This window comes from Adiantum capillus-veneris, chromosome 4 (genome assembly GCF_014529385.1).
Source record: "Adiantum capillus-veneris isolate H3 chromosome 4, ASM1452938v2, whole genome shotgun sequence".
Classification (NCBI taxonomy): Eukaryota; Viridiplantae; Streptophyta; class Polypodiopsida; order Polypodiales; family Pteridaceae; genus Adiantum; species Adiantum capillus-veneris.
The window spans coordinates 37,668,779-37,740,867 of record NC_140934.1 but is presented as its reverse complement, the minus strand read 5'-3'; positions in this window follow the sequence as shown (position 1 = coordinate 37,740,867).

Sequence of the window (72,089 nt, the reverse complement as noted above, 5' to 3'; positions counted from 1 at the left end):
TCTACTCGGATTTTTCTACACAAGGGCTGCTATACACGGATGCCTCATGAGAGAGGGCAATGCTTTTGGCCTATAAAAGGAGGCCTCTTTTACACACAAAATGAATTGTGAAGTTGATGAAACAAGGTGTGTGTGAGGTGGTGAGAGTAAAGCAAGGTGGGAGTTTCATTAAGGCCTTTGTAACCTACTTCTAGTTTGAAGTACTAAAGCATTGAGTGGCTGCTTTCTCATGGACATAGCCCACATTGGATGAACCATGTATATCATGCTCTCTCTCTCTCTCTCTAATCGCTTGTGTGTGAAAATTATCTCTCTCCATTAAGTAAACTACTCTAATATCTACTTAGCTACTCCCTATTTCCTATCAACTCGTACCATAGCAAGTTTTGCTCGTAGCTAAAGTATCTTAAGGAAAGAATTCCTTGAATTGAGTGGGGTAGAGGAAGGTAAGCTCAAGATCAAGAAGTTCAACGACAAAAACTACCAACACTGGAAGATATAGATTGAAGACTATCCTTACCAGAAGGACCTTTATTTTTCACTAGGCGGTTTTGCAAAGATGCCCGCAAAAATGGTAGATGAAGCATGGATTTTCCTTAGCTGAAAGCCCCCTGAAAGGCATTAGGAACAATGTGGCTAAGCTTGGCATTGACAGTGGCCTTCAATGTTTTGGAGATGAAGACCATGGAGGACTTGATGAAGTCACTCAGCCTCTATGAGAAACCATCAACATCCAATAAGGTATTTCTCATGAAGCGCTTGTTCAAATAAAAAATGGTAGAAAGTGGTTTAGGTGCAGAACAGCTAAATGAATTTAACACCAACATAAGTCAACTTCAATCTGTGACGGTCAATTTTGATGACCAAGTGCAAGCCCTCCTTTTATAGGCCAAAAGGAGAAATATCTTATTGGATGCGGACTTTGGGTATCACCTATGGAAATTTGAAGACGGTAAAATATTTAGAATTAGAAATATAATTTTCAACAAACAAAATATGTACAAAGATTACTTGGAAAAAAACAAACAAAAGATATAGGTGATGAGTACATGGAGCTTAAGGACAATGAAGACTCAAGGAGTACAAGTGGTGACAATGTGCAACAACGTCAACCAAATGAGGAGCCTCAACCTATGCCCAAAGATCTACAAGAGCAAGTAGACCTCCAGAAAGGTTTGTTCCTTCCTTCAACCATCTCTTGACCGGAATCGCACAAAGAAGCTATGCAACACGAATCCAGAGAAGAATGGATGCAAAGCATGCAAGTGGAGATGGACTCATTACATTGCAGCCAAACATGGGAGTTGGTTGAGCTACCTAAAGGTAAGCGAGCACTGCAGAAAAAATGGGTGTACAAGTTGAAGGAAGAAGAAGGTGGGAAGAAAAGGTACAAGTCCAGGCTTGTGGTAAAAGGGATTTCTCAAAAGAAAGATATTGAATTCAATGAAATATTTTCCCATGCTGTAAAAATAAACTCAATTAGGCTTGTCTTAAGCCTTGTCGCTACTCATGAGTCGTGACTTAGATCTTGATCAAATGGATGTAATTATGGCATTCCCTCATGGTGACTTGGAGGAGGAAATCTACATGCTTCAACCAAAGGGATATGAAGTAAAGGGTAAGGAGAAAATGATTTACATATTAAAGAAGAGCTTGCATGGTCTAAAGAAAGCATCAAGACAGTAGTTTAAAGCAAGCATCATAGATTCAACAGATGCAATGGGAAGTTCATCGTCCTAATCTTGTATGTTGATGACATGCTGATTGCAAGTGCTAACATGCATGATATCAAAGACCTAAAAGAGGAGCTATCTAAATCTTTTCCAAGGAAAGATTTAGGTCTTGCAAAGAGGATACTTGGAATGAAGATATCAAGGGACAAGATGAAGAAGATATTAAAGGTATCTCAAGAGGATTACATCAAGAAGGTACTAGAAAGGTTTGCAATGCAAGATGCAAAATCAATTTCTACACCTTTGGCTAGTCACTATAAACTAACCAAGGATATGTGTCCAAAGACATAAGAGGAGATAGCCTATATGTCTAAAGTTCCATATGCTGTAGCGGTAGGTTCTTTAATGTATGCTATGGTTTGGACAAGGCCAGATATTGCACATGCACTGGGCGTTGTGAGTAGGCTCATGCATAATCAACATAAAGAGCATTGGCAAGTTATGAAGTGGATACTTAGGTATCTCAAGGGGACAACCACGAATGATTTGTATTTTAGAGGCACTGACACTTTCTTGCAAGGTTATGCTAATGCAGATATGGCAAGTGACAAAGACACTTGAAGGAGCACTACTAGATACGTATTCATAGTTGGAGGCATAGCAGTAAGTTGGGCTTCAAAGCTGCAGAAAGTGGTCTCACTGTCTACCATGGAACTAGAATATGTAGCAAAATGACGGAGGCAAGCAAATAGATTATGTGGCTTCATAGATTCTTGGAGGAGCTTAGCAAGACAATTGTGTCTTGTAGAGTGGCAGTCAAAGCGCCATTCATCTTGCAAAGAATTTAGCCTTTCACTCAAGGACAAAGCACATTGAGGTGAGATATCACTTCATATGTACTCTTTTGGAAGAGGGACAACTAAAGCTAGGAAAGGTGTACACAAGTGGGAATCCTACATACATGTTTACAAAGGTGGTCAACAAGGAGAAGTTGAGATTTTGCTCATATTCAATTGGCATTCAAGGATAAGAAACCAGGATGGAAAGCAGTCACAGGTTTGGTGTGGAGATCAGTCTCCAAGTGGGAGATTGTTAAGTATGGAGCCTGATTTACCCCTTATAACTTTTAGTCTTAAAATTGCACCATTTGTAAGGCCCCCATTATGAAGAGATGCCATCGTGTGTAAGAAAAATCACTCATTAGAAACCAAAAATTCACTGCTAGAATATTCTCTTTTTTGCCAAAAGATTATGGCGAGACAACGGCCAAAAAGTGGTTGAAAAATGGCCGATTGGTTGGTCGGTTGGCCGCCAATGGCTGCAAATAGTCAACGGTTGATGGTCGATGGGCAGAAGTCTTTGATCGGTGGCCAAATTCAATGGTTAATGGACAATTTCTAGGCGGACTTGTCTTTGGCCGGTGGCGGAATTCAATGGCTAGTGGCAAATTTCTAGGTGGACTAGTCTTCTCAAGCGCAACTACACATGAGCGCATGGGAGAATTCAACTTGGACTTGTCTACACAAGGGCGACTACACAGGATTGCCTCTCATGAACGAGGGTAACCCTTTTGTCCTATAAAATGAGGCCTCTTCTACACATAAAATGCATTGTGAAGTTGACGAAACAAGGTGTATGTGAGGTGGTGAGAGTGAATCAAGGAAGCAGCTCCATGAGAGCTCCATTAATGGTATAATCCCTTTGTAACCTACTTCTACTTTGAAGTACTAAAGCCATTGAGTGGCTACTTTCTTATGGACGTAGCCCACATTGGGTGAACCACATATATCGTGCTCTCTCTCTCTCTTGCTCTACTCTATAATCTCTTGTGTGTGAAAGTTATCTCTCTCCATTAAGTAACTACTCTAATATCTATGTAGCTACGCCCTATTTCCTAACAGATTCTAGTGATACATCTCATGCTTGAGTGAAAAAGGTAACTCTATTGTGTTTGTTATTACCTTTTGTGTTTCAAATTATGTAGTGGTATTGCCATGTTAGTTAGAACATTTGTAATGGAGAATATGGAAGATGTTGTGTTTGTAGCAACGTTCATGCATTTTTTCATAGTTGTCGCTACCTACAAGCTACCTCCTACCTAACTATTGATCACCTAGTAGCTACCTAAAAACTACTTCACACTACCTACTGACTACTTGTTAGCTACCTACCAACTATCTTATAGTCAGCTACTATCTTTAGGTACCTTCTAGCTATCTACCAATTTAGTACTACCATTAGGTACCTACTAGCTACCTACCAATTAGATACTACGTACTAGTAGCTACAAAGGTAGCTACTTACTAGGTAGCTCTCTAGTTACTTACTACCTACTACCTTGCTAGCTACCTAGTAGCTACCTACTACCTACCTTGATGGCTACCTACTAGCTACCTAATACCTACTATCAAGTTTCTACCTAGTAGCTACCAGCATAATGACCATTGTTTCTTTGGTGGTAGCTACCAACAGAGAAATGGGGCTAGCCTCCATTATTGTTATGATGGCAACGACCAATAAAAGGCAAGGTATGAACACTTCAAAAGGAAAAAGGAGATATGCTTTGATATTCTTGACAATGCTTTATATCATGCATGTTTCTATATAGTCTACCTCCAAGAAGGGCAAAGGAGCTGAGAACTTAACAAGAATGACTTGGACACATTTGTGGGATGTTTTGGCAACCCATGTAACTTTGCTCAAAGTAGACACACATGGATCGAGAATAGATGTGACTGGTACAATGAACAAGTCTATGTATGTTTTGGAAACCCCTATGACTTTGCTCAAAGCATACACATATGGATTGGGAACATATGGGGTTGGTACAATGGGAGGGTCAAAGCTAGATAATGAGGTAATGGGTATTTCACGTGCCATACTATCATAACAGATGATTCCTTGATGATAGAAGCTTGTATCCCTCAACCTCCAAAACCTATATCAGTAAAAATAGTAGATATAGTTCACAATAGCCCTAAACTTTCAGAAGCTTTTGCATGGGCAAGAGATGTGAGAAAATGAAAAATGAAGCAAGCTATAGAAAGATGTGAAGCATAATATTTTCTTGTATCGAACTACATCTTATGTATCTTGATCAATGCTAATGTAGGAAGAGTGAGTGGAGAGTATTACAAGAGCCATGATGCACTTCTAGAGTCAGAGGTCGCACTTGCCAAAGAGAAGGAGGTAGATGCTGGCGTGAGAGGTTCTACACTGGGCAAGCTGCCCAAAAAAAACAAGGGTTGCCAACTCTCCGGCAAACACATCATTGTCATCATAAGAAGTGACATATCCCAAAGGACAATAGTGTTGTCTATCAAAACACAAGCCTTTTTAGCAAACTATAGTTCTTTAGGACTGCGTTTGCAATATAATAATATATATTTTGCATCAGCGTGTACTTCTTTGGGTCAAGCTATATTGTGGGGATGGGAAAGGAGAGAGCTTTTGGAGGGAAATTTTGAGGGAGCTTTTCTAATCCTTTCACTTGATTAGTGTTTGCAAGGAAAAAGCTATCCAGGACCTTGTTGGAGGGAGCTTTTTGAAGGGAATGTTTTCTTTGTGCTACTCGTTCTGCAAAGTCTTGATAGTGGAGCTTTCAAACAAATCCACCATAGACATATTTGATCTTGAAGACATATCCACACCCATATTTGTGACCAACATAAACTTTGTGGACAACGTTGAATCCAATACAAATTGAAATTGATGACCTAACGTCACACCATCTTTCACCTGAGTCTGAATGTTTCCATCCAAAGTGTAAATGATTGCAAACATCTTGCTGTTACTACTACCCCCATAATCTCCAAGATTGAACATGGAAAATCTTGCAAGGCAATCAATCAACAAAGGCTCACTGCTAATAGTATTCAAGGAACAAACTGACCGTGCACGACGAAGCTCGAGCCATTGCTAAGTGAATCTTTTAGAGCTCAGTGGCAATCTAGATATGTTTCAACTCACACCCAAGCCTATGTTTATAGACAACCTCTATTTTCCACCTCTCTCTCTCTCTCCCCTCACACTATTCCTATCTCCATGTTCTTACTTTCTCTATACCTCTTCCTAGTCTCTCTCTCTCTCTCTCGCTCTCTCTTTCTCTTTCTCTCTCTCTATCTATATCTCTTAATATTTCCCCACCCTCTCTCTATATCACTCTCTCTCCATTCCTCTCTCTCTATCTGTGTCTCTCTCTCTCTATTCCCTTTATCTATCTCTCTCTATATCTTTCTCTTCTCTCTCCCTCTTTAGCTGGTTCCCTCTCTTCCCTCTATCTATCTACCTTTGCTATCCCCTCTATCTATATATCTTTGTCATTTTCATAATGACAATGGCCTATGAACTTTGAGAGTAGCGGAATTAGGAAATTAAAGAAAGCACTTTTGTGAGAATACTTTGTGAGCATAGAGGGTGAACTTAATTGATGGTAGCAACATAAACATAGTGTTTAGTTAACTTGGCATGAACAATACTTTTGCAAGAGAGAGAGTTTAGAGAACATGACAACAGTTGAGGACCGGATTTATGTGGAGCCGGTCCCCCTCCAATAGGCATTTGTATTACAGTTCTCCCATCAAGAGAGACTTGGTACAATACAATCTTTGTGTTCCTTGTGACCTAGATGCAATGAAGATGCAGAGCTTCATGCATCATGAGCATAACATAAACTTTACAAAAAGCATTAACTATCCCAAGCCTTAGTCCCAAGGCCTCAAACACCTTCGAAGGTGGAGAAAGCTAGCGGGGAATGAGGGTATGGAAGAGGAAGAAGAAACATTCCATAGGAGAAAGTAGTTCCTCACTTATCATCACTCTTCTTGCTAGGATACATAATAGCATAGTAATGAAGAAGGAGAAGATGGAAAGCTTAAGCATTGAAGCATGGCTCTTGGTTGGATTTGGATTCCATAGCCAAGAGTGTTGGTGTAGGCTCTCAACTTATCTACTAGCTTAATTAAATTAACTAATTTATCATTGGACCCATTAGGAGGCCAACCAATAGGCTTTAGGCATACCATGAGGGAAACATGAAGGGGAGCTTGACAAGTGTCCTATTTGCTTTCTTTGTACCAAGATTGCCTTGTGTGAGGGTGTGTGTGTTCTCTCTCATCCCCCTAGCTTTAGGGCTCTCCCCCTCTCTTGTAGGGATGGGATTTGAACTTTTGAACACCTTACGCTCAAGCATCTTAATCAACACCTTACCCTCAAGCACCTTAGTCAGCAAGCATCACAAAGCACCTCAAGCTTGGGGTAGTGTTCCCACAAGTTATGGAGTTTGTACATGGTGTTTTCCTTTGAAGGAGAAGCTTGCATTATTGGTTTTGGCGTTGTCTTTCCCCCCTTCCCCCCTTTCTTCTTTGTTTCTCCAGGGTGTGTGGTGCCGGTGTGTGTGCATCCCCGAGCCCCCTGCGTGTAAGAGAGAAAGAGAGAGAGGTGTTCAGTTGTGGAAGAGCTGGAAGCGGGCAAGATCGATGTGATCATTGTTTGAGGATTGTACAAAGAGTTTGTGCATTGGGCGAAGTGCAGGTGAGGCCCTGCTAGTGTGATTTGTAGAGTGCACAGGTGATGGAGAAGGTAGAAAAGAAGACTACACACACACACACACACACACACACACAATCATTACCCTGCAGCAACAACAACCATTCAACGAGCTGCTCTTCTCTTCTTCACCTTGAGCTATTATCCAAAGTATATTTACAACATATTATAGTCAGTGTCCGGCCGCCCATAGCACAATGGACATATTCTTTAACATCATATTCTTTAACACTCCCCCTCAAGCTTAGAATGAGCTTGCATATGATGGATTCCCAATGCTTCACGAAAGTAGCAAAACTTCTCCTTTCCAAGAGCTTTTGTGAATATATCCGCAACTTCACATACACCAAATCAATCTCACCTGCCAAAACGTTTTCTCTAATGAAGTGATAATGTACCTCAATGTGTTTAGTGCGAGCATGGTAAACTGGATTCTTTGCCAACATGATGCTGCTAATATTGTCACAATATATAATGACAGTGTCAAGATAGTCAAAACCAAAGTCTACCATAAGTACTCTCAACCATGACTCTTCACATGCTGCCAAAGCTCATCCACGATATTCAACTTCTGTACTTGATAATGCTACAGTTGATTGCTTCTTGCTACTCCAACTTATCATACCATTGCCAATGGAAAATGCATAACCACTGTAGATCTTCTATCCATAAAATCTCCTGCCCAATCTGCATCTGTGTAACCATAAAGACAAATCTTCCCATTCTTTTCATAAAACATTCCATAACTGACAGTGGCTTTCACATGTCTCATAATCCGTCTCACTGCATCAAGATGACTTTTACATGGCTTTTGCATGAATTGACTCACAACACCCACTGCATAACTCAAATCTGGCCTTGTTATTGTCAAGTAAACAAGGCTTCCAACCATCTTGCGGTACATAGTGACATCCTCAATGTAATGTCCATCATCAAACAACTTCACATTTTGATCAAGAGGTGTATCAACCGGTTTGCACGCTGTCATTCCATACTTATCGAGCATATCCAATGCGTATTGTCTTTGTATCATCCAAATTCCTGATAATGTATTGACAAATTCAATTCCCAAGAAATATCTAAACTCACCAAGGTCCTTCATGTTGAATTCTCTCAACAAACTCTTCTTGACATGCAAAATTTGCTCATCATGACTTCCAGTGAGAATCAAGTCATCAAATTAGATAACAATAACGACGATCTCTCCATCAACATGCTTCAAAAATAATGAGTGATCAACAGTAGACCGTTAAATCCAACCTTCTTCAAAAATCTGGGTATCTTTTCACACCAAGCTCTAGATGCTTTCTTCAAACCATACAATGCTTTTTTCAACTTACACACATAATATGGAAACTTTGGATGTTGATAACCCTCTGGCTGTATCATATAAACTTCTTCTTCCAAGTCACCATTCAAGAATACATTATCCACATCCATTTGCCGTAACTTCCAACCAAACATACTTGCCATTGCTATCACCAATCTGACTGTTTTCATCTTTGCAACTGGACTAAATGTCTCATCATAATCAAGACCTTTTGTTTGTGCATAACCTTTAGCAACAAGCCTCGCTTTGTATCTTTCCACACTACCATCTGGCTTGCACTTGACTTTGTATACCCATTTTGAACCAATTGCTTTCTTTCCACTTGGCAAGCGAACCAAATCCCAAGTGTCATTCTTCACAAGAGCATCCATCTCATCATCCATAGCTGGCTCCCATTCTGATTTTCCAATTGCCTCTTGAAAACATGTAGGCTCTTTATGTTGCACACGTGAAACCATGTATGCATAATCTGTACGCATGTAACCGTTGTATGTCAATCTATCAACTGGATAACGCACCCTCTCTGATCTTCTCAACTGTGGTGCACTCTTCTCTTCAACTCTTGCATATGGGGGTACATATTTCTCAATATGCTTACTGTCCTCAAATGTGGTAAATCATGCTCTTCATCGAAGCTTTCATCTCCAGAACTCTCTTCAACCACTTTCTTCTTGCCTTTCTCGTCTTCCTTCTTATCTCGCAAACGACCACTCCATGGGTTGACACTTCCTGTACTCTCCTCTGCCATATGTGGTCCTAAAATAGTTCTTGTTGATGGTCCTGGCTTATCAACAACATGACGCACATTCTCTTGCTCTTCATAATCATCTTCTATCATCACTGGCTTTGGTTTATACCGTGGTTCATGCTCACAAAATCTGACATCTCTGCTGACATAAACTTGTCTTGTCATAGGATCATAGCACTTGTAACCTTTGTTTTCAACTGGGTAGCCCAAGAATATACACTTCACTGCCTTTGGATCCATCTTCTTTCTTGCTTCATTTGGCACATGAACATAGAAAACACATCCAAAAACTTTCATGTAGGAAAGTGTTGGCTTGATCCCATAAAGTCTCTCATAAGGTGAAATTTCATGAATGGCAGCTGTTGGTGTTCGATTCATAATGTGTACTGCTGTATGAACTTCTTCAGCCCAATATGTTAATGGCATATTCATCTCATTCATCATGGCTCTTGCAATCTCTGCTATGGCTCTATTCTTTCTCTCAGCAACTCCATTTTGTTGTGGTGTGTATCTGCAAGTAATCTGTCTTCTTATGCCTTGTTCACATAAGTAATCATCAAAACTGTGTGACATGTACTCTCCCCCTTCATCTGTACGTAGGCATTTAATTTGACAACCATTCTCTTTCTCAACCATAACTTTGAACTCCAAGAATACCTCAAATGCCTTTGACTTTGCCTTTAGAAAGTAAACCCATGTCATTCTGTTGTAATCATCCGTGAATGTGATAAAATATCGACAACCATTTGGCGTAGCATGATCACAAGGTCCCCAAATATCTGAATGAACAATTTCCAAAGGACTTTGGCTAATTCTCCCCCTCTTTGGAAATGGTAAACGAGATTGCTTTCCAAATTGACAAGCTTCACAAACATGATCAAAATTCAATCTGCCAAACTTTGGTAATCCGCGTACAATTTGATTTGATTGCATATGATTTAATCTTCTAAAATTGACATGACCAATCCTCTTATGCCATAACTCTGCCCAATTATCTTGAGTGGTTGATTTGTTTGCATACATACCACTGTGTAAACATGGATCTCCAGCTTCCAATGAGAAGAAGCGACCTTTTTTTCTTCCACATGCCAATATCTTGCCCGGTCTGCCTTTGTGAAACTCCTCTATGAAGCAGCCATAACGATTAAAACGGACTTGCAACCCTTGATTTGTCATCTGTCCAACTGATGCTAAATTCTTTGTGATTGAAGGCACATATAGAACATCTCCCAATGTGTTGTATGTCCCGTCTTTTTCTAGCAATGGAACTGAACCAACATGTGTAATCCGATACATAGTATCATCACCTGTAGTGACAAACTCATCCTCTTCTAACTTCTCTTTTCTGTCAAACCATTCACCATGATATGTCATATGATTTGTGGCACCACTATCTAAATACCAATCATCTGTATGATGTGGCTCCACCATGCTTCCAACAACATGCTCCATAGGAAATAAATGTCCACTCGATCTATTGTCATATATATTTTGATCAGATTGTATCCAGCAAAGTTTCCTCCATGCCTGCCATAACCTCAGCCTCTTCCACCACGATCACGATTTTGATTTAGCCTTGTGTAACATTCTCTTTCAATGTGACCATAAATGCCACATCTATTACAATATCCATCTCTTTGAGGATGTACAGATCGTCCACCTCCACGTCCACGAGTTCGGGCTCTCCCCCTGTCTCTTTGGCTATAATCATTGTAACTTTGACTTTGTTGGTTTTGCCATTGACCTCTTCCAACATTGTTTCCACGACCATAGTTTCCTCTTCCACCTCTATTGTTTCCACGACCTCTAGAGTAAAAAACCTGATCTCTGGAATTGTTATTTGATGTAGAAGGACGTGACTTGCCTAACTTCATCTCTTCTTGCAAACAAAGGTTTACTAACTCTTCAAAATCAGGCATGTTTCCTCGAACAGATATAGATTCCAATGACTTGTATTCCAATCCCAAACCATTCAATGTCACTGAAACTAAGTCATCATCTGGAACTTCAACATTAATGCTCGCAAGATCTTCTTGTATTTGCTTTATCTCTATCACATAATCTGATATGGATCTATTTCCTCGCCATACACAATGTAACCTTTGCTTCAAGTGAACTTTTCGTGGTTCTATATTGGAGCTGTTCATTCTTGCTAGTATCTCCCATGCTTCCTTTGGAGATTGAGCCTTCTTCACATGTGGTATAAAGAAGTCACTAATGCATAGTGAAATCCAATGCATCACTTTCCTTGAATTCTCGATCCACTTCTTGTAAGCTTCTACTCCTGCTTGCCATGTTTTATGTGCTTCAACATTCTCTCTATTTGGTTCCAAAACAACCTCGGGACACTCTTGTTCACCTGTAATATAATCCCATAAACCTTTGCCCATGATAAAGTTCTCCATCCTGTAAGACCATATACTATAGTTCTCTCTGGTCAGCTTCTCTCCAACAATCTGTGACTTGAGTTGAACTTTCTGCCATCTTCACTCTCTCAATTTTTTCCAAAGGATTTTGACAAAATTTTGGCAGAGTTTCGTTTGTATTTGGACAATATCTCAAGTGACAATCTCAACCAAAGTGCTCATAAACACTGACAAAAAATCTCTCACTGCCAAGAGAAAATCCACTGACTCGCTTTGCCACAGACTAACTCAATACTATGCATAAATACTCTAAAACAATGTCCACATGGACTTGTATGCAAATGCAATCCATACGCTGTCCTGTACCACATATCCATACGTCCACCTTCTTCCCATAGTCGTAAACGACATATGAGGTCTTTCGCGGGGCCAGTCGGGGATTCGCTCCAGTACCTAATCCACCTTGCCAAGGTACCAAAGCTCCCAAGGCAAGGCTTCAAAAAACCTCACTCGACCCTCACAAAGGCTGCAGTTTTCCAAAATACATTAACCGCATATCCATACATAACCACAAAGTACTCAATCTGACAATATAACCGCCTCAACTTCTTCCCACAACCTTTCTTACATAGGCGGCTGTCCATAACGGATCCACAACAACCAAACATAATCTTTGATAAAACAATATCATGATGCAAAAGCTCTATGTCGCTATCCAAAACCTGTGTAAATGCTGAATTCTTCACCTGTAACCTGTAAATCTGCTGCCGAGTGCAAAATTGGACATCTCCTATGCTTGTGTGAGCTGGCTATTTGCTGCAAAAAATTACAGATTTTGGAAAATCTGAGTATGCCAATGCGCTCGGAATGCCCAAAAACATAAAGATAGACTCCTGGATCACTATATTCCGAGTTCGGGTGAGGGAGTTAGGACAAAAAACCTCTCTTTTTTGCTGTTTTTTAGAGCCGCGGAAAAATGTGTATTGACTGTAGGTCCTTAAACTGAGCTCTGATACCACTTTGAAGAGTGCACAGGTGATGGAGAAGGTAGAAAAGAAGACTACGCACACACACCAACACACATCGAGACACACATACACACAATCGTTACCCTGCAGAGCAGCAGCAGCCATTCAACGAGCTGCTCTTCTCTTCTTCACCTTGAACTATTATCCAAAGTATATTTACAACATAGTATAGTCAGTGTCCGCCCGCCCATAGCACAATGGACATATTCTTTAACATGAGTTGCTTTTTTTGAAGGTGTTTTTTAGAGGACAGGGGTGATGTGAATATCCTGAGCTATATAGGGGCAGCTATTTGTGTGCTGGGTGTGTTCACCATTTCCCCTCTCCAATGTGATGTAAGAGCCTCCTTCTAGCCCTTACTCTCAACCAACTCATCTAAACCATCGACTTAGAAAAAAAGAAAATTCAGTGAAATTTGGGCTATATCCAAGCACCGAAGTTTACTCATGAGACACTTTAGGTTTACACCATGAGAACATGGACATAATCAATGCATGAGAACATGTGCATAATCAATGCATGAGAAATTAGTTTTTTATCTCAAGAAAAATAACATAAAGAAAAAGATAAGGAAAACGAAAAGGAAAAAGATAAGAAAAAAGGAAAAGAGAAGATAAGGATAAGGTGAGTATGTAACGTGTTCAAGAAGTTTTGAAAAGCAAGGTAAGTTATCAAGATAAGTGAAAAGAACTTATTGATAAAAAGATGAGCTATCAAGATAAGTGAAGGCACTTATCTAAAATGTGCATAAAAAGAGGGATTCTCTTCTCATTTTACACTTCTCCTCTTCATTTCTCAAGGTGCAAACTTGAGAGTAAGCTTGAAAAAGCCATAACTAAGCCTCTTTCACACACACACACCCCTCTCCAAGAGAAGCCATGGGCCAAACCCTAATCCAGTTTGTCAAAACTTGATCTTCTTCTTCACATTACACTCTCCCTATCCTCTCTCCTAACCCTCAAGATTTTCATAATTTGAATCTCGTTTATCTCATTCCTTTCTCTCAATCCAAGTAGCAAAATTTGTGGTCCTCAAGTGAAAGTGAAGAGAGAGAGAGAGCCGACTACATCCAAAGCAAGGAGAACACCATACCATACACACACTAAGGTAATGTTTTTTTGTTCTCTTTTATGCTATTGCACTTTCTTGAAAGTGGTCTACCTTTCATGCTTACTTAAATTCATGCTTAAGCTCTCACGTTTCCATAAGCAAGCCTTTCCCTTGCTTTCTTGGGAAGAAGAAAACTTCTTAATTTTGTTGTTTCTTTCTAATTATGGTTCATTACTAATCATAACTAATTATGCTACTAACAACTAACCACATTGTTATTTCAAGTTCAATTATTTCAAGTTTCTTAAATTACCATATTAATATGGCATAGAGAGAGTAGAAAGCACTCTCTTTAAACATAGGTGACTGGAGATCATATTTACCTAAATAGTATGCATGATGAATGATAACTAATATCTATAACTATCTCTTAATCTCTTGCATAAACCTTTATTTTAATGTTGCTTTTGTTCTCTTACCTAAATTACTCCTATAAAGGTAAATGCCATAAATCAAAGGCAGCTAAGTATTGTAATTTTTTTGGAACTTGCCTTGTTTTTCTAAGAGAGACATTGTAATATTCTAATGAAAAACTCACAAATGTTTCTTGATTATGCATTCATCTTCCCTCTCTACATAGTATGTGTGTGAGATTCTTTTGAAGTTAGTACCTACTTCTCTCAAGAGGAAGTTGAACTTTCAAGGGTAATTTTATCATAATCAAAGGAGTTTTCTTTGGAAGAAGGATCCCATTTCACGTAGGGTTATCCTTCCCCTCTCTTGTCAATTGGAAAACCCCAAATCCTTCAATCACTCCTACTTATGGAATTAATACTCTCCACAATATCCAGGTATGCTTAAATCCCATCTCAAAGAAGGATAAGTTAACCATTCATACTCAATTGCATGAGCATTTTCACTACACTAGCATATCCACTCTTAAGAATTTTGCATTTTACTTTTACACTATCATTCATTGAATGGTTCTACATGCATAATCACTCAAAAGAAGTTTACGATTGCAAATTGGTGCAGTCTAAAGTTCTATGTTTGCAATTCATGGCCCACACTAGATCAAAGATCATCATAAAGAGCATATGCATTGTTCTTTTCAAGTTTGTATTCTTTCAAATTTGTTTTGCAATTGCGATATGGAGGCAATAAGAGGATAGCTTCACGAAAGTGATGACTGTGTTGCTTAAACATAAAACTCCCATTGCTTCCATGGAGATGCCCCATGGATGACAAGTGATACAAAGGAAACAAATGGAATTCGTCCAAGACGGGGTTAACTTGAAACTTACGTCGGAACAAAACCTTAAACTCCCAAGAGACTCGTTGTATTTATTAAGGTCTTGTTTGAGTAGACATTAAAAGGAAATAGGAACTAAGGGATTATAGCTTAAGAAACTCACTCCAAATCTCTACTAGGATAAAACCTTTACCAAGAATATTTGATGTGGATAGCCCTAGCATAACATAGAATATTAAGTGTGGAATTTGTCTTACATGTTTGGAAAAAGAGCAGTACAGGTGTTTACTTGTGGAATGCAACGAGGGATGGTCCTTTCTTCCAAGGATTGATAATATATCGTTGGTTTATATATTGAGCTTCGATTCATTCAAGGCCCTGGAACTGGGATTGAATGGGAGTGAGTCTCGACCAGGTGGGAGGACCCGCCAGAGATGCATCTAGAAATCAGCCTAGTCTAGGTAGGCCAGATGATGACGGGATGGAGGAAGGAAAATAGATCTAGGAAAGGATGATAAGGGAGTAAGATGTGATTTAATTAAGGAACTCTTCTACTTGTTTGGTAAAAATGAACCTTAGAAACGCTAGGAATCTAAATGGGCTATCCCGCAATTGTGCTCATGAACTAGACCTTTGCTCTGTTTCTCAGAATAATTATCTAAAAGAAAATTAAGGTAGATTAATTTTGTAAGCCTTTTCTAAACAAGATAAAGCAAAATAAGAATTGAAAATTGTGTAAAGGTGCTGCCTCCACACATGGCGGAGGAGACAAGATACTCGAGTCCTCGGACGAGGATAGGGATATGCTTAGAGAAGTATATATGATTGTTTGAAAGGTAACTAGATAACTTTTCCATTCTTTGGTTTACAAAGTCGTCCCTAGACCCTATTAAATATATAATCTCAACACAATATCATTGAACTAAGCTACCATAAAGTTTCTCTCAAACATTATCATTTCTCTCAAACGAACGTTCCAAGCTTTCCATGTCTGCTTCAAAAAGCAGTGAGTGCACACAAGAACTACTTGGTGTTGAAATATTCTCCTTCTTAGAACCACGTCATTCCTAAACAAGAGTACCTTCCACATTCTCACTACCTATTTGTACATTCTAGCGACAAGACCTCATGAGGAAGGGTAGTCTTTGAACATATGCAAGGGATCCTCCAAATTTGCTTTGTGCCCAAAGCAAGTGTCTGTGTTAATCCCTTTGGCAAAAATCTTATTCCTAGTAGGATATATAGCCCCCCATAACAAATTCCAAGTGATTATCTTCATTGAGCTTGGCCATGTTACTTCCCAAGTCATATTTATCTTTTTAGACACTTCTCTTCTTAACAATTCACACTCCACAATTTGACAGCATAGTGAACCAATCTACCATATAAATTCCGCATAGCTTCAAAGAATCTACTCATCAATAGCCTTTCATTTAGATTCAAACTATGTTGCACCACCATCTAGTCCGCATCCTTCCAACGTAGTTATCATCGTCCTAGAAATGTGTCAGCTTGTTATTCACCTTTCTGAAAACTTCCCTCCAAAGAGTATTCAAGGGTCCTCCGCCTAGCTTGGAGAGCCAAGGGATCAATGTAAGTGAAGGCACCTAACATCTCTCCCCATTATAGTGACGATACCACTTTGTTGCTCTTCCTTAGTATCTTTGAGGTATCTCCCCTCTACAAACCCCCTAGCTTCAAATAAGACTAGCTTGTAACTAGACTTTTGTCTTGCACTTTAGCATCCATGGAAGAAGAGCTCTATTTTGTCAATGGTATCCCAAGACATGACTGCCCAATCATGCCTTTTAGGCATATGAGAGTTGGCTTTTAAGAAGAGCAAAGAATCGTCAACAAACAAATTCACTAGCAAATGTTTTCCCTCAGTAAAGATAGTCCTTGAATCTCCCCTTTTGTAGCATTGTCCTTGAGCGAAGACACAAGTGGATATGAGCCAATTGCAAAGAGTAGCGGGGCAAGCGGGCAACCTTGCTTGATTGATCTCTTCACTTCAAACATGCCTGTTACATTGTGGCCAACATGACCAACAACTTAAACATGAAGGCAGGTACCAAGAGCATATTGAGTAAACAAAAAACAGTGTCAACTTGTGAGAAATGAATGTTATCAAACAAACTAATCTTTATTCTTGTACATGTGAAGCAATCTTATCCTCACAATGGGGAAAAGGGCTATAAAACTACCTTTATCGATCTCAAAGCTTGTCGTTTATCATGTGCAAGTAATCTTGTTAGGTTCACCTGGTTGGTCTCTCTCTCTCTCTCTCTCTCTCTCTCTCTCTCTCTCTCTCTCTCTCTCTCTCTCTCTCTCTCTCTCTCTCTCTCTCTCTCTCTCGTTATTTTTTGTAGGATGCTTGGCATTTCCAACCCATGAACCTAGCAATCACTCAGTAGGTGATCCTGAGCGTCTAGTGGTTTCTCATGCCTCCAATGCTTTGTGATGCGTCTAATTGCATGACAATGTTTTCAATTGTGTAAGGAACATAAAGCAATTTTTCCAATCACTAGAAAAACAAACTAGGGTAGCAAGCACGTAGTCTATCCGTGCATGTGTGGATGGAAATTTTCGCTTAGATTTTTCATGAAAATAGTATGAATATGCTAAAAGTGTAGTTTGATTTGCAAAATTGGAGTGATTTTATTTGATGAGAAAAAAGGAACATTGGTAGATGAGCACGCACTTTGCAAACAAACTGCATGCTCACCTGCCAATGTAGTTTTTTTTCATCAATAAAATCACTTAATTTTTTTGCATTTTTTTGCATATTCATACCATTTTCTTGCAAAATCAAAGAGAAATTTTCCTTTTTGCTCTTCTCTCAAAACTGACTTTCTTGAATTCTAACAACTGGCTTTAGGCTAAGTTGGGAGCATTTTTCCTGTCGCATATGAATGTAAGCCAGTGTACGACAAGATGTTTGTAGTGCTTCCATTAAGCAGACGGTCAAGCTTGCTCGTTGATGGGTGGTAGCACATTGCGGCTACTAAGTTAATCAAACTTGGCCATTGCTAACCGAGTGTCCTCATCGCCTATTGTTGTTTGAACGTTCTAAGAAGGTAAAATTCAATGCGCTTGCATTGTAGCTTCTACAAGGCTTTAGCAGCTAAGGAGGTGCCATCATGAGTTAGCAACCCTATCTGTCCCTTGTCCTTGTCAATATTTTTGGTGGATCGTGAAGTGGTTTTTAACATTGTGATGCAAAGACTCATCTCTGTGGATGGGAAAGTACAAATGGATAAGTGTTATCCTAGTGGGTTTATGGATGTTTCCAAGATTGTGATGCAACGACTCATCTCTGTGGATGGGAAAGTACGAATGGATAAGTGTTATCCTACTTGGTTTACTGATGTTGTATCCATCACAAAAACCGGAAAGAACTTCCAAGTACAAGCTATGCATCTCTTAGAGTGTGAAAGGGAAAAATATACTCAACAAGAGCAAAGCCAAAAACCTGTGGGTTATTTTTTGCAGATGCAAAGCACGGGTTTCTTTCTAGATCATGAAGTGTATAGGAATAGATGATGGAAGGATATATTGGCAAGGGTTGACAAATAAAGCTTTGAAAATATAGAAAAGCATCTCCCCAAGTATTGTCATATTTGTCATTGTGCTCATAGCATGTAGTCAATTAGGCCTAATGGATGAAAGCTAAATGTATTTTGACAACACTATTGTTGCATGGTTGATCCTTTTGGTATTTCCTTGTGGGTTTTTGTGTTGAAGTTAGAAATTGTGAGGTAGAAAGGTTGTTTGTCTTTGAGTGTGTATTGTGTAGTAGTACTTATTTACCATACAATGTCTCTAAATGAGTAATATCTAGTATGGTATCTAGAGTGCATCTAGAACAATTGTATACATTTGAAGCAAGCTAGGATATAGCATTCACATGAAGTAAACAAATATTTTTTACATTTCAAGATCTAGAATATAATGTTCCTTGTCCCAATAAGATTTCCCAAAATTGCATTGAGATGCACAAATCGTTCGTTTTGATTCCAATAGGGGTTTGGATTGTTAACGTGTGAGAATGGTTGTGTATTTATGTCAATTTTTCCATGGAATTTATTGTTTTGTTGGATTCTTGTAGGTATTTTATTGGATGCTCAATGTCTACTTCATTGGCCATGATTCATTCCAAGAAATTTGGTTATGAAATGCAAACATTAAAATATGCATTAAAAAATAATCACAACCATTCCAAACTCCATAGAAGTGGCTATCATTCTCCTAACATTGTTCATTGCTAGCACTCCATGAGCTGCCTTTCCTTCACATTAGTGGCTACTCCAGCTTGATCTATGAGAAAGGTAGAACCACTTGGATGATAACAAGTCAATTTTTTCTGCAAGATATGAATAAACTATGATGTTTGAGAAACCTATTGCATTATATAGTGAATTACATTTAGCACTAGTGCACTTTCAAATACCCTTTGAGACTACAAAGTGGCTCAACCTAAATTAGAGGAGCAATTAGCTCTTACTCTTCTTTGTGAGAAGAAAGGCTACATTGTGCTAGTAACCTTAAAGTTAACCATTAATAAACAAGAGAAAACACACAAATGTATATAGAACAAGTATGCTAAAAGCTATTTTTGTGGGATAGAATGGGACATTATATAAATTTCTAATATGTTGTATGTATTGGCTTAAAGAATCCAAAAATTGTTCTTGTTGAATATAATTCTATACACACCGTAGACTTTTCATCGGAACTCTTAAATAAATAGCCATAAAATTATGTCATAAAGTTGTACATTTGGGAGCATTCTCATGTACAATAAGCCTATTTGAACACACGAATAAAGAAGATCAAAATTTAAGCCAAAAGTTTCAAATTAAAACCTTGACAAAAATTATTATCCCCCTTCTAAACTTGCTCTTTATGCAACTGAGAACATGGTTGTGCATAGATTAATCATATGTTTCTATGTGCAGGTTGTGCTACTATTCCCCATGGCATCAACAGGTACTCGATGACCTAGGAGTGTTATTGACTCCATTTCTTGTAGCAACATACAAGACAACAGTGGTTGTTGGGTGACTATCGACTACAAACGATTGATGTGGGTGACAATGTAGCCAAGCTCAAGACGTGCACACAAGGTCTCAAGGAGATATCTTCTCGGGCACACCACTAGAAGGGAAGAATAATGGAGTTCAATGAAACCCAAGATGGTAAGCGGCTTGCAAAGGTGCAATATGTGTATGTCGCTTCATAGTTCAAGCTAGGGACAACATTGGCTTCATCAAGGTTTCCGATAAACTATAATTCCATTCCTTTATAAAGTTTCTATCATCGTCTTTTTTGTATTTTCACCTTATATGTTGCTTTTAATGACTGTAAGATTTTTGTTGATTTTTCATTCTTGCATATATTTTTCCATCCAATTTTGTAGAGTGGGAGCCAATAGAATCCTTCACAGGGCCCTTTGAGGCCATCCATGCTGAACTTGGAAAATTACTCTATGCTGGTTGTCCATCCTCTAAGCTTGTGTCATGGAATATTTTTTTAATAACCATACTTATACCACACCTAGGCAAAATGGGTATTTCTTCCATTCACTCACCAAGCTTGTAGAGTCTGGAATGGCCTAAGCCCAATAATGCATTGATAGAAACAACCAAAAGGAGAATTGAGGTGGATGTGCATGCATCAATGAAGTGCACCTATGGTTCCAACAAAGCAATGATAACATGGTTTATGTCTCTTCATGTGTTTTTTATTGTAGAGTGTTCACAAGACAACAACAATGTGGATTTGCAAAGGGGCTAGTGCAATGAACGACTTCCTTGAAATTGGATGGGAGACCAAGGTAGTCAACCACCAGGGAGATAAAATTTAAGTGCTTTGTAGTTGGTGAGAAATGGTGTTTAGATACCATATTGCGAAGCAAAGCCTATCAATGGTCTTTTCCCTAGAGAAGGTGGAAGGTATTGATGGGAGAATAGGAGGCACTAGACTATGATGTTGCCGCTAGAGAAATTGTTGGGCTGCAAATATGCCTCCACGACGATGCGGTGCACGACATCTTTCAGAGTAAAAAATGGCACCTCAATCATCTTTGCAAGTATCTTAATCTAAGATATACATTGATCAAGCAATACCTCTTTGTAATCAATGACAAGGTTGTTTGGTCTAGAAAAGAGACAAGCTATCTTTGTGAGGACATTGCGTTTCCTTGATGTATGTTTATAAAAGATTGTAACTGATGCAAATTTTTCTTCCATTAATAAATATGGTGTTTTGAATCTCATCTGTAAGCAAATTTGTTCATTTTCAAGTTGTTTGGGAGTATTTTCTTGGTCAAGATTTTGATCGAAATGCTCAATTTCATAAATTTGGAAAGCCAATGCCTTTAGTCTCGGTGTCTTTTGATGCTTTTATTGTGTGATTTAAAAAAAAACTACAATTTTAAGTTAATTTGAGGTTAATTAAATAAGTGTTCTTAAAAAAGTGACCTTGGGTATATAAGCCACTTTATAGGGTTTCAAACTTCATTTCTCACATTCACAAAACCCTAGCTCTAAGCTCTCTTGCCATCTTCTTTGTGAACGAACCCATGACAACATCTTGCGATGCACTCCTTGCACAAAATTGGAAAAGGTTGGCCTTATTGTCAGTGTTTGGTTGGCATAGTCATGTATTGCTCTAGCAATTTTGAGCCATGGTGTGCCCAAAAGCATTCCATATCCTCGTTGTGGATCTAGCACCAAGAAGTTGTGTTGAACTTCTCTTTTTCCACTCTGATTTGCATGTTCCTAATTAGTCCAATTGCAGGGACCACCCTATGGTCGGCCATTCTGACTCTGAATGGTGTTGGTTTCAAATCATTGATCCCTTGTTTTTGCCTTAAATATTCTCTGAGATATTGACACCAGCTCCCCTATCCAATATCACACCTGATAATAGTTTCCACTGCTTCCTCAACTTATATTCAACCTAAATTATTGGAACCTCATCATCTCAGATGGCTGCTTGATGAATTTTGCAACTTCTGGTGATGTGTCTGATAGCATCCAGCTCTACCATCAACTCTTGGATGCATTCCGAGAGCTACAATCTAAATCGAAAGATTTCTCCTTTTGGCTATCTTCACAGTTCCACTCAGTTGACAATCATTGTCTGATTATTGGCTGACCTGTGATGGACCCTCTGACTGGTCCTTCACCAGTTCAGTGCCTTAGCTTTGGTCAAGTCTAATTTGATTTGTCGTACTTCTTCATCTAGATTCTCAATTGCAGCAATCATGGACTCATTCATTCTAGATACTAACTTCTCCTCTGTCTGATGTAAGAGCTCCTTTTGATCCCTAGAAGGATGAGGCTGTGGTTTCTGAACTTGCAAGCCTCATAACACTATGGATGTTCTAGCATCTTCTTTACCAGTTTTGTTGTTCTTGCCTCTTGTTTGGAAAAATTTGGGCATGGGGCTACAAAGTGATTGTACTTTTGGCATGTGTAATAGTTAAATATTCTTTTGGAAAAGTCCTATCAATCTCCCTGCCGCCGCAGTCAGTACCCCCTTGGTATTTTCCCCGGCGTATACTAGTACTTATGTTGGTCTCATTATCCTTGGAACCACTAGCTCCATCTAATTTTACTACCTTAAAATTTTGTCTTTTCGCTTCTTGAAGTGATGAATCTTGATAAGCACAATTATTCAAGACATTTCCATCGGCCTTGCAATAGGTACATTGTGAACATTCATCAGACCTATGGTCTCTTGATTTGCACTTTGAACACTAGATCTCCATTTTCTTAGCTGAAGGTCTTGTCATATCTATTTCAGCAATTTGCTTTGACATTACCTTCAGCTTTTTGGTCCATGATCCCTTCTCCCTACTTTGACCTTTTTCATCTACTCACTCTTAGAGAAACTAGAACTAGTGCTATATTCTAACTCTTCAGCCGTTGACTCACTATCGCGTTGGAATGTCTCTTCTTATGGCCTTTCTTCTTCTTGGCTTGCTGCTCCAATTTCAACACCCTTTGCTTCAGATCATTAAAGTTCTTTGTAGGTGATAGAACCTCTTGTTCTCTTAACTTTTTGTTTCTGAAACCATTCAAAAACTAGGTTTGCATGCGTTTTCTTGATGGATGCTCTTGCAGTTGTCTGGTCAATTCCTTTATCTTTTCCACGTAGCTCCTGACCAACAACTTGCCCTGTTTGATCGTATCTAGCTATTAATTGAGTCAACGTCAATTAACAGAAGCTGGTAAAGACCAAAGACATACGAATGCACGTCAAAGGTCAAAGTGAAGAAGCAGTAAAGATTGGAGTTACACATTTTCCCAAAATGGTCACATATTCTAAATTCCCGATTTATTTCAAGCCATTGTAATATTTCTAATGTGTTACGGGCTCAACGGGAGTTCCAAGCTGTAAAGAATAGGTCAGCTACTGTGCCTAGGTTGCAGATTCAGTAGGTGGTGGAGCCCTAAAGGCCTTGGCTGCCCGGACATTGCATATGTTTACCCTAGGTATATAAGGCAATGTGTAAAGGAAATTAGGGTTCTCAAGCTCATTTGTTGAGAGCACGAGCTCTTGAGGTGTGTGGCTATGGAGTCCTTGAGCTTCTCCTTGCTCATGAGACTTGATTAACAATAATCAATAATTCATTCTATTTCACTATGCTTCTCTCATGCTTCTTATGATTTCCTATGATGCTTAGATTAGCTAGATCTTAACTAATTAGTGGTTAATCCCTCTCTAATCTTGTGTGATTGCCCTCTTTTGCTTGTGTGTGCATGTAGGTTTGATGGGAGTATGGTTCTCGATAGATCTATGTGTGTGTGATTGCGATTAGTGTGTTGCATGATAGGATTAGTATTTTGTGCATCTTGCAATCGTAGTGTGTGTGATTGGGTTGATTGGAGGTGAAGAGAAGTGGTTGTGGAGATTTCACTTCATTGTGGCTTAGCTCCTCCATAGGCGAGAAGCTAACCTTGTAGAGTTAACCATTTGTGTTGCCACGATTAGCTCACTAACCGTGTGAGTGTTTCCATACCCTAGCCGGGTAGCTCATCCCTTCGTATTGACAATTTTCCCGGTCATTGGAGCTATTTCAACGATGGGACTCCCAACATTTGGCACCGTTACCAGGGACGATGGCCTACACTAGTGTAATTGTGACATAATCGAATGCGTTCCCTCACTAATTTCACTACTAATTTCACTTGTGTGTTTATGTTTTTGTGGATTTTGGATGTGTGTGCATGAAGCAATGTATTCATAATTCCCCTGCCAATTGTGTGTTTACACACTCTAATTTCACACTAACCCCTTACTAATTTCACTAATTTTTGCTAACTTACTAATGTGCTATGAACGATTGGTCCATTTGACTATTCAATTGATCTTCAATGGAAAGGTAATCAAGGTGGTATTCTCAACCTCCCTAGAATCTAAGGACGTGTAGAATTGTGTAGAGATCCCACCATGATGCAATGTAATGCTATGCTATGTTGATGTTATGGATTGAAAATTTTGCAATTATTCATTTTCATGCCGTCGTAATGCCGAAATTTTTATGATTTTGTGGCGCATGAATTTGACAAGTTTCAATTGCTAATTGGTGATTGTAGGTTGCTAATTGTGTGCTTAATTGAGTTGATTGCATGCTTGGATGGTCAATTTCAAGTGTTTGTGCACTAAAATCAAGTGTGTGTGCATTCTAATTGAGTGTGTGTATGCATAATTTTAGGTGTGTGTGCACTATTTTGCCCATGTTTGTGCATCTAAAAATCAATGTCTGCGTTATGATTTTTCAATTGTGATGATTAATTTGTGCTGTGCTTATGCCTAACTAATGATTTGTGAAGTCACATTGCAAATTTGACAAGTTTAGCCCTTTTGTGTGTGCACCTAAAGATTGGTAAAAATTGTTAATTTTATTAGTGTGTGTGTGCTTAACACTAGTTTGGTACCAAAATAGAACACTTAAGTGTCCTTTTTTTACAAATTTAAACTAAATGCTACTTGCATTAAACGGTTTATTTAAGAAAACCCTCTTGATATGCTAAAATATGTTAGCTAGAGGGTCTTTTAAAAATATAACCTTGCATTTTAGAATCTACCATGATGAAGAGCTATACTCGTCAAGTTGACACTCATAAGACTGCGATTGATGGTTTGAAGAAATAGACGTTATAAGCTCAAGAAAAAATGAAGCGACCTTGTAGAAAAATTTAGGTGTCTTTTCCACAATTTTGCTATAGATAATTGAAAGTTTTATGTGCAAAAAATTGACTTGGGAGTATATAAAATAATGGAAAGTTCTATGTGTTTGATATAGACATTTCAAGCATATCGTTGTATACAAAGAAAAAAATGTTTTTGATGTATTTGTGAGTTTTAGAAAGTGATACATTGCTTAGCCTTTCCATTGAGGACTCAAGGTGGCAAGTAGAAGGACTTTAGTATGCAACAATTATTGGATTATTTTAAATATTCAAAATTGCATAAGAGAGAACTTTGATAATCTTCATTCTTGAGACATAAGAATTCAAAACCTCAAATAAGATCAAACTTCTATGTAGATCAACTAAATGTACCAAAGTACATGGTACATACACAATTGGGATGCTCAAAACCTTGATTTTAAGGTTATTATGGAGGACTCAAGATTTTCAAGAGTTTTTGCACTATAAAAAATAAAGAAAGAGTTCAAGCAACGAGATTTAATTGAGTTAGGGAGCCCAAAAAATATGAAGTTTCTTGGTTTCAACATATAAAGTCATTTTTAGTTGTCAAATTGCACTAGAATAGACCCAATTCCACAAGGGGACCTTTGGAAGACCAAAATTATGCTCTTATTCAGCACGTGCTCAAGTATGAAATATGTCTATAACTTGCGTGTGACTTGGAAACTTGTCTTTAAAGTGCATTGAAATGTTTTGTAATACTAAGTGCTAAAACTTGGCTTTTATAAACATAAAAAAAGCCATCTCTACAAAAAGATATAAGAATTTTAAGATTTTTTTTGCAAAACAGCTTGAAATTTTACTAAAACTCATGACTTAGAACTTACCAGAATTCTATCCATACGGATTTTATTTTAACATGGAGAAAAATCCATTTTTCTTTCCCTCATAACCAACCTATGGTAGAAGCAATGTATAGAAAACCTTCTTTCTAGCTTGACAAATAAATTGCCAAAACAAGGAAGGAAAACAGGACACTTTAGTGTCTCAGGACACTAAGTGTCCAATTATAGAACTAGTGTTAAAAAAGTCTTTAATTTGCATGGTTAATTCAATGTTCTGATTGCATAATTGATGTGTTCAATGATTAATTTTTGCATTTTTGTGCTCAAAACAGCGATTTACACATTTCAATTGCGTTAAATTTTTACCTAATTTTGTCGATAATTTTACCCTTTTAATTGCCTATTCTGATTTTATTGATGAAATTAATTGGCAATTGAATTGATGTGATTTTGGCAATTTTATTGTCAATGTGTGGAGAATTTTTAAAATTTTCGGATAATTTTGCAAATTTTTGGTGATTTTTTGCTAATTTTTGCATTAATTTTTGGTTAATTCCATAAAAATTTGATATTTTGCGATCTTTACGAGCTATTTTGTGTGTGTGTGTGTGTGTATGTAAGCATCATTTTGTTCGCATTTGTGTCCCTCGTGGTCGAACTTTGAACGTTTTATTATTTTCAGAGGGCTGGATTGACGATTGTGTCGCAAATTGCATTTTCGATAAAATTTGCTATTTTGGTGTGCTTTTGCATGTCGGAAATGCTCTGTTGTGAAGACGATGATTTCTAAGGTTTCTCAAAATTTTCAGGATTTTTTTGGCGATTTTTGGGATTTTCGGGTGAATTGTAGCGTTTTTGGCTAATTTTCGATCTATGTTTGGCATTTTTTGACTTATGGAAATTAAAAAATTAAGAAAAAATAATAGCAGACGATTTGGGCCTCAACGCTTTGCCTTGCGGCGCATAAAATTTGTTGTCGATGGATATCTTTACGGTGTTTTGCGATAGTTTCCTTCGACATTAAAAACTCTTCTCTCTCTTTCTCGCTCCGTGTGAACATACCCAACCCCCACACACACATACACCCCTCACACTCTCTCATACTCTCTCTCTCTCTCTCTCTCTAACCCCTCCCTCTAATAACTCTCTCTCTCTCTCTCTCTCTCTCTCTCTCTCTAACCCAATGTTCGGGAAAATTCATTTTACTAAACACCCCCCTTCTTGAATTTTCCTAGAGGAAACTTTAGAAAATGAGGTTTATTTTTCGGGTTTTTCCACTAATTTTCTCTATTTTGGGAGGGAATTTCTCCTCTCCGGAGCCCTTGCCTTCAATCGAGATTTTTGAAATTGAAAACGGCATGATATTAAGCTGACACACATTTTCCCTCACACTCGCAGCGCGCTGTCATGCAGCTCTCCTTCTCTCTCTTCTCTTGCACGCGCCAGGCCTTGCCAGGTCAGCACGTCATCGCTGCGCTCTCACTCTCTCGTCCCCCTCTGTGAGCACCAGGCCGTTCGTCAGTCCCGACTTCCTTGACGCTGACAAGACCCGCAATCAGCACAACTCCAACGCCGTCAGCGCTGGATCAAACACAGGTAAGTGACAGGTAATTTTTTTAATTTTTTGTTTTTATTTCATTTAGTTATTTATTTAAAAAACGGAAAAAAGAATAAAAATAAAAAGAACAAAAAAGAAAATTCATTAAAATTCCATAAAAACAATTGAAAAATAAAAAAGATAATAAAAAGGGTTTTGAAAAATCACCAATATATATATATATATATATATATATAATAAGTAGAAAAACCACATTAAAAATTCAAAAATTCATAAAAAAATCATAAAAAGAGTGAAAACCTCAATAAAAATTCAAAACTTCACTGAAAAAAATCACAATAAATTCCATTAACATTTTGAAATTCATGAGAAAATCATTCAAAATTCTCCCAAATTTTTTTTCCAACAAATCACTAAAAATTTATAAAACCATAGAAAATTCACAAAAAAAAGAAAAACTTAAAAATTCACAAAAAATAAAAAACTCACAGAAAATCTTTAAGAAATAAAAAATTGACAAAGATAAATCCCTAAACATAAAAATTTCATAAAAGCTCAAAAAATTCATTGAAAATCCGAAACTGATCGAAAAAATCGAAAAAAATTTAAAAATCATAAAATCTTCAAAAAATCACAAAAAAACCCAAAGAATTTGTAAAAAATCAAAACTTTTCCAAAAAAATCATAAAAAATACTAAAAAACTAGAAAATTCAAAATTTTACAAAAAGTTAAGAAAAATAAAAACAAAGTCGTCGAAAGTCCCAAACAAGCCAGAAAAAATAAAAAAGAGCCTAAAAAAGCCAGAATGAGCCCGAAAAAGTCAAAAATAGCAAAAGCAAAGCCGCGAAGGTATTGCACACCAAGAAAACACCACAAACCAAAAATTACATAGTGCAAAAGCGAATCAAATTAGCCAAAAAAGCAAGCAAAACGACCAATTCGAAGCAGTAGAGGGACAAATAAATTTCAAAAATTTTGCATGCGAGAACCGAGCAGGTGCAAGTGTAGCAGTGCAAATTAGATTCCAATCGGACGAACAAGGGCACAACTCGCATAGATTGCAGATCAGGCTAGTACGAGCAGCAGAAATCTTGCTAATCAATACCAGAATCTGCCAATTGACAGTTTTTGTAGATTAAGGCAACATGGACTCAAATTGAGCCGAGAATCCAAGTACAGTAGAGCAATCTAGTCGTAGTGGCAACACATGCACAAAGTCACAAGGCCAGATTTTATAGCTATATGGCTACAATGGAGACAAAGTCTTATATGCAGATTCAAAAGGCCATAGATACTTGATGAGCAGTAAAAGAAACACAGGAGCCAAGATCCTATTGATCAGAGTAAAGCCAGATTTAGAGAACTCCCAGATGTTCACAGACTTCAGTGGAGCCAGGTATTGCAAACTTAAAGATGAAGTGCAAAAAATTAACCCAAGTGTTTATCTAGAAATCTGTACAAGCCAATAAAGCATCCAATTACTGCATATGCAATCAGGGTCATTGTACATGGATTACAGTGGTCAAATCTATAGTCGAGAACCAGAATTGCACGATCCAACAGATCAACCAATAGAAGCCAATCTAATTAGAGAACCAAGTCAAAGACGGTACCAAGGTCAAGATGGAGCAATCTACAGCTTGATGCTCAATGTCCTGAAAGAATAAGCCGACAACTTGGCCATCACAAAAACAGAAGCTCCTCAGGTAGATCTTGACATGACAGAGCCGATTGAAATACCACCAGTCATGGCATATTGCTCAGATTGTGGACTAAAAGGTGGAAATTTTTCTGAAGATTGTCCAAGAAATCCAACCAATAGGGACATGTCAACTGACAAGCAATACACAGAGCAAATTGGAAATGCGAGTCTCGATGTAAGTGCATTTAACTTGTCACTTTTAATGCAATCTGATGATCATTAGGAGAAAGTTCGACTCACTTTTGGGCCTTGTAAGAAGTTCCACATCGGCTTAGAGAGAGAAAATGAAAATGTTAAATTGTACATTTTATGTGATACTTTTTTGTGCCAACAAAAAGCCAAAATGACATTCTTTGGTAGGTAGCCACCGTTTTTATTATTCTTATCCTTCATTCTCTTGTCAGGAATCCAACTAACTGTATGACTAATGGTTTGAAATGGCAACTTACAAGCGTTCCCTCCAGAAACATAAGCCACACGAACTCTATCAACTCTAAACATGAGAATATGGTCTTCCCTCCCAAAACGTGAGATATTTCATGAGTTTCAAGTGTCTGTCTTTTTCTCTATCAACTTTACGAATGGAGAACGCTTCTTTTTATGATGAAAACACCAATTTGAACTTGCAATCCTCAGTCCCTTCATCTTTAACACTTACCCAAAGAAAGAACACACATCATTTTCATGTTGATGTTTTGCAAGAGTACGCACCGTTGCAAAAATGTAGGAGGGAGTCTTTCTTATCTCAATGGGAGAAAGAACTTAGAAGGACAAACAAGGAACATCATTTGGATTTGTGGACTGATGGGTCTATTTATCCAAAGTATCCTACGACAAATGTGCCACCTCCCTTTGCTAATATCACTAACCTCTTACATTTCACAGGCGCTGGCAAGGATGGGCTATTGGGATACACCGAACATTTGGAAATGAGAGGATTGAATGCGGAAAGGCAAAGAAACTTCCTGGCGATGGAGAACATGCAGTTGAAGAAACTTAATTAAGCATGCTCTCAAAAGATTTCATCAAATAAAGAGACAATCCAAGGCCTTGAGAAGAAGATCACAAGTTTGCGAGAGAAAGACACTGTGCTTGGTAGTCGGAAAAGAAAACGAGATGTGTACAACATTGAGAACATGAAGATTGGTAGTGGTGGCCTAAAAAAACAAATACGAGCTTTAAGGTAGCTCGAAGTTTGTTTATGCTTTTGTATCTTCAATGTGCTTCACTAAGAAATGGATACACTTTCCTATACATGATCATAGTGCATGGTGCTTTTTTGGCAGGTCTTTACTACATCCAAACTTGAATGGTGCAAGCTTCAATGCCGAAGTGCATTACAATCGTCTAGTTCCAAAGGAAGTAGTTGAAGAGATGATAACTCAGAAAAAATTTCGTAAGTTGAAAGGGAGGCTCCTTACCTCCTTCATGAACGAGAATCAGTTGGAACCAATGGAAGTGCAAGCAATACTTGATGAGAATGGCATCTCGTCGATGGGATACATGGCACTCTTCAAAGCATTAGCTAAAAAGTCTCAGTCTCAGAATAAACTACAGAGAGGATCATTGCTGCCAAAGCCATCACATGTAAAGGCTGCTTGCCGACACGTAAATGATAAGGTGTTTGAGAAACTTGGGTCACCATTCCATATTGAAGCAACATTCTTAGATAAGGGCGGCAGAGAGGTACAATTTAACGAGCACAACAACCTCTTCATTGATCTTGAAGCATTGCAAAGGTATGCAATTCACTTCTTTGACATCAGTCAAGAGGAGTGCGGTGGGGTTCTCAAGTTTGTTTTGAAGCTCGACGAGTGTGAGGTCCTAAAGAACAAGAAGCTGGAGAGAGTCACCATTACCCTCATGAACAGAGCTCTGGATCTATCAATAACGAAAGAGGATCCACGATACTTCAGCGTGCAATCCGAAAACAACATTCTAACTCTAGGATCATTTTAGGTATACTTCGTTCATTCTATAATAACAAAAGTATTGATTATTTGGTTGTTGATTTTGTGTTTTCGTTTTTTTACTGCAGGTTGATAAGAAATTTTTTGAATCCTCGATTGGGTTTTTAGTCAAACCCAAATTCCTTCTATCATCAGTGAACAAAGAAACGGAGTCATTCTTTCAGTGGAAGGATTTGGTGACTATACAGTGGAATGGCACATGGCAGGTGACTTAAAGTCTCTTAAGTGTATGTACAACATAACACACGGAGCAGCTGTGGCAAATCCATGCTTATATTGCATGGATGATGCACAATCTCTTGAGAGTGTGCAATGGAATACAACTCCCAACAGACATCTTCAAGATAAAACTTTTAGGCCAGTGCTTGATATTCCTCTGAGTAGAGTTCACGTCTGTACACTTCATGCACTTTGTCAAATAATTGAAAAGGTGTTTCATTTGTACATATGTTTTGCTTGGACATTGAAGCCAGAGAGTGAGTTGAAAAGAGTGATCAAAGCAGTACAGGGAGTGCTATTAGCCATTGGTTTGCATGGAGGCAATGTCAAAATCGAAGAGGACCCTAAGATGTCTCAAAGTCATTACAAGGTACCTAGGAAAGCATTGATAGGCGGCGTGAAGTCTAGAAGGTTTCTTGGGTTTAGCCTCAAAGATTCAGATAGAGGAGAAAGAAGAAACATGTTCAACAAATGGAAACAGTTACATAAAGTGGTTAAAGACAATGTTGGTGGTGGGGCAATCCAAAATCACAAGGCGAACGTGTGGAAATCACCAGATTAAATTTTCCACTATGTTGAGCAACATTCTTGGGACCAAAGTAAGCTCACATCATTTCAAGCAGCCTTGCTGGATTGGAAGAAAGCTTACCTTATAGGGTGGGGTGGGCAACATATCACACATTACATGGTGGGTTAGCATTCTACATATACAAAATAGAATGTTAAATTGTACTCTACTGACTATTTTGTTTTATTTCAATGCAGCACATATTGTTCAACCATGGTCCATATTTTGCCAAGACATACGGCTCACTATCAATATGGTCCACCCAAGGCATGGAAAAAACCCAGTACATGGCAAGAACAGGTTATTTTAAGCACACTAGACATGGGGGAGGAAAGGATAAGGCCAATAGCCTATTAGAGTTACACCAATGGACTTATAGACGACTAATTCATAGAGCAAGGCAGAAGGATCATCTTAAGAGTTCAAAAATTACACGGTCTTTACAACACATCCGCAAAGAGAAGAAACAAATGGCTTGGGAAAATTCAAATGCGGGGGAGCACCATGCAAGGTGGCAAAAGTCACAAGTTAGGAGCGGGAGAAGATGGACCTGAGGGAGAAGATGGACCTGAGCCCGTCGTTTTTATCCTCTTTGATGCACCTCCTTCTTCCTCGATTTGTACCTCTTCGATGTGCAAGCTCTATAGACGAGCTTGTTCCTCTGTTGATGGCAGCATCTCCACGGGCATCAGGAATCTTCTTTCCCTCTAAAATAGTCGCTTGTTGTATGGATATAAGCTCTCTGGGTCTTCAACCCCTGCAGCCACAACTTGAGCTGTGTAGGACATGAAATAGGGGGCTCTGAGTGCTTGGCACCCATACCCAATGAAGACGCGTAGAGCAAATTGTTCTCAATCAGAATTAGTCTTTCTGCGTTTAGTGGGAGGGGGTGACCACCACACAATCTTGTAATAACTTTCATCGCAAACAGTGGGAACTTTGCATTGTCCTCGGAGTATTCCTTGTGGTATATTATGATCTACAAAAAAATAGTAAAGAATTAATGGGCTGTAAGTGAGATGAGTACAATTGCCAAGTACTTGAATTGTTTCTACAAACCTTTTTGTGGTTGAAACACCCGATGTAGTGAGACAACGACGCATCCTTGCCTTGTACTCCATTGACAAGCCCTTGCTGTGACCCTCCCACTCTTCTAAGGAAACTATCGTCATACACTAGCACCTGTCAACAAAAAGATTGATCATGATATTTTATCACTGGGCCATCTCCAATACCATCTGAATGCCTTTAAAAATTACCATATGATTCTCGTCCATTTCTAGCGTCGACTGTCCCCACAAGTGAATAGACTGACTATTCATTACCTGAGCTCTGGGTGCCACGGGCCTACCCATGTTTTCTAAGTCGAGTTGTTTTTTGTCGATTGAAACTGCTCATTTGTTGGCACATTGGCCTCTCTGGATTTCCTTCATTGAATGTATCTTCGATTAGTTGCCACCTTGAAGTAAACTGTGAGTCGTGGAAAACTATGTCAGCAATAAGATGTTGGTCCACTCCATCATCATCTACAAATCCATGTCTGCCTCACAAAAATCTACAATTGCAGCTAGGCAGTAGTCCTCCCATATATTCAGCTCATGCATGATATTTATGAGCAGAATGTAGTGGGTGTCGCCCGTCATAGCAAAGCTGGGAGCGCAATTCAGAGGCAAAGTCACTTCCTTATTTGGGCTTTCTTGCTTGCACCCTATTGCTGCATTCGCAAGAGAAGAAAGAGTTAATCCCGCATCAAATGTTTCCTTTAATACCTCTACCCGCTCTTCTTCTGGGTCAAACTGCACCTCCACATCCTTTACCTCTTCCTCCGGCGCCAATGGACAACTACCAAAAGTTGTTGATTGGGAAGTCTCTGACTCACAATTTGTATGCAAGTATAAGTAACAGAAAAACCTGTGGTAGAATTCCACTAAGCGACACTTTTTGAAGTGCTTCATACACCTATCTTGTACAAGCAGTGCATTGGAGGGACACTTTTCTAGACTGCGATTCAGTTTCCTTGAAGCACTCTTGTCAGGGTCAAGGTCGGTTGGGTGCACATATCTCATGCCATCAACTGTCATGGAATTGTCACAAATGACTATCTCATACTGTTGCAAATGGGTTTGTAGGTACTCAAATGAGCAATCTATAATCCTCTGTATAGAAAACTGTGCATTAAACATTCTTGATAGTTCTGGTGCACGGTGATGAGCACGGGTATTGTATAAGAACGTGAATAGTTTTTCTTCACATGTATCCTCGCCCACAACATCTGTCTCCAGGACTATGAACCCAATGATTGAAAGAAAAAGCAAGCCAAAACTACTATTCAAAATTGGTTTGTATTTAGTGTCATAACCAAGCGAATATTGAGCCTTGAGTATCCCTCAAGTTCTCTATTCGCTTGGTTATGTCCCGTGCGCTAATGTCATAATAGGTGACGTCACTTGAGTCAAAACCAGGCGAATAGGGTCCCCAAGAATCTACAAAGGGCCCTATTCGCTTGGTTCTGACCCAAGTTGAATTTCTGATGTACCCACAACGTCTGTCTCTAGGACTATGATCCCCATGACTTAAAGAAAAAGCAAGCCAAAACTACTATTCAAAATTGGTATGTATTGGGTGTCATAACCAAGAAAATATTGAGCCTCGAGTATCCCTCAAGGCCTCTATTCGCTTGGTTCTATCCCGTGTGCTAATGTCATAATAGGTGACATCACTTGAGTCAGAACCAAGTGAATAGGGGGCCGAAGAATCTCCAAAGGGCTCTATTTGGTTTTGACCCAAGTTGAATGTCCACTGTACCCACGTCCATTCGGAACAGGTGGATTAGAACAAAGCCTTTAATGTTATCATCAGTAATAGATACATAGGCCTACTCACTCACTATGCCCAAACATAGCATTGAATAACAACTCAGGCATGGTCACATAAGGAGTAATTATTCCAACCATGTGGTGCGAGACTTCTAATCTTACCCTAATGACCACTCTTTGGCCCTTGGAGTGTTGTTCCCATTGTGCTCTAACCCCGTAACACAGTGGCTTCGGTGTGCACACAGTTAATAGCACACATGAAGGGGAGAGAGAGAGAGAGAGAGAGAGAGAGAGAGAGAGAGAGAGAGAGAGAGAGAGAGAGAGAGAGAGAGAGAGAGAGAGAGAGAGAGAGAGAGAGAGAACCTGTCTTTGCAATATCCAATGGTGCCAAGTTGGATGGTGATGTTGCAGGTCACTGAGAGCAAGAACCAGAAGGTGGCCAGGAGGAAGAGGAACAAAAGGTGAAGGCAAGGGCGATGGCGACGCGGCAGTAAAGGACTCAAAAGTGGTGGTCTCTCAACGCAAGATCACAAGAGGTGGCCAAGGGGAAGAGCGCAAAAAAGGCAAAGGCAACGGCGATCTCTTTGTTCTACTTGGAGATGGAGATGGCAACTGCAAGGGCAATCGAGGTCTGACTCTAAACGTAGGATCACAAGAGGTGGACAAGGGGAAGAGCGCAAAAAAGGCAAAGGAAACGGTGATCTATTTGTTCTACTTGGAGATGGAGATGGTGACTGCAAGGGCGATCGGCGTGTGACTCTAAACGGTCACAAGGACAACCAATAATAAATGGGCTCAGATTCCCATGCAGTACGATCTACCAACCACAATCTCGGGTCTAATCATGCGCATAAGTGAAGTTGTCACCCTCGTCGAGGTAATCATCCTAAGTTTAGGGGCAGTACCCCCACCAAACATTTTAACTATACCCTCCTCCCAGATGAGTGCTCTTCTACCTCTTTTTGCATCCTCTATTGCCCATCATTTTAACTCTACCCCCATCGATGCTATGCGGTAAGCAAACCATCTCTTTTGTGCTCCCAACCCTTTTTGCGCATCTTCTCCTACTCTCTAGTGCTCCTCCTTTTTGTGCATCCTCCTCTTAATCCTGTTTTGCAGTGCTTTAGTGACGTACAACTCTACACACAGTGAAGAGGTATGCTACTACACTTTTGTGCACTTGTATTTTGTGTGGTCAGTACCAAGCAAATAAGGGAAGGTAAACCCTGTTTGTTGCACCTGTTTGCTTGGTACTGACCATCGTCTTTATTAATGATGTTTGCTATTACACTTTTCTGAGGTCAGTACCAAGCGAGTAAGGGAAGACAAACTTTGTTCGATGCACCTATTCGCTTGGTACTAACCTCGGAAAATATAAATGATGTTTGCTATTACACTTTTCTGAGGTCAGTACTAAGCGAATAATGGAAGGTAAACCCTCTTTGTTGCACCTATTTTTTTTTTCATACCAAATACGCGTTTTGAATTTATAAGGGAGAAGAAAAATTAAAACTTAACACCCATGGAGGGGGATGAGAGTTAGAAAACACTAGGGATAGGCCCAAAGGCCAAGTTTCAGACTTTACAAAAAGTGGTCTACTAATTTTCGGGGGATAGAACTGGCAATAAACAATTAGAAGTTAATCCTTTTTCTTCACAGCCAGTCTATCTCTTCCTGAAGCTTGTTGGCAAAGTTCAGGGCTTCCTCATATTTACTGGCTAGCTGAAGCACTTCATCCTTCATCTCCTGTACCCAATTATAGATAACATCTAGAGAGACATTCTCTTCGAGCAATCCCTGCAGGTCTTCAACCCTTCTTGCATCCAGAGAGTCTTTGAGGATTGAGACTCTGTGCCTGTAGATCCTCATTTGTTCGAGCTTGAGGTTAGCATCTTGCACAAAGCATCCAGCAAATAAGATCTTCAAACTAGGAGCTTGAAAATTGGGAACAAAAAGGAAAGAATTTTTGAGCTTCCAAATAATCCATAAGAATTATGCCCTAAACCTATTCCAAAAGTCAGAGAGGAGGCCAGATGAGTCCCCTAAGAGTAGCTGTTTCCACCCTAATTGGTGGCCAAGGGTTGGTACTAAGGGGGAAAGGATGGGGGTGTTGGTTTGGCAGTTGAGGAAAAGACATGGATATCTTCCAATGCTCTTCTGCACCTGAGGCAGGCAGAATTACTAGCGGCTTACCTCGAGGATTGACTCCCGTGTTGACAGCATCCACTCCCGGGCTGTGTTGGTGGAGAACGCTAAAGGTACCATTGGGGGAGGACCAAGGGACAACCTCATGAGGAGGGCCCGAATGCGGTCCTGCTGGCGCTGCGGGAGTGTCCCTTGGAAAGGCATCACCGCTTTTTCAAGCTTCCTATAGTTGCTCTGCGAAACCTCGAGGGAGGTTCTGAAAAACTGCTGGTTAAATAGACTAGACAGACATGCCTCAAAAGCAGGGCCTAGGTTTTGGCTGATGAGTGGGCTGGGCTGTGAGGCGGTGGGTTGGAGTACCACCATGCATTTTCATGAGAGGTAGACGTGGGAGGGGCCTAGATTAGGGGAGGTGATGGGAGGGCACGACATGACAGTTAGGTCATCATGGACTCATCTTGAGTTCACTGGAGCTCTCGTTCGTCTACTTCACATTGGTATTTTGTTGCATCTGTTCGCTTGGTACTAACCTCATAAAATATAAATGATGTTTGCTATTACACTTTTTTGAGGTCAGTACCAAGCGAATAAGGGAAGGCAAATTCTATTCGATGAACCTGTTCACTTGGTACTGACCTCAAAAAATATAAATGATGTTTGCTATTACGCTTTTCTGAGGTCAGTCTCAAGTAAATAAGGGAAGGCAAACTCTGTTCAATGCATCTGTTTCCTTGGTACCGACCTCAAAAAATATAAATGATGTTTGCTATTACGCTTTTTTGAGGTCAGTACCAAGCGAATAAGGGAAGGCAAACTCTGTTCCATGCACCTGTTCTCTTGGTACTGACCTCAAAAAATATAAATGATGTTTGCTATTACACTTTTCTGAGGTCAGTACCAAGCGAATAAGGGAAGGAAAACTCTATTCAATGCACCTGTTCGCTTGGTACTGACCTTTGAAAATATAAATGATGTTTGCTATTATACTTTTTTGAGGTCAGTACCAAGCGAATAAGGGAAGGTAAACTCTGTTCGATGCACCTGTTCGCTTAGTACTAACCTTAGAAAATACAAATGATGTTTGCTATTATAGTTTTCTGAGGTCAGTACCAAGCGAATAAGGGAAGGCAAACTCTGTTCGATGCACCTGTTTGCTTGGTACCGACCTTTTCTGAAATCTTAAGTCCCTTGTGCTGACAAATGACATGTTGTTTTTTGTTATGCTATTTGTAGAGATGCCTCGTGCAAAGGTCATGCCTAGAAGGGCAACAGGTGACTCTTTGAATGCTCAACCAAGAAGACGCTGATATGAGGCGCACAGAGGTGTACTGCAAGAGCTGCAAAGGATCCAACGACATGTGCAACCAACTATTCCACGTCTTCCTTTCCAGCGAGTAGTGCAATAGATTTGAGCAGTGGAGAGTCGGCATGTGATGGGCCAGTAGTGCACTTCTCTGCCTGCAAGAAATTGCAAAAGACTACCTCGTTGAATTCTTCAGCGATGGATATATACTGGATGCCCATGCACACCGTGCTACTATCATGCCGTGGGGTTTTGACACTCTCCGGAGGCTGCACTTCTGCTATGATAGGCTGCTTCAGCCAATACCTATCTAGGATATGAGAACAATGGATATTCTTAACATCCCCCCTCTCCATTCTCGTGCACAATAGACGGAGCCTTCTAGGGCTGAATTAAACAGCAGGAGGACACAATCACGGGTCGAGAGAAACGACAAAGATGGGCACGCTGAGACAGTCGCAGAGGGGCATGAGCAAACCTGGGTGGACCCCGAGGTAGTCATGAAAGAAATAGAGACAATTATGGAGGAGCCAGCTAGACCCCAAAATGAGCAAGGCATGGAGGATCCAGAGCGAGTAAGGGAGGATAACGATGAGGGGCATGAGTAGGCCAAAGTGGACCCTGAGGCGGTCATTGAAGAAACTTCTAGGGCTGGATTAAACAGCAAAAGACACGATCATGGGTCGAGAGGCATGACACAAATGGGCGGGTTGATTAGGGGCATGAGTAGGCCAAGGTAGACCCTGAGACATTTATGAAGGAAAATGAGCAAGGCATTGAGGATCGCAGCCTATGCCTGTAAGGGAGGATTCTGTGCTTGTAAGGGAGGACCCTGTGCCTGCTGGGGAGGAGCTTGAGGTAGCCATGGATAAAGCTCAAGAAAGGCAAGGGAAAGGCTTTGCTTCACAAGGGCCATCCAACAAGGAGCCTTTATCAGATGAGTCAATTATTTTAGAGCAAATCAACAAAGAGAACGAAGAGGAGTTGCAAGTTTTGATCAGCGCAACGCCTTTGCATGCACAGATACTGCTCCCTAGAAGGTCAGAGGAGGCCTCCATTTTCAACCTCGATCAACAAGACTTCCTGTGCATGTGCAGTTTCACCAACTCCAACGCAACGGATGTGGTCGTCAACATTGCTTTGTGTACTTCTCAAGCTCTTTATAAGTCACGGTTGGTTCTGTCCAAGACATGGGTCAATACCAAGCGAGTGAGTGGCTTATACAATTGGATAGTGATACCACTCGATCGGTATTGACCCATGTCTTCGCGGTAGTTGTCAACGGTTCTGTGTTACCTTTCAAGTTTTTCTTTATAAGTCACGCTTGGTTCATTAGATGGCTCACTACCGCTAAGACATAGGTCAATACCAAGCGAGTCAGTGGCTTATGGAATTCGATAGCTGCCCTAGTCGCTCGGTATTGACTCATGGGTTTGTGGCCGTGACAGCCCGCTGAAATATCTTAAGTTTAATCTCTACCATTCATTCATGTTAGACACAGTATCTCGCTTCTTCCCCCTGAGGTTCAAAACAAAATATACGTAATAGCTCTGCTGATATCACCTATGTTGCAGAACAGCGGAGTTTTCTTTTTGGCTCTGATGGGCTGGTTTAGCAGAGTCAATTTTGATCTAGCACGCTTTCTGGTCACTGCATACAATCAATCGTGAGTTTCTTCTTGCCTTGTAAAAACCATGTTGGATTTAGGATCTTTCTCCTCATCTTTGATGGTTTTGGTGTAGTGCTCATTGGAGCCTATTGTTATTTGACATTGAAGATAAGATTGTCCACTACACATACTCTGGGCAAATCAGGGTGTTTCACGGTTGTGTAAAAACGTAAGGCACATTTGGATACATTTGGAAGTAGTGTCTCTTTGTAATGTGTTACTGACTCAAGTGGTTACGTATGTAGTGCCACGAAAAAACTTGTATGCTGTGTAGAGCATGTTTTATTAGAACATGATCTAGGGAATACCATCCAGCACAAACGGGTAACCATGCCCACGCAGGTTGATGACAATAGCTGTGGGTGGCTGGGGAACTTGTTTGAATTCCTTGTTGCTCCTCAGTCAAATTTTGGATGTACCGAACGTAAGTAATCGTGCTGTTTCATTGTTTCCTGCAACGTTTGTATTAAAAGAAGCAACATATTTACTTACTTTCCTATTATCACGCTTCTACAAGAACTTCAATTACATAACTACACCCCCAACGATGTGCGATATCTTTCTGTAATGGCCATCTAGCATATTATAATCTTAGTAAACAGCCATACAAGAGAGGAAGGGACGAGAGCTGAGGAGTTCAAACAGGCTCGTGTTAACAAAATGACGCAGCGCTACAATCAAACTCAAGAAGAGGTTCGAAATATGCAAGAAGAAATAAATCAATATTATGTGAACGCCGCAGAAGTAGAGGAATGGGCTACACGTCAATGACAAGAGCAAGAACAGAGGGAAGCTTCACAGGTACAAGATGCATGGGAAGCCATGGAAGAGGCCCATGATTTTGAACGTCGTGAAAGGCTGCTCGAGACCAACATCCCCAGGGGCAGAAGTAGCAGCAACCGGGATAGAGGACAGGGGAGTGGTGGCAGTAACCGGGGGAGAGGGCAGGGGACCAGTGGTGGCAGCAACCAGGGGAGAGGACAAGGGACCAGTGGAAGCAAGCGAGGGAGAGGACAAGGGACCAGTGGCACAAACCGGGGGAGAGGACAAGGGAGCAGTAGCAGGGAAAGGGAGCAATAACTTGTATACATCTTGACAGAAACAACACAATTTGTAAAGTTTTGAGACAATGAAAAGTGTACATTTTTTAAACATTGTTTGAGCGGCACCAAATGTCTCCGTATTAGTCATTTTGAAGAGTACATCATGGTTTGCATGGCATCAAAGCTCATTGCGTGCACAAGGTATGTGACCTAGCTTCCAGTGGAAGCAATTAAGTGAAGTGTTTTTTAGAGTGACTCCTTGCACAATGTTTTTTTCTCCTTGCGTCTTGGAATCTGAAAAGAAGAAAAAGTTAGAATCTATGTCTTAATGTATTAAAGACAATCAAATTCATCCATCTAGTAAGCACCTTTCTGTTGTTGAGACTGAATGCATACAATTCCGGCAAAACTGGAAGTTATTCACATGTAAGATCTAGCCTGAGGTGTGCAAGAGTTGTGCTTGACATTGTCTCCATCACAGTAAGTAGGCTGTCTCAAAAGTAGAGCTCCATTGATAAAGGTTTGTTCTTGAGGCTAGACTCTGTATCTTGGTCGAGTGGAATAAGCTGCCCACTAAGAAGATGATATCTAAAATAGTAAAACGACACTATGAAATTTTGAGAGCTTATAATGAACTTGCAAATTATGGAATTCTTTTGCAAAATACAGATTTTTCCCTGTGATTGTTTCCTATCCCAATTATCGTCTAAAAAGTCCAAACAACTCTCAAACTTGCAAATGAACATTGTTGCAGTAGTTCTTATTTGCTCATCGAAGAAGAAATCTACAAACACTTCAAGAGGCATAAATAGTGCGAGCCGAACTATTTTTGTGGCAATTGAATACTTGAGGGACTTTTGTATATCCTAAAACAACTTATTCCTAAAGCTTTCACTAGTTTGCGAAGCTAGCAAAGACCAATCCTTGCTGTCAAAGGATGGAATTGACAAAGGAGCTACACGACCCCAACCAATGGAAGTTCTCGGTTCCAAATATAACATATCATAAAAGAATATTCCATTATCTGCAAGTTCCTTGTGTTGTCTTCCTCGGTACATTTGCTCAACAAGAAATGCATGGAAAGCATAAAAAATCCCAACTATTCTCTCAACCGGTTGTCAATCTGTCCTATTCAATGGATGAATATCTGAAACATACCAAAGATGATATCCACCACTTAACCTTTGAATATAATCATGCACTAAATGAGATGCTCAAAAATAACTTATAGTTGGGTTGATGCCGTGGAAAACTTGGAGGAGATGTTTGCAACCTTAAGTCGGCATGCTGGAAAGCATGTTGTATGAGGACCTCTTTCACCCGCTTGCTTTGTGCACACACTTTGAACTCTTTAACTTGTCCCTTGAAAAACTCCATGAAATCATCGTGTTTCCTCCTCTTCCTCCTCCTAGTTTGCAATGGAACCCAACTTCCGAATCTAGTTATTCAATATGGTATCCATGCTTGATCATCTATAGTATAACTATTAAAAATGCTAACAGAGTCAATGGTAGTGCTAGGCCTTCGAGAAGTAGTCATGGTGTGCACTAGAATACACAGAAAGGTTAGCGCAAATATGAAAAAGGGAAGAAGTTTTGAGAGAGAAGTAGAGATAGCCAAAGTCATATTTGGGCGGGAACATAGATACTAGATAGAGTCTTCAATGAAAGTTAGTATGACTTATGGCATTTATGCTTTGAAAGCGTGAAATTGTGCAATTTGATGAAGAAAACTAATATTTTCTCCATCTTTTCTAAAAGAGCTTGGCTCCAAAATGTCGATTTTCAACGTAACGTTAGCCTCTTCCTCATTGGTCGAGAGTCACTCTCTTTAGAACTGAAAGGCCCAAAAGTGAGTCCAACTTTACTCTCTTGATTATTGTCATCCATGTTAACAAAATTTATGTATGTCCTTAGTGTATGCTTTGGAAATTCAAAACCTTAGTTGCCACTCCTCTTAGACTTTGAAAATCGGCTCTTAAGTATCTACACCCACAGCTCGAAGTGGTTAATTATAGAGAGTAGAGGAGTTGGTCTAACATAGCAGAGTTGCGAAGGGCTAGCTCCTTTCAGACTTCTTATGGCTCAATAATGGTAAAGCCGTAGGCAAGTCTAAAAAGACTCCATTATTAAGTCCAAAGCTCCCGAGGTGTGCACCATCCCCCACATAGTGGGCTCAACAAAACCGATAATAGATCCCACTTCCACTTACCCTAATATAATTAACAACATCAACTATTTATAGGCTACTTAAGGACCTCTCTTCTTAAGCAAGAAAAGAGAAACCAAATGCTCTGATACCAATGTAATGGAATTGGCCTATTTAACTTGAGAGTAGCGGACATTAATGAAAGTACTTTTGAGAAATGACTTTGTGAGCATAGCGGGTGAACATAGTTGAAGATAGCAACATAATCATAGCAATTAGTTAACTTGTCATGAACAATACTTTTGCAAGAGAGAGAATTTAGAGAACATGACAACAGTTGAGGACCGGATTTATGTGGAGCCGGTCCCCCCTCCAATAGGCATTTGTATTATGATTTCTCCCATTAAGAGAGACTTGTTACAATACAATCTTTGTGCTCCTTGTAACCTAAGTGATGCAATGAAGATGGAAAGCTTCATGCATCACAAACATAACATAAACTTGAAGAAAGCTTTAACTATCCCAAGCCTCAGTCCCAAGACCTCAAACACCTTCGAAGGTGGAGAGAGCTAGCAGGGAATGAGGGTAGGGAAGAGGAAGAAGAAACATTTTGTAGGAGAAAGAATTAGTTCCTCACTTATCATAACTCTTGTTGCTAGCATACATAATAGCATAGTAATGAAGAAGAAGGAGATGGCAAGCTTAAGCATTGAAGCATGGCTCTTGGTTGGATTTGCACTCCATATCCAAGAGTGTTCGTGTAGGCTCTCAACCTCTACTTGCTTGGAGAAGGAGAGGGAGCTCTTGCACTTTGCATAGCACACAATGAGAGTGTTTGTGAGTGTGTGTGGGTGAGTATACCCCCTAAGCAACTCCCTAGCTTGCTTGGGTCAACCCCCCCTTGTATCTCATGCTTGAAGCTCATTGGAACCCTCCAGGCCTAGCCAATCACAAGCAGGAGGCATTACAAGCAGCAAGGGTAGCCTTGAGACAAGTGTCCCCCTTTCCCCTTTGAGAGAGAGGGCTAGATAAATGCTAAATCAATTAATTAAATCTCCTAAATTATTATTGGACCCCTTGGGTGGCCAACCAATAGGCTTTAGGCACACCATGACGGCAACATGAGGGGGAACTTGACAAGTGTCCCTTTTGCTTTCTTTGTACCATGCATGCCTTGTGTGAGTGTGTGGGTGTTCTCTCTCATCCCCCCTCATATAGGGCTCGCCCCCTCCTTGTAGGGATTGAATCTTTGATTTTTTGACACCTCAAGCCCCTCATGCATAGGCCCAGTTCTCACCAGAAGCTTGGCTCATAAGCACTTTAAGCTTGGGCTGGGTTCTCACCTCAAGTGCAACCCTAGCATCTCAAGCATGTCAAGCACCTCAAGCATCTCAATAATTAAGCACCTCAAGCATCTCAATCACCTCAATCATCAAGCACCTCAAGCACCTTAGTCATCAAGCATGACAAGCAGGACAAGCACCTCGAGCTGGGTCGGGTTCCCGCGCCTCAAGCTCAGCCCTAGCTTACCTAAGGTCAAAGGCCTTTTACACACATTATTGGAGGTCTTCAATGAAGCTAACCCTAAGGTCTTATGCTCCATTTATTAGCCTTGCTCTTTGATAGACCATCTCTCATTTGGGCCCCTTTACCATCTATAAGCACATGTCTATATCTTAACACTTGTTCTCGTTTATTCTCCCACATTAAGTGATCAATTTAATATGAGAAAATCATTTGGGTTGGTTAGATATTAGATATTAGATTTTATGACAGATAGACAACTTGTCTGTCCAAACCGCTACAAAATCCTGGAAGGTGAAACGAAACAAGATGAAAGCCAGAAGAGAAAAGTAAAAAACGGCATTGGAAACCAAATTGTGGAAAACAAAGGAACAACTCCAAAGGGAAAGAGACCTTAAGGGCAACAACGAGATAAAGAAACCGTCGGAACTACCATCAGGAGGGTCAATCTTAGTAGACAAGGTGTTTGAACCTTTGGACTCAATTCTAAAATCTTACAAGGCAAGGCTAAAGCCTAACCAAACCCAAGATGATAGGTGGTTAGCATACCCTCATCCAAGATGTGAGAAACAGAGGCTAAAGATATGCAAAGAGCTCATTCAAGTCGCTCAAGCGCTTATGGAACCATCAGTTCCTACAACTCCAAAAATCGAGGTAGTCATACAAGAAAAGATTCAAGAGTTAGAGGAGAGGGGAATTGAAGAGAATAACCTACCCAATCTTGTAGACGAAACACATTTGGATACGAGGGTGGCAGCCAATACAACAGATGGAACGCATTCTCAGGTACCACTGCCAATTCCGGAGGTAGAAGAACAATGGCCTCAAGAGCTATGGGAACATATTAGGAATAGAAAAGATGGAAGTGCCACACTTGTGTTAGCTCCTATCCCAGAAATCCACCTGGAGCATGAGCTCTACCCAAATGACATCTGATCATTGTATGGCGATGCAAGCACATCGATATCGGAAGACAGTAAACCACAGTCGTTGAAGACTTTACCTTCATTTATTGGTTACCTTGAAACTCGATCTAAGGTAAGGAAAGTTCCATCTCAATGGAAAGCCAATCCTAAGATGATGGATACTAAAACTCTTCACGAGCTGATATCATCCCCTATTCGTTGCACACTGACTCTGTCAGAGTTACTGAATATTAGACCACATCTTTGGGACGAGGTCGCAAAATTTTTGGAAAAAATAGGGCTGGTAAGTCCTTCACGCGAGGCTTCTCGAAACACGCTAAAGACACAACCCTCGAAGAAAACTAAACATGAGCCAGTGCCAGTAAACAAGGTAGGGGACTATTGTGAAGGTAAAGAAGGAAATAATACCCTATCGATAGAGTACAAGGACGTAAAATCGGTAGCGATATTGGATAGTGGAGCCGGAATTTCCAAAGCCACCAAGGCAATGTGGAAAAAATGGGGAAAACCTGCTCTAAAAAAAACTAGAATGAAACTTCAACTAGCGGATGGGTACGTGGAGAGACCTATTGGCATCTTGGAGAAGATTGTAGTAACCTCTTGTGGAATTTCATTTGAATACACCTTCGCTATTATGAATTTCGATGAGAGCAGCAATTTCAACATCATATAGGCAAACCATTCATGCGTCAACTCAAAATGGTGCAAGATTGGGGCTACGACTATATCTATCTCAGGAACAAGGATTTCACTACAAAAATTAGTGTCACAGATCATAGATATAGAGACGTAGAAAGACCCTCAATAGAAGACTTGCATTCTACAACTGATGAGGAAGGAGGAATACCGGCTTGGCTCCAGAACAAAGCTCACCAAGACTGCACAAGACGAAGCACACATACCAGAGCCTTTTCCATAAGAGATGTTCGAACCATTTGGATGGCAACAAATACTAGCTACTCTTGATGTTTGTGTAAACGAGGTGACCCTCACCAAATTTTTTGATGAGGAAGGGTATGATATCATTCCATTCTAGATGATGAATGTCCACCTAACTTCGAAGACAGAGGAAGACGTATCTGGCAAGGAAGGGGTGGCCAAGTTCCGATGCATAGTGGATGAAATCTCTGTAAGAGACCTTGTCCAAATGAATGAACAAGAAGATTTTCAAGACTCGCCTGAGAAGAAGCTAGAGGATAATGCGGACGATGATTTTTCTAGTAGCTCGAGTCAGAGCATCAAACGGAAGGATCGACGAGTGATCTACTATGATTTCCCAAACCAAAACCCTTGAAGACAACGGAGGTATCGAGATAAGCGCAGAAACAACCACAACAAGCACAACGAGGACTCGGTACCTCTTTTAACTGAAAAAACGTAGTACTTGAGATTAATCAAAGCAACTAACCGCCTCAAGGACAAGATATCAAAGTGATATATGAGACCCAAGTCAACCAAAACATCATCAAAACAAAAACCAAAAAAAGAGAAAAATATAGAAAAATCATTTGAGTTGTCTAAGATGGAGCGCAAATTCAAATACAATGATTTGAAACGAGCTTTGAAGGAAGTTTGGACAACAGAAATGGAAACTGACGAGGAATCAAATGATGATAAATTCGATGCACCTTCCCACTATAAGAAGTATACCATTCAGAATAGGAAGATAGTGGTGCAAAAACCCAAACGAGATCCCAAAGAACCAACAATTTCATATGATGGGCCTGAAAACACAAAAAGCATCAACTTAGGAGAACCAGGTGAGGAGCCTAAACCGGCATATATTGCCACGGACCTTACTGAAGAGGAAGAGCAACTTCTAGTCGATACGCTCAGGCAATATAAAGATGTCTTTGCATGGTCATACAAAGATCTAAAGGGGATAGATCCTGAGATATGTCAGCACACATTTCCCCTTAAGAGTGATTCCAAACCACGAAGACAACGTCCTTACACGTAAAATGAAACTTTTGCACAGAAAATCAAGGAGGAAATTGAGAAACTGAAGGACGCTAAGTTTATCTACGAGATTGAGCACACCGAGTGGGTGTCCCCGATTGTGGTGGTACCCAAAAAAAATGGCAAACTGCATGTCTGTATAAACCTCAAACAAGTAAATGCAGCCACCATCAAGGATAGCTACCCATTGCCAATAACCAATCATGTTATTGAGAGGGTAGCACGGAAAGAGGCCTATAGTTTCTTGGATGGGTTCTTAGGCTACAACCAGTTGATGATTAAAGCGGAAGACCATCATAAGACAGCTTTTGCAACAGAGTGGGGTATATTTGCATACAGGGTAATGCCTTTCGGCTTGACCAAGGCTCCGACCACATTTCAAAGACTAATGACCCACTCATTCAAAGAATATCTCAGAAAATTTTTGGGGATCTACATGGAAGATCTTTGTGTTCATTTCCATCAACGAAGTGACCACATCACTCATCTGGGAAAAGTCTTTGAAAAATGCAGAACGTATCTTATTTGCTTAAACCCGAAAAAATGCATCTTCATGGTAAGACAGGGTAGAATTTTGGGCCACATTGTGTCCAAAAACGGCATTTCAACTGATTAAGAAAAGGTACTGACAATTGCTGCACCACCGAGACCAACGAAGATAAAAGAAGTGGAAGCATTTATGGGGCATTGTGGATACTACAGACGTTTCATATATATGTATGATGTAATAGCTAAGCCATTGTACGCCCTCATAACTAAGTTTGAATGGACGAAGGAATGTGAGCAGGCTTTCCAAAAATTGAAGCAACATTTAATTTCAGCTCCAATTTTGCAAGCCCCTGACTAGAGAAAAATCTTTCATGTCCATGTGGATGCATCAGCCTATGCCATCGGGTGCATATTAGCCCATCCAGGAGAGAAGAAAATGGATTTTTCCATTTGCTACTCTTGTTGGCAACTAAACAACAGAGAGAGAAATTATACCACTACAAAAAGAGAAGGTCTGGGAATGATCTATGCTATCAAGAAATTTAAACACTACCTTCTAGCAAACAAGTTTTTCTTCTTCATGGATCATCAAGCACTGTTGTATCTAGTAAACAAACCTTGCAACACTGGAAGAATTGTTCACTGGTTTATATTGTTGCTTGAGTTTTGACTTCACGATGGTTGTAAAAAAGGGGACCACACACCAAAGAGTAGATCATCTTTCACGACTTTTTCATGGGGAAGCACCTGAGGGTGTTGATGATGACCTTCCTGATTCATATCTGTTTAACATAGAAAAGGTGTCGAGATGGAGCAAAGAGATCATTCCTCTACTCACAATTGGCTCATTGTTGCAGATAGAAAGACAATTATCAATTATCCATCAAACACGGAATCTCCAACTTTTAGCAATACGGCTGTACAAACACGGTAAGGATGGGATACTCAGACTATGTGTACAGCCCGAAGATACCACCTACTACCTCAAAAAAGCTCATATACAAAATACGGGATTTCACACTGGTGAAACACAGACAAGCCAATGGTTATAAAGATTGGGCGTCTAGTGGCCAAACATGGAATACAGTGTCCATAAATATGTAAAATCCTATGATAGTTGTATAATACAGCCCCCAGTGGAACATGCCACCATGTTTCGTGTAGTACAAGCACCTAAATGGAGTGCTCACATAGTTGAGTATTAAAAAAACAAAACCTTTCCAGTGGAATGGGGCAAAGCAAGAATGAAAATTGTCGAAGAAGAGGCCAAACACTATCTGCTCATTGACAACTAACTATATAGGCGGGGAAAGGACAAACAATTACGGCTGTGTGCTACATAAAGCGAATATTACGTCATCCTGGATTAAGCACACTCAGGACAACCTGGGGGACACTTCTCTGTTGATAAAATGGCAAATCTCGTGCTACACTCCCGTGGTGGCCAACCCTGTTCATGGATGCAACGACATATATCAAACGATGTGATGAATGTCAACGCATAAAATCACCCCAAAGGAGAGATGAAATGCCACTGAGGCCAATGATGGGTGTACGTGCTTTTGCCAAATAGGGCATTGACTTCATTGGTCCCATCATTCCTCCAGGATACAGGACATACACACAATACATCATCGTCGCAACAGACTACATGACGAAATGGGAGAAAGCAAAAGCAACCCAAAAAAATGATGCAAGGACTACAGCTCAGTTCCTTTTTGAAAACGTCTTTATGCGGTATGGATACCAATCAAAATAGTGAGTGATAGAGGAACACACTTTGTGAACGACGTCATTGAGAGACTCCTTGACAAATTCATGGTGGTCCATCACAAGTCAGCACCCTATCATCCGCAAGCCAACGGACAAGCAGAGAGTACCAACAAAATCCTATGCACAGTGCTCACCAAGATAGTCAGTGACTCAAGAAATGATTGGGATCAAAAGCTACACACTGCCTTATGGGCTTACATAGCTTTTAAAACTTCCATTGGAACGACTCCCTTTAACTTGGTATTTGGGATTAATGTGATACTACCATTGTAATTCCTAATCAAATCCCTCAGAGTGGCAACACAATTAGGATGGATGGGCCATGAGCTATCGGAGAGACTAGACACCCTAAAACAATTAGATGAAACTAGACTTAAAGCGATAGCTGGATATATGCTCAGAAAAAGCAAATGAAAGCTTTCCATGATCAACACGTGATTGGTAAGGAGTTTCAATAAGGGGACTACATTCTCATGTATACCCTAAAACAACACTCCAAAAAACTCAAAAAACGAGGAATGGGGCCTTTTGTAATCCATGATATATCGCAAAGTGGAAACATTCGCAGGAGAGGAGATGCCTAATTGGACAAGTGGTTGCAGGTTAAAGAAATATCTTCTTCTGCTGACACCCGAAGAACTCGCAACACTCCATACAGCATCTCAGCGCAGACGTCAAGCACATGACATTTGGGAACAAGCACAGCAGGAAGCCAAACTCAAAATATTAAAACGCAGGGAACAAGCAAACTTCCAGAGGAAAGAACAATAGGATGTGGCTATTAAGAATGCTCTGATAGAATCCATACAAATGGAGGCTACATGGTAAGGAGAAATAGATCTACGCATTCAGTTACAACTTGCCGACGGCACCACCTAAAGAGGGTTAGTGGACAAAGGGGCTAGAGCTAATGTGGTTAACTACTCCACTTTCAAAAAAATCACACAGGAACCTCTAATGCCCAACACTATGGGGTTCAAAGTGGCAAACAAAGGTACTATGGACAATCTAGGCCACATAAATTTGCCAATCACCATTGATGGAACAGTTTATCCACATCAATTTCATGTGGTCAAAGATCAACATCTTAACGAAGCAGTTATTCTGGGAGTGCCATGGATGTGCACTTATCAAGACACACCAAACTGGTAGGACAACACTTTACTCATTGAACATGAGGTCCAATCATGAACCACGCAATTCGTACAAATGGACCATGAATGGAAACCTCTACCATTGTCACATGTAGCAGCTCAACGATCATCCACCACCATGGTCACGAAAATATGGGTTAAGAAATCAATCATGGAACCAAGCCTAGGAAATTGTGGATACCTAAACGACAAACCAATACACGCAAACCTACATTGCCTACACAGAAATTAAACCACCACAAATTGCCCACCGCTATTGTCAAACGGCCTAACCCAATGGACCACTATCTTCGATAACCAAACACACTCAAATGGGTATGGAAACCAAAACAACCTCACCTTCACGATGCCTCTTCTAGCGGATCCATACCTAAGAAATTTCGATAGCAACCCAAAAAATTCCAAAAAGCAACCCCACCGACAGCATCAAAAGTTTTGCAGGTAACAGTCAAACACAGAGCGTGTCTTCTACAATTACTATTGTTCGGACCACGCAGCTTCCAAGGAACCTTGCCACCAACAGCCACTGAACATATTGTTCAGCACCTATCTCTTGCACAGCATTTTGTTTTCCCATGCATATCCTCCATTGGCATCATAGAGCCACGCTATACGGCTATGCATAGACACGCGCTTTATTCCCACGCACTCTGACACATGTTTGTCGCGGACGACTCACTCTAGGAAGGGGGAAAATGCGGCTGGATTATCATTTGTATATACCATTATTATCATCTTACTTATTTTCTTTTCTTTTCATTTCCTTTTATTTAAAAAACACAAGTTTTTCAAAGTCTGATAGACTCTTAGTTGGCATAATCATGAGCCATACCGTCACCATCTAATACCAGAATAAGAGTATGTATATAAGGGAGGCGACACTAATTTCGGCTAATTTTTGGCCGACTAATAATCATTGTAAATAATGTTCTTTTACAAAAAAGCAAAATATGACAGGTAATCAACAAAAAATTGATAAGTCGAGCCAAGAAATTCAGAATCGACTTTTGAAAGCAAAGGGTGAAACTTCAAAGTGGGGACTTCAAACATGGAAAATATGGAAAAATTCAACACAAGATGAATTTTGAGCCAACTTCTAAAGGATCAAAACTGCAGATCAAACGCCATTTGTAAATCGAGTGTCAGAATGAAGAACGGTTCAAATCATAGGTGATATGAACAACAAGATACGAGCAATGAAGGTAAGTATAAATGGGGCATTCCGGGTATACTGGGATCATATAGTCAAAAGGGGCAACAGAAGCTCATTTGCATTGAGAGAGAGAGAGAGAGCCACAGGAGCATAAAGTTTTTGGAGTTGCTTCTGCCCACTGCGACCACCTCGGTGGATCTCACTACACCAGAATTGATAGGTATGATCATTAACCTTGCAAGAGCATGTGTGTGTGACCCATATTGCATCAACAATACCAAAACAACAAATCAAAGCAGTACAAGGTCACAAAATCGGCAAACTAACAGGGCCAAGGAGGAAGTTCAAAACCCATCAAAAACAAGAAAAAGTTCATCAGTAGGCCCCAACTAACTGACAGAATCAGCCAAGCTAAAAACAGTAAAAAAAAGTACTTGCACATGGATCGCGATCCATGTTCCCCAAACCCTATTATCATGGAAACTTCTACAGGATCAACAATAGAGGATCAAGGACAAACCCCTACGACTGTTTTTTCAAAAAGCATCCCAACATGGATCGCGATCCATGTTCCTTTTTGCCAAAATTAGGATAAAAGTGGCTCATTAGCTGGACATTGTACCAATAGTACTGGTGTTGCACAAAAAGTGCTCTAAAGATCATCAAACCCACCTGGTTTGCTACTTTCAGTTTGTAAATGGTCTTTTGGTCAAAATTACTGCTAAAGTAATTTGGGAAACTTCACACTCTCCTTGAAGCCTATCAACAAGCAAATGTTACCTAAGAATGGTGATGGGATCAAAACTAAGAAAAATTTACTTACAAAATGGTGAAACTTGCAGGATTTAGTTTGCCTTCTCAAAAGAATTCAATGTCTGGGGAAAATTGCCAAGTAACCAAGCAAAGCTATGAACTATAGACCTAAATCATCAGAAATCAAAGCAAGGAGAGATCTTAGGAAAAACATGACTCCAAAAGTGGTTGCCAGAAACAGACTTGGTCAAAACGAAAAAAATATGGCCATAAACTAAAAAATGGGGCAAACTATGGAAAAACATGTCCAAAGTTGAAAAAATTTCACCAGTGTCCTAGGAAAACCTATAGGAACCAATGTGCACAAGAACTGTATCAAAATTCTTCCCAACATGGATCGCAATCCATGTACCTTTTTGGCCAATATAAGTAAAACCATTCCATCTGATTTAGTATGATCAAGAAAGCCAAGCCATGAATTTTCAAGCCATTTGAATCCCAAAATCCACTTCAAAAAGCCAAAATCTCTAAATTTGTACATGATTTCCAAAATTCAGCCCAATTGTCAAACCATTGATCCAAATCCCAAACTTTTTGGACCAAGTCATAATCAATATGAACCCTACCAGATGGTATCATCAGATTTCCAAAATATTTCCCAACATGGATCGTGATCCATGTACCTTCAGCCCTAAATCCAGAGAAAATTGCTCATTAGTATTCCTTATGCCCAGGAGCAACTTCCCAAAGTTAGAATTTTCAAATGCTTCCCAACATGGATCACGATCCATGTTCCTTTTTGCCAAAATCCATATGTTACATTACAGTCTTGTGCCTATAGTAATCGTAGGTGCACTAGTGAAATTTGGTCAAATTTGGAGTAGTTTTGACAAAGTTAAGCTCACTTTTTCATTTTATGGTCAAGTTTACACTTTCCAACAATTTTGATCAATGGCTAAAACCTGATTTCACTTGCAAAAATTGGCAACAAGATGCCTCGAAGGAAAGCACTGAGGGAGTGGAATGTGGCACCTTATGAGATAACCGATATCTCATCAAATGAGAAAGCTCACCTCACAGAACAAGTACTTGAAGCAATCCCAGCAAACATCTTCATCAGAAGGTTTCAAGCAGCAGACGAAGAAATTGTAAAGACCACCATCTTTCCACAAGAAATGTGGACTTTGCACCAGAAACCAGAAGTGCAAGCAGGGGTCAGGTGCCTACAGCTCGACAACTTCTTACGACTGCCTCCTTGGGGAACAAATTTCAGACGAGCTCACGAGCTCATAAGTTCAATTCAATACAATGGGGAAGCAACTTTGACAGACAAGGATGGGGCAATTGCTAAGGTAAAAATTACAACGTAAATTATCAATGAAGCCCTCCACCTGCCGCCTGCAGGGGACGCACAATGTATTGCAGAAAACGAAGGCAATACACAATGATGAAGCCTTTTTGAAGCAACAAGGCCACAAGCTGACATATGAAGACCTGATCTACTCAAAAATGAAACTGCCATTGCGTCTTATATCACAACATTTCAAGGTGCAAAAGCTGTCTACATATATTGAACCTTTGTTGCATATGGCAGTCGTAATGGCGATGGGCTTGGCTGAAGGCAGGGTGGTTACTTACGACTTTGGCAACTATCTTCTTGACATGATTGTGGAAGCAAACCTGAAGGGCGGTCAAAGAAGTAAAGCTTACATGAACGGGGGACCAATGCTCACACGGATAGCCTATCAAGCACTGGGCATGATCGACAATCTACCACCTGCCAAAGCGTAGATAGATCTAATCCACAGGTCCAAAAGAGTTGTAAGACCAGTGGCAGGACCTTCTACAAGGCCGAACCCAGGAGTCAAACAGACAAGGCAAAGTGCACCTCTAAGGGATTTTGACAGTGAGAAAACCGAGTCAAATGCTTGGAGTAGCCAGGAAGAGGGGTCCCACCCAAGAGATTCTCCTCCTAAGTACCAATCTTCGGAGGAGGAGTAGGATAGCCCATACACACTGGGATATACCCGGTTGAAGAAAAAGGCTGCACATTTGGCAGAAGCTATCCCCATTACTCATTCCAGGAGGACAATGGAAGAGGCTCAGCCATTGAGGGAAAAGCTCCGCCAACAAAAGAAAGATCAGCATCAAACCCAAGAAACAGAAGCGCATGATGAGAAATAAGACGATGAATTCGAGAATGCTCCGCTGATATGCAGGCAAATAGAGGCTTTGGAAAGGATCAAGCAACAAAAGAGGAAGGAAGTTGAAGAAAAATGGAAAATTGCCAAGGCCATGCGGCAGCGCATTCACAATGAGCTCAAGCGAAAGATGGAGCAGAGGCAGCAAGAAGAATCAAAGAAACCAGGTGTCGATGATCTAGAATCATCCACAAATCTGGAAAGAGAAAAAAAGAGGAAAGTCACTTGAAAGGAGAGGAACAACATGACACACAGGACCAACAAGGTCAAGACCTTGGTTCTCCCAAGGATGATGAGACACTTTCAGAGACGTCAAAAAAAGAGAAAGGAGAAAGTGCATGACGGTCGGAGCTAGGGGTCGAAGGAAAGCAGACGGAACAGCAAACAGATCAAAAAACAAAGTCACAAACAAAGCCTGCCACAACCTCTAATGCCTTAAAAGATTTGAAACAAAAGGAAAAGCAAGCTAAGGTGGCTGAGCAATCGGATCAGAGCCAAAAAGACCAGCATGGGCCAAGATCGCCACGCACACAAGCAGCCATGAAAGAAGGAGCGGAGATAGTTATATCATTTGACATTGATGATCACTTAGAGTAGATCAAACTGCAGTTCCAATGTCAAGAGCTCTTTACAACCTAAAGGAGCTGGAGTTAGAAGACAACAAAAAAGAGGCATCTAGAGGAGTAGCAGAATCCTTGCAGTTAAAGCAACAAATCGAATCACTAAAGAACGCACAAGTCCAGGCGCAATTGGAGTTGCAGAGAGAACGAGAGAATGCAACATACTATTACAAATAAGTGAAAAAATTCAATGAGGCAAACTCCGCATTGCAGATCGAATAGCAATGCCTCGAGGAGGAGCTAACCAGAGAAAAGGAGCAAAATGAGAAGCTAAAAGGCTCGTATGTAGTGGTTAGCAGGTCTCTAACTCAGCTCCTAGCCATACAAGAGACACCCTCCTCTTCAACGATGACTACAAGATCTACTTCCTTAAGCCAGGAAATCAAAGAGTTGAAAGAGGCCCTAAAAAAAGAGAAATATGACAGACAGATCATGACGGCAGGTCATAGGGCCCTACAACAGGCCAAGGATGAGGAAATCGATGACTTAAAGAGGCAACTGGTTGAGGCAAGAGGGGAAGTAGCAGCTCTGAAAGCCAATCAAACAAAGAATCAGCAGGACCCAGGGGAATTTGAGCAGGGAGAAGGATTCGAACAATCAGCGTTCGAAACTCATCAAACAGAGATGCCCACTACGAGCACTAGAAAAGGCACGCAGGAATCTACAGATCCAGCCATGACATCCACCTCGGAGTCGACAAAATATGAAATTCAACGCTAGATCTCAGAAGTAAAGGACCCTTCACACAAGGCGTATATGCAATATGAACTAAAAGTGCTAGAATTGGCTGCCCTCCTCATGATCACTCCAGATGAGGTAGCAAAAAATCATGGGCACGAGATGATTGCACTACCATTGATGCGGCAAGAAGTTCAATTATGGTAGCAAAAGATGCTCCCCGAACTTGAACCACACATGAACCAAACAGCTCTGCTTCGCTTCAAACAATACATTGATAGATGTCCTGTGAGAGAGTTACGCAAGATGAGAGATTTTCAGTTCTCTTCATAGAGGGCTTGAGGAACAAAACTCTCAAGAAGGACCTGCAGTTAAAAGGATGCACAACATTGGAGCAGCAAGTCACTAGAGAAGCTCTATATCTAGTTGACAATTGCAAGGCCTACGGAGAGGTGACTGAAGATACAGACAACACGACTAGCAGTGCCTCTTTTTCGAAGATTGAATCAACAAAAAAGATGATGTTCAAACTCCTTGGGAACCAATCATTGATCAAGTGCTCGAGGGGGTGATTAGAAGAATAAACAAAGGCTACAAATAGAACCTGAATGTACGACAACCACAATTGAGGAGATGTAATATTTTTGGAGGGGATCATCCCACTCCATGGTGTAGCACTCAGCCAAAGCCACAACATGTGTTAGGGCAACAACCACCTCATTTGAATGATGGTAGAGAAGTATTCAACTACTCTCAACCAACGTATGTTCCACAACCCATGAGAAATCAGTACTCCATGGATACAAATACGCTCATGTTCATAGCCAATCATTCACAGGAGTATGGTTCAAAGAACATCCTCACAAGGCAAGAACAACCATTAGCTAGATCACCAGCTGTAAAACAAGAAGGTCCATGTTATGAGTGTGGAGCTGATCATTGGGCAAATTTTTTTCCAAACAAGGGTCGACAAATTGAATTATTTGTATTCTGTGAACGTTGTGGTATAGACCATCTATGCCAACACTGTGCTAAAAATCTAGACTACAAAGGGAAAGCAACAATGAATTTCGTAGGCGTGATGCCTTCTTCAAGCGGATCCAAGGTAGAACCCGCCATTACTTTAAATGTGATGACTCGAGCTCAAGCTCAAGAAGCTGTCAGAAACAAACCAGCTAAAAATCCCACATTGCCTATTCAAACACAATTTGAGAACAAATCGGTGAGATCCTTCCGAAGAAGATCATGGAAAGGCAGACAAGACAAAATGAAATTGAAGAGGCTGAAAGAGAAAGCGGCTTTGGAAACTAATTTGAATCAAACAAGAGAGCAGCTTAGACAAGAGCAAGAAATGAACAAAAACGAAAAGGGACCTAAAGAGTCAAAAACTAACTCGGGAGGCTCAGTCTTGGTCGACAAAGTGTTTGAACCTTTGGATGTGATCTTGAAAGCTTATGAAGCTAGGCTAAAACCCAACCAAACCCAAGAGGATAGATGGCTAGCGTACCCTCATCCAGGGTATGAAAAAGAGAGGTTGCAAATGTGCAAGGAGCTCATCCAGAAGGCCCAAGCTCTTATGAAACCACATGTTCGAGATGCTCCAAAAATCGAGGTGCTAATCCACGATAAACTCCAAGAATTGGAGAGCCAGGGTATTGTAAACAGAGACCAGGAAGAGTCGGGAGTTGAGGCACCTTCACAAGCAGTGATGCCTATTCTGGAGGTGGAAGAACCATGGCCACAATCCTTGTGGGAATCAATCAAAAATCAAAAAGATGGTAGTGCTACTTTACAGTTAGCACATATCCCTGAGATAAACATGGATCACAAATTTTTCTAGGGATATACGATCTCTATATGGGGATGTTGGGTCTATCGTATCTGAAGAGAGTAAACCATTCTCTCTAAAGACTTTGCCATCTTTCATAGGAGAACATGAGACAAAGTCGGAGGTTAAAATGGTACCTTCTCAATGGAAAGCCACACCACCACAAATGATGGATACAAAGAGCTTGCATGAATTGATGTCTTCTCCTATACAATGCACAATTTATCTCTCAGAGCTACTAAAAGACCGCATCTATAGGGCCAAATGGAAAAAAACCTGAAAAAGATGGGCTTGAAAATCCCTTCACATGACCAACTTGCGTACAAAAACATGGATGACACCTCGCCTAAGAAGCCACAAACAAAGCCAGTACCAGTAAATAAGGTGGGTGATTACTGTGAAGGAGAAGAAGGAAACACCACCTCACCACTTGAGTAGAAAGCCGTAAAGACGATTGCTATATTAGATAGTGGGGTAGGAATTTCCATTGCAACCAAAGAAATATGAAAAAAATGGGGAAAGCCTGCTTTTAGGAAAACTCGAATGAAACTGCAATTAGCGGATGGATACATGGAGAAACCGACTGGAATATTAGAACAAATCATTGTATCCTCATGTGGCATAGAGTATGAGCACACCTTTTCCATAATGAATTTTGACAAGAGCAGCAACTTTGACATCATATTGGGGAGACCATTCATGCGTCAGCTCAAAATGGTACAAGACTGGGGCTATGACTATATCTACTTGAGACACAAAGAGGTCACAACAAAAATCAGTGTCAAGATCATAGTTATAGAGATGTAGTGCGAACCCCGGGGGAAGACTTAAACTCCACAACTGATTTGGAAAGTAAAGCGCATATTTGGATGTACGGTGCTCCTGAGAGTGGAAGTCTTAGAAAGGAAGATTGCATCCTAGCGCGTTTAGTTGAAGATGAGGCATATGTATCAGAGCCATTTCCAGAGGAGTTATTTGAACCCTTTGGATGGGATCAGATACTAGCCACTCTTGATGTCTGCATGAATGAGGTGACCCCGACTAAATTTTGCGATGAAGATGGATATGATATAACTCCCTTATTTACGATAAAGGTGTTGAAAGAAGCTAATGAAGTTTGTGAGTGTGAAAGCAGAAAAGTTGAGATAGATTGCTACATCATGGAGCATGGTTCCAAGGTGCAAATGAAGGAAGCAGAGAAACCACAAGAATATGTCATCATTGACATACCTGAAGAATTGACAAAAGCTATTTCAAAGAAGCCGACTCCACAAAAAGTGCAAATGAAAGTAGATGAAGGAAAAAAGTTTCCAAATTCAACGTCAAATGTTCAAAAAATGCAAGATCAAAAGAAGAACAGGGACAAGGAAGAAGATCGCCTGTCTCCTACGACAATCAAATTCAGCATATGCAGAGAAACAGGACTCAAATTCACATGTTCAGCTGTGATAGATCTAGATGCAACAAAGAATCTAATGACTTATGGAACGTGGATCATGATGGGAAAGCCGCTAATCACCGAGCTATAGAAGATAGTGTACACAAGCTCTAAAACGCTGATTCCTAGCTTCGGAGTGATAGAAGATATACTCAAGCTGAATACCGGAGAGTATAAAGATACTTTCCACATAATCGACTCCCATCATATCAAAGAGATTCTGATCCTGACAGAAAGCTGGAGGAACATCTTCTTTCAACAACAATCAAAAGCTTCAACAACGACAACGGTAAGACTCCATGAAGCTTCTCAAATCCATGCGGAGAAGAAATCGCCAACCATCACAGAAAAACGTAAAGCTAAGGTAAACACTGAAGTATATCAACCTTGCAAGATGACTTTACCTTCGATGAGCCTCCATCAAAATTCCCACGAAGCCTCTACATCAACAGCCAAACCACCAACAATGCAATGGAAACCAAAGCAAAAATTCTATCTACCAAAGTTTCCATCACAAAAAAGCATCCAAAAGAAGCCAAAGAATGTCAACCAAGTGTTGGTATCCAAAGATCACATCAAAGTGAAAGACCCCGTTTGGATACATAAAGCACAATTTCAACATCAATAAAAGGTGATAGGGTGGGTAGCATCAAATGATTCAATCACTGCTCAGGGCTACTTCCAAGGAAACACTAATGTTTGGGCCAAAAAGCCTAAAGTAATGGCCTGGACCTACCCACCTCAACCAATGTGTTCTACAAAGAACAAGATGCACTATAAACGCAAGACAAACAACTCAAATAGGAGAAAGAAAAACCACAAAAGGCAGAAGAAAAGACCTTCCAAGCAAGAAATGTGACAAGTTTGGGTACGAAAGTCAGAAACTAGTCAAAAAGTACCCAAGAAAGACGGGTGAGGCAGCAGATGATTCTAGTTAAGCTGCTCAAAGCACAAGGATTTTATGAAGGTAACACACAAATATGGTTACCACAAATTGTAGCTCAGTTTGGAACAATGAAGAGAAATCAGGCAACACAAGCTTCTACCCCAAAGCAAGCAATGACAACCAAAAGCCAACAGAAGCCAATTACAACCAAGGCTGCTACAATCTACATATGGATACCTTGTTATCAATTACAAAAGCAAGGCTTTTACAATGGAAATCATCAGGTTTGGATACTGAATCCTAGTGTCCATCAAATTATAGAAGAAGATAAAATGCCAAAGACGGTCACACAAGGACCAAAAACAAGATGGGTTCCAAAATTGCAAGTGGAAACTCAATCACAGAGGACCCACACATCTCAACAATCTCTTCTGATGGAAATGAACGCAAAGGCTACATCAAGCCCTATCAGAGCTGAAGGACTTGTTTTACAAAGAAGTATCAACATACAACAAGCAAGTCAAATGGAGCCAAAATATGACAACCTACTCGCGACAAAATGGTGGCATCCAAAGACCAACACAATGGAAGAGACCCAAGTTTCAACAACTTATGGAATTGGGTTTCCGGCCTTGAACAGGTAAGTCCAAGTTGCCATTACAAATACATTGGCATAAAAGTCAAAGTCGGGCAGCTAAGCCATTAAATGAGCGAGGCGTTAGTTTCAAACCTTCATGTAATATTCTCTGTGGTCTAAGCATTTTAGTTATTCTAGGTGCTGCTCAATGTTGGAATTAGGGTTGCAGAGAAACACACACAGCTTGGAGAAGACGAAGGCTATGGAATGCAAATCTAGCCAACAGCCAAGCTTCAATGGCATGCTGATCTCCTCTACCATGCTAATTACTAAGCTAAGCTATTCTATTAGAGTGATTATGTGAGGAGAATACTTCTTTCTTGTAAGATACATCTTCTTCCTCTCAATCTATCCTCATTCCCTGCTAGGTCTCACCATTTTTGAAGGTGTGTGATGTCTTGGGACTAAGGCTAGGGACACTAGGTGTGTTTTTCAAGCATAATTTGGTGCATGAAACTTCCATCTTCATTGTACCAACCAATTTGTCAAGGAACACAAAGATTGTATTGTATAAAAGTCTCCTTTGATGGGAGAAGCTATAATACAAAGCTTTATGGAGGGGGGACTGGCTCCATGTAAATCCAGTCCTCAGCTATTGTCAATTTTTCTATTTCTCTCTCTTTTCAAGTATTGTGAATGCCAAATTAGCTAGGTGTAAGTTGCTATGTTGCTTTCTCAAATTAAGTACTCTCTCTATGCTCATTAGGAACTTGTTCTTAATGAAATGCTCACTATGTTATCAATTTTTGCTACACACAAGTTACTAGTGCATTAAATGTTACATTGGTATCAGAGCTATTGGTTTCTCTTTTATTGCTCAAGAAGAGAGGTCCTCAAGCTTGCTACAAATGGTTGGTGTTATTAATTTCAAAAGAGTAAGTAGAATAGGAATTTTTCATCCTTGAAGCACGCGTGCTTTATGCAGTTAATGGGGATACCGTTGAGATCTATGGTCTTAATAATGGAGTCCTATGGGGCTTGCCTATGGCTTAACCATTATTGAGCTATTAGAAGCTTGTCGGGAACCGGTGTTATCTTGGCTCTGTTGAACCCTCTCTTCTATTCCTTGCAATTAATAATATTCAAGCCATGGGTATAGGTCCTTGAGTGCTTATCTTTGAAGGTAACAAGAAGTAGCAACTAGGGCTTGAAGTACCAAAGTACAGGAAAAAATTTACACCTAAAATTTGCTAGTATGACTGACAAGGGAAAAGAGATTGAAATGAATGTTGATAGCTTTTATGTTTCTAATGAAAGAGCAACTAATGATGACCCTATGCTTGTAAACTACCTTGTTTCTAGGATTCAACAAGCCCTGGGCAACCCATCCCTCCATGGTGAAGTGCTAGAGCAATTGTGCACCCATGGTATTCTCCAAACTCCCCACCAAGAAGAGAGAGTACCTAGGAAAGCTCCTGGTGAAACTTCCAAAAGAGGACTCTCTCCAATAAGGGAACAAAAGGAGGATCCGTACGAAGGACTCGAAAATTTTCTACTTGTTGATGACGCATCTACCTCCCAAATGAGAACCCAAGTTTCAACGGTAGAGACCCCACCAAAGGGACAAGAAAGAAGTGATTCTCCTACCACCTCAACAGAGATGGCTCCATGAAGACGGCGAGCAAAACGCTCTCCAACACCCCCTAAATGGAGAAGACCATAGCATACTTCTCTACACCATAACTCAAAGAGGGAAGAGAGAAAACAAGAGAAGAAAAAGGCAAGAAAGAGGTCACCTTCTTCTGCATCATCGTCGTCCTCTTCCTCTTCTAAAGAAAGTGATGGTGCAGACAAGGAGGAACAAGGGAAGGAAAAGGCAAGAAAGTGGTCACCCTCTTCTCCATCCTCCTCATACTCTTCCTCTTCTAAAGCAAGTGATGGTGCAGCTCTTGAACCACCTAAAAGAAGAGTCCATAGGAAATCCTATGCCGCCTAGAAGAGATCGTCCAAGCTCAAAAAATTCAAAGAGGGAGGAAAGAACGTTTGTTTCCTTACCTACGATGGTACCTTTGGTGCTACGGACAAAGTCTTGGCCTTTATCCAACAATTCGATGCGGCATTTGGTGATGAGGGCTTCACAGAGTCCTCTAAGCTACGTCATGTAGCTATGCATTTTCAAAAGTCCGCCAGGAAATAGTGGTCTAGCCTACAAGCAAACAGTGAAGCTCCACGAACATGGAGAACTTTAAGACCCTCCATCATGAAGCATTTTTTGGCTACCAATGCCAAAGACAAAGTACTCACCTAATGGTGAAGCTTGAAGCTCTCTCTCTACAAATCTATTCATAAATATGTAAACAAGTTTTGGGATTTACACCTCAAAGCCACTTTCTTCAAAAAGATGGAATTTGGAGAGCAAAAACAACAATTTTGTGCGGGGTTAACTGAGGATATGGCGGAGTATGTTAAGTCCCAAAGGCCACGCACCATATCTGCGGTCATACACCATACCATGATGGCTTCAAGAATCAACTTCCAACAAGGGGCTAAGAGAAATCTTAAGCCACGAAAAACAAGGACCGTAAAGAGCCTAAGGGAAAGGACAACACTCAAAAGTCTCCCAAAGGCAACGCCAACAACAACAAAGCTAAGGAGAAGGGAGTTTATAAAGAGTTGGCCACCAAGCTAGGCATCCAAGCCTATGAGATGGGAGATGTCCTACCCCTACCGATGGTGCTTTCAAGGGGCAAGAAGCCTCAGTCACTCCCTTAATTGGGAAATTGAGGTTCCATGTCCAAAGCTATGTTGACAAGGAGGATTTCTTCATGTCTCCTCTCAAACATGAGGATGTAATCCTAGGGGCACCATGGTTTGATTGCATGGCTTGCAATGTTAAATTCCTTGAAAGGCAATATCTACTTTAGGTTCAGGAAAAAAGATATGTACATAGATGCTAAGGAGCTGAGTAGTACCATGCCCCTCGTACATAAGCAAGCTTTCAATAAGTCAATAAACAGCTCTATTTTCGTGTACATGATTTTTGTAAAGATTCTCAAAATTAACCTAATGCTTTAGCAAAAGAAAATATAAAATAATCAAAAGAAGTTAGAGTTATCCAACTTCCTCAAGGGGTTCCAAGATGTTTTTATTGATGACATTCCTTGTGAACTACCTCCCAAACGAGCCAATGAAGGCCATGCAATTGAACTTCTTCCAGGAGGTTCAACGCCTAATAAACCTCCTTATCGAGTTTCTCAAGCTCAACAAGAGGAGATTATGTGGCAAGTGCATGAGTTAGTTGAGAAAGGCATGGTAAGGCCTAGCTCGTCTCCATTTTGTTCACCAGTGTTATTAGTGCAAAAGAAAGACGGCACATATCGTATGTGTGTCGACTATATAGCACTAAATAGGATCACTATCAAGAATAGGTTTCTCGTTCCTCGGGTAGAAGACCTATTTGATAAGCTACAAGGGTAGACCTACTTCAGTAGGATTAACCTAAAAAGTGGCTACCATCAAATAAGGATAGTTGATCAAGACATTGTAAAGACCACATTCGCACTACTTTGGTCTTTACGAGTACATTGTCATGCCTTTTGGCTTGACCAATGAGCCAACCACATTTAACCGCTTGATGGAGAAGTTATTTAGGCCTCACCAAACCTTCACTCGAGTGTTATTTGATGATATAGTCATCTAGTCTAATTAATTAGACAAAAACAAGCAACATCTCCTGGTAATATTTCAAGTTTACGAGAGAATAAGCTTTATATAAATCAAAAGAAAAGTAAATTTTTCTTACAAGAGATTCAGTATTTAGGTCAAATTATCTCTCAAGATGGCATCCAAATGGATCCATCAAAGTTAGAGGTAATAAAAGGATGGACTAATCCAAGGAATCTGAAGCGTTATAGGTATGTGTGCATACTGTAGACGCTTCATATAAAAGTTCTCACAAATTGCAGGACCATTACATGACCTAACCAAGAAAAATGTTAAGTATAAATGGTCCACCAAGGAGAACAATGCTTTTGATGTCCAATGTGATGCTTGTGGTGATTGCCTTGGAACTATTTTGCTCCAAGAAGGGCACGCCATAGCCTATGAAAGTCAAAGGCTCAACCCTGTTGAGCAAGCTCTAGGCATATATGAGAAGGAACTCTTAGCAGTTCTACATGCTCTAGATTTGTGGAAGCACTATCCATTGGGGATTCCTTTCATTCGACGAACAGATCACCAAAGGTTAAGTACTTCATGACGCAGACCAAGCTCTCCAGCAAAAAAATGAAGTGGGAAAATTTCCTTTTGCAATTTCATTTTCATATTACTCACATTGCTGGCAAGCATAATCAAGTAGCCGATGCACTCTCAAGACGGCTGAGAGTGAATGTGGTTTCCATAGCAACTCACAATGATCTATCTTCTATGATAGATGAGTACGCTATCGATCCCGATTTTAGAGATGTAATTTCATCCCTTTCACTAGGGAAGAAGGAACTCGGGGGGTTCACTATGTGTAAGACTACCATATCCCGTGCGTTCAAGACATGTTTGTAAAACCCATTATCTATGAATTTTGTTAGGAATATAATGTACCCTTTTCTTCAAAAATATGTAAGTACTTTTAAAATTTGAAAATATAATGCCCTTTTGTATATATATTTATGTAAGTTTCAAGAACTTTAAATACCCTTCTGTTGAACTCACGTGACAGGTTACATTTTTTTTAAGGTGACCTCACCAGGAGAAGGAAGAACCATTTACCCTACAAGATGGTTATCTTCTCTATGGCAATAGACTATACGTTACTAACTCACTACATGAGAAAGTAATGTATGAATCTCATGATCCTCCTTATGCGGGTCATAGAGGGATTCAATCTACCCTAAAAGGGATAGAAACATATTTCTATTGGCCTGCCATGAAAGAAAACATACAAGAGTATGTTTCAAAATGTGTGGTATGCCAAAAGACGAAGTTTGATAGAGGGAAGCAACCTGGATTGCTTCAACCTTTGCCAATTCCTAATTCACCATGGGAGAGCATATCCATGGATTTTATCTTTGGATTGCCCAAGTCTATCCATGGGAATACAGGAATGTGGATGACAGTAGACAAATTTAGCAAACAATCACATTTCATACCTATCAAAGAGACTATCAAGGCCCATGAAATCACAAACCTCTTTATATCACAAATCTTCAAGTACCATGGCTTGCCAATGTCCATAGTGTCGGATAGAGATCCTAGAATGACCAGTAGTTTCTGGAAGGGTCTCTTTGAGAATTTAGGTACAAGGCTAAACTTCTCTTCGACCTATCATCCCCAAACGGATGGCCAAAGTGAAATAGCTAACCTAAAAATCCTTGATCTACTAAAATCTTGTGTCACAGAAGTAGATCAAAAGTCCCAATGGGAGAAGTACTTACCCTTAGTGGAGTATGCTTACAATAACACTGTACATACTTCCACGGAAAAAGCACCTTTTGAGGTGATAAAGGAAAGATCAAAAAGTCCCCTGCTACTCAAGGTACATGGGAAGATCTTTGTTGCAGATGAATATAGCCGAGGCCTGCAAGAATCTTTCCAAAAGATTAAGGATGCTATATCCATCTCTCAGCAAAGGCAAAAGGCTACCGCTGATAAGCACAAAAGATCCCTAACCTTTAAAAAAAATGATTGGGTCTTGCTTAAGTTTCCCAAGGCTCGATTAAGGCACACAATGGGCAAGAACCCTACAGGACACCAAAAGTACTATGCTAAATTAGCAAAAAGGTACTATGGTCCCTTTCAAATTCTTAGGCCAATCAATGAGATGACCTGTCAAATTAAGTTACCCAACCATTGGTTGATACACAATGCTTTCCATCATGTGAGCCTACTAAAGCCTTACAAAGGAGAGCCACCTCAAGAAGCAATCATTGAAGACCCACCGGAGATCGAGGACAAAGAAGAGGTGTTGCAGCCCAAGTCCATTCTTTGACATGAAGATAGGGTATTACGAGGCGGTAAGACTATCCAATGATATCTTATCAAGTTTGAAAATTATCCTTTTGAAGATGCTAGATGGATGCAAGGCATAAAATTAAAGGATAATAAACCTTGTCAATGCTTACAATGATTCCCTAGAGTAGCAAATGAACAAATCTTTTGTCTTATAAGACTCTTTTTTTCTTTATTGTGCACACACATGTTAATGAGTATGCATGCTTAGGATCATGTTGTGGAGACGACGTCTCCCAAACACCAAGTAGAACTTGTCACTCTACTGTGGTCAGATTGATACGGACTAATGTGCAGACATGCTTGCGGCAGCTAACGCTCTCAAGCACCAAATGGACTAGTCATCCATTCTGGAATGGTGTTGTAGGGTAAAATAGGGATCCTCTACCCGCTAGCAGACAGACTAATGACTAGGCTTTATCTTCTCTACCTCATAGTCGAGGACGACTATGATTTCAAGAGAGAGGTTGTGAGACTAGGGGAACTAGTGAGTTGGAGTCCACCACCCAACCTCCCACTATATAGCAAGCTCCTAGCCCTTTTCCCTAGTTGGACTCCCTTTCCACACTGCCTAGTCCGGCCTTGCCCTTGTCTTGACATTACTCCCCCCTTAAGGAAGAGTTTTCTTCCTCGAAAACAAAAGTGGGAAACTTCTTCTTAAGAACACTAATGTTTTCCCAAGTGGCGCCTTCCTCAGGTGGATCTTTCCACTTGATTAAGTCTTGTTGACATACATGATGACGCGTACGTAAATCATGGTAGTCCAAAATTTGTTCACGTTCATGCGGTAAGGTAGGAGGTTCAACGAAATCGACCAGAATTTATTGGCCAATGACATTGTCGTCCCCATGTAACCGCTTACATAAATGGCTTACATGAAACACTTGATGAATACGAGAATGTGTAGGTAGCAATAATTTCTAGCCACTATCACCTACTCGCTTGAGTCTTTTGAAAGGCTTACAATATCGTGGAGAAAATTTAGGTTTTGGCCCAGTTTTCAAACTTTTTGAATGTTCTGGCACATGTAAAAATACTTCCTCCCCTTCCTCAAAGGTAACTTGCCGACGTTTCTCATCAGCGTACTTCTTATACCGATCCTGCGCTTGCCGAACATTCTGATGAGCGAGTTTCAGCATATCCATGTGGTCGTGGAGAAAATCCTTAACCTGTTGGAGTTTTTTGGTTGCCAACCCCACCATAATAGGTGACCTAGGTTGAAAACCATACATGAGCATGAAAGGACTGAATCCAGTTGTGACATGCTTAGCACTATTGTAGGCAAAATCGAGAATAGGTAAATATTCTTCCCAATCTGACTGTTTCTTGCTAACATATTTAGCATATCCTCTAGCACTTGGTTAACTTGTTCAGTCTGACCATCTGTTTCTGGATGATCGGTTATATTGAGGTTTAGTTGTATAACCAATCGTTTGAGCACAACCCTCTAAAAATGACTGTTAAACTTGGGACCAAGATCATTGACAATGTTACTTGGCAAACCATACAACTTGTATAGGTTGTCCACAAATAACTTGGCTAGTTCTGGAGTCTTAATCGTTGATTTGGTTGGAATAAACTTACATAGTTTAGTCAACCGGTCTACGACCACCCATACCGATTCATGACCTCGTACAGTGGTTGGTAAACCCACAATAAAATCCATAGAGATACTTTCCCATTTACCATTGGGAATCTCCAACGGATGTAAGAGTCCTCCTGATTTCAGGCGCTCTGCTTTGTTAACTTGAAATTTTTGGCAATGCAAGACATAATCTTGAACATAGCCATGTAAACCTGGCCAGTAAAACTGTCGTCGTACGAGAGCATAAGTCTCTCTAATACCCGGGTGCCCTACACTTGGACTATCATGACATTCATAAAGAATTTGGTGCCAAATGTTTGTGTCCGTCAATACACAAACTCTCCCCTTATGGAGTAGGTACCCATTGTTGATGGTGGAATGCTTCCATCGCTGTAGTTCATCACTCGACAGAGGAGAACTATGTGTGGAAGTTAACGCTACACTACCATCATTGGAGTGAGAAGGATCCCTCATTTGTACATGGCTCCACACTCTAGAATATGCGTCATCATGCTCATATTTTCCCTTTAGAGAATCCAAAAATTCACTACGAAGTTCCATGAACAAGAGAGAATTGATCTCCGGTATACGACTTAGAGCGTCAGCCACCACATTGTATTGTCCTTTACATACCAGAGCTTGGCGTCATATTCCTAACGAATCTCAGTCCACCTGGCTTTCTGACCCTTCAAATCAGTTTGTTCTGTAAACCATTTGATTCTTTCATGGTCAAACACAATCTCAAACTGAGCACCATAAAAATAATGTCACCATGTTTTTAAGGCAGACACTATTGCATAGAGTTCGCGTTTATAAGTAGAGTAGTTCTGTTGTGCTGGATCAAGCTTCTTGCTTTCGAATGCAATTGGCTGCCCGTCTTATAACAAGACTGCTCCAATAGCACGGTCACTGGCATCCATTTCCAAAATGAATGGTTTCAAAGGATCTGAAATAGCTAGTATTGGAGCTATAGCTAATGCATCCTTGAGCGTATCGAAACTATGTTGTTGAGCGGGTCCCCCAGTGAAAATCTTTGCCTTTGCCTTTCAGTTGGTCCGTCATGAGAATAGCAATATTAGCATAGTTTTTAACGAACCTTCGATAAAAACCTACAAATCCTTTAAAAATATGTAACTCTTCCAGATTTTTAGGAGAAGGTCACTGCCGGATTGTATCCACTTTGGATTGATCCATATGTAGCCCATTAGCTGAAATAACATGCCCAAGATAGTGAATTTCTTCTTTCAAAAAATCACACTTAGATTCCTTGGATATAATTTATTTGTTCGTAACAATTCGAACACTTGCCTTAGATGTTGTAGGTATTCTTCTTCAGAAGCATTGTATACTAGAATGTCATCGAGAAAAACGATGAAAAATTTGTCCAAGTACGGCTTCAAGACACTATCCATAAGTGTCATGAATGTTGTGGGCGCATTGGTTAACCCAAACGGCATAACCAAAAACTCAAAGTGTTCAAACCTTGTTCGGAATCTAGTTTTGGGTATATCAACAAGTCAAATACGTACTTGGTGATATCCTGACCGCAAGTCTATTTTCGTAAAAATCGAGCATGAGTGAGTTTGTCGAACAACTCATCCACGCATGGCAATGGATACTTGTGCTTAGCAGTAACCTCATTTAAGCCACGGTAGTCTAAGCACATGCGCATACTGCCGTCTTTTTTCTTCACTAATAGGATAGGAGAAGCCCATGGTGAAGAACTGGGTTGGATAAACCCTCTGCTAAGGTAGTCAGCAAGTTGACGTTCCACCTCTGCATCTTCAGAGTAACTCATGCAATAGGATGGTTTACTGACAGGTTTACTGTCTACAACCACATCGATGCTATGTTACACCGATTGTGTCGGTGGTAATCCTGGTGGCAAATCATTAGGAAAAACATCGTGAAATTCCTTTAATAAATTTTTTAAGTCACTAGCAACTTTTTCTTGTTGGGAAGTAGCCATTGGTGGAAGAGATGAGAGAGAAGCATGCAGCGTTGAGGAATGTTCAACAGATTCAATGTTAGAGAGAAAATGAGACAATGAGTAACACAATAAAACTTGGTCTATTTCATTATCAGAAACGAGCTGCATAAGCTCAGCTATACATATCAATGGTGAAGAAGGTACATCCTTCTCTCCTAACAACAACACATGTGCGCCATGGGATTCGAACATCAAGATGTTATGCTCATAGCTACGCTTCAGTGATGGTCCTAGGCTATGCAACCATTCCATACCAAGGACCACGTCTACCCTCTCCATGTTCATAACCTGAAAATCCAAGGATATAGAGTAGCCTTGTACCTCCAACGGGACGGCTCAGACTTGAGTATCCCAGATTTTTGTATCATGTCCGTTCATCATTGCTACCTTGTAGTGGTGGGTACTTGGAGTTTGAGGCAATTTGAGTTTTTTCACCAATCCATAATTGATAAAATTGTGAGTAGCACCATCATCTACCAAGATGTGCACCTTGTGCCCTTGCAGATATCCGTGTATACGTACTAATGCATGTGGTCCGAAGGTCCGTTGCCACATGGAAACTGTGAGACAACATTCATGCACCACCTCAGTGTGTGTTACTTCCACTGTAGAGAATCGTGAGGAAGTATCAAGAGGCAGCAATTGCACCATGTGCACTCTTTCTCCTTCCCATGAGCAGCAGATTTCCCCTTGGGACAATCCTTTTTTCCCTAACCGCTTCCTAAACATTGAAAACATAATTTCTCTTTCTTAGCTTTATCAAAGTCCTCAGGAGAGAGAGGACCTCTGGATCCCTTGGGTTTTTTTGATGCTTCTAAATTGGCTACTATAAATTTCCTTTTATTATGCCCGTATTCTGTACTTGTATTACCATGTGTATTAGCAGGCACGTGATTATGATGTGATTTCTTTTCATCTGGATCATTGTGAATATGTGCTTTCACTATGGCTTCCTCAAGTGTTTTAGGGTCTTGAGTCTTGACGTGCTTCTTAAGCTCTAGCGTCAGACCATGGATAAACCCACCTACTTGCTGAAAGGTGTCTAGGCCTTCCAAATTGAGGATAACATCCCGATAGTGAGATATATATTCAAGTAATGATGGGTATTGGCGCATGGAACACGTGTCCCAAGCCTTCCAATTCCGATCTACCTCATTTGTAGGCAAGAATTCATTGTGAAACATAGTTTCAAAAGCTGCCCAACTCTGTGGTATGATATTCTTCTCCTTGAGAGACATCCACCATTTGTAGGCCTTGCCTTCCAAAGTTAAACTTGTTTGCAGTGCTCCGACTGCATCTGGAGTATGCCGTAAGGCGTGAATTCCATCCCACTTGCTGAGAAAGATATTCACTGCATCCTTATTGCGATCTCGGTCTTCTCCCTTAAAAGTCGATGGTTTGGTG